Genomic DNA, 72089 nt, shown 5'->3' with positions numbered 1-72089 from the left:
AGTGAGACATTTATGTTCCATGAGGTTGGGTGGTAGTGCATTTTTTCTTATACCATTGAGATATGATAGCTTGATGTCATTGTTGGATGTGTTCGTGTAGATGTTCCCTTCTATCTAATCTTGTATTTCTATTGAGTGATTATACTCTATTTTATTTTACTTGATTTTAGAGATCCTATGAGATGATGTATTTATTTTATGATGTATATTTTTAAAGCCTTTCACAACCTGTGACTTCTATAATGGATGATTGTGCATTCTGATTATTGCCAAGTGACATTCGAGATAATTGTATATTATTTAAATGGATTCATACTTGTAGTTATTATTTAATGTGTTTTTGTTATATATTTGTTTTAGTATTAATAAAACTTATATAAATGTGATTCAATGTCATGGGACCCTTAGGAGATGTAATCTATTTTATGGTTTTTGTTTATGTATGTGATTGTGCTTCCATTATATTTTATCTATTGATGTTATTGTATTTCAAAAAAAATATTTGACAAACTAAGTGAAACTTTAGGTTAATTTCATTTGGGTTCCATAGTGGGGTGCTACAATCCTTAAATTATAAAAAGGATGTTGGATAGTAATAAAGGAGTTTGAGACTCAAAATTGCATTTGGTTGTCAGGGTAGATAGAATAACAAGAAAGAAGTCATCTAGATTCTCATCTTTTGAACTTGTTTATGGTCAAGAAGCAAGAATTCCTGAAAACAACTAATTGCCAATGTATAGATTCATCAAAATTGCACAAATTGAGGATATTTATTTTATAAATGAAAAAAGAAGAGAAGCACTACAACACAATCTTGAGAGACAAAAAGGATGTGAAATAATTACATGATAAGAAAGAGTAAAAAAGAATCTTTAATGTGGAAGATTGGGTGTTAAAATGGAATGTTAAAGACCAGGATAAGGGTAAGCATAGAAAATTTGATCCCTTATTGTTAGGAAATTACATCATGTCTAATAAAGATGGAGAACATTTGTTTCTTCTTCATGAAATAGATGGGCACATATTAGAGTTTCCTATTCATGGACAATATCTAAAACCTTTTTTCTCTTAGTTGATTATTAATTTATTGTTCCTTATTAAGTAGGACTAATGTTTTTTGTCTTTTGTTTGTATCTCAAAGATAATTGGATTCTCACCATATCCCAAATGAATAAGCATCCCAAGAAAGAACCACTAATGGAACCTCAAAATTTGAGTGTGCTTGCCAACTTTCACAAAATCGAGATCCAACCCTAAAAAATGTTTTGATTTCACAATTTTGGGATATATGAAATTATCAAACTCTAATTTCACAATTTTTGAATTAAGTCTCTTTTGATTCTCCGATATTTTTAATTTCAGAACTGGACTTTTAGTTATGCTCCACTTTCACAAATTTGCTAAGGAAGATATCTTTGGTCTCTAATTTTGCAATTTTGATGCCAATGGTTCTCTGAAATTCCATAATTCCAAAAAATAAAAATGAGTATTTATTTCAATAACTAACTAGCATATGAGGTTGTTTCAATGATTTGTTTAATTTGTTCAATTTTATCTCAAGTATAACATTAGTCAAGGATGGCTTGTGCTAAGGATTTGCAAGAAATATGATAATTAAATGTGTTCTTCCTTGATCATACATATAAGAGCATTGCATAAGTTTATTCTTTTATAGAAAAATATTCTTGTGTGATTTTTCATGTTTTTTTTGCAGGGAAGAAGATATGGGTTTACCAATACAATCATGCGAGGAAAACACAGTACCTCAACCAGTCATGCAACCCAGGTTGACACCAACTGAAGAAGACTAATTTGATGTCATCAACAAGATGTATGAAGCTACATGGGATCATGGTACCAGAGTGACTACCATGAAATCTTGATGGAAGGGTAAAATGGGGAATCTTTGAATATGCTTGTTGGAGTGTCGGATGAGGAAGTGGCTAAGCACTTAGAAGAAATTCTTGATGTGATGATATAATTATAAATCTCTTTTGAGATCTCTTTTCTATTGTAATTAATTTGTAACAAGTTGCAGTTAGTTTTTAGTTAGTTAGGATGTACATGCTTGAAGCTTTTTGCACCCTTTTGTGTTCTATAAGAAGGGATGCCAAGGCCTTGTATATATAGAGAGATAGAAAAGGAAATACAAACATTGTGAATATAGGATGCATAAAAAAAGTTGGATACTAAAACTTGTTATAGCCCAATTGTACCTCATTTTTGAATTAATAAAATATACTATGTTCTTTTTGAAAAGATAGGGAATTGGTCATTGATTTTGCTAAATTTAAAATTCTCTTGAATTCATACTATTTGCAGAACAAAATTGAGGCAAACTATTGGAAACAAAACTCATATGCTTATGTATTTTTTGTGTAATTGGTCTTTAGCTTCAAGTTAAATTCAACTATTTAGGGTTTGTTAAAATATCTTAGTTTGGCTACTCATTACTAAATGGTGCTATGCCTGTCTCCAAGACAAAATATTTATTCACTAATTATTAAAGTTGACTCTCTTCTCCAATTTGGAAGGCATCGATCATATCAAAATTTGAAATTTGAGGATGACTTTGTGGATGGTAAACAATCAGTATCAACTCACTTTTATTAGATTTTGTTTGAAACCCTCCCCCTTTATTACAAACAATTTTTATTATAATCAATTTCTCCTTGAGAATTTTTGCCAACTCAAGAGTGTTGTTAAGTCTGTAGTTGCAATCATTATATCATTACAAGTTAAGGTACAACCACCTAGGTCTTGTAGAGCCTAAAGTGTAGAGATTGAATAAAGTTAAGCTTCAATCTTCTATATTGGCTAAAATTGTTTTGAGTTTCCCAACATCGAGTAGAAAATCTTGTAAGAAGTTAACCAAAAAATTTGTGTACCAACATTATAACATTTGTGACCACTACATATTGAAGTGCCTCTAAGATTCTCTAAGTGTGTTTGGAGATTGATCTTCCAAGGGTCATAACTCAAAGCATGTGAGGGATAATGTTGAGATGATGAACCCTACATGACGGTGATGTTTAGGTCTACAATAACCTCTCTCACTTTAGAAAGATCATATTCTATTTGGATTTGGCACAATAATCTTGCCCAATGCCAATACTTTCAAGTTACCTTAGCTCATTGGTGCATCATTGCATAACTTTTAAACTACTAATCACGACATTGAATCATCAACATTGTTAGCTCCAAATGGGTGAGTCAACCATTGTAAATCCCCTATTTTGACTACTGTGCGCTTATAAGGTTTGAGACCACTACATACCAAAGCATCACCTAAGACCAAAGATGGGCTCCTAATACCAAATTGGATATGGATTTGGCTAATTGTAGACATATTAAGAGACTATAGACACCATTTTAAATTAAACATATGATATAATTTCAAATTAAATATTGCATTAAAATTTGATACTAAGGGCTAATAAAATGTTAATTACAAATTAGTACAATTCAATCAAATCTAACATACATGATCAAAATGAATAATATTCCATAAACATGAACAATACGCAAGATGCACAATAAATTTAACAATACTATAATAAAATAAAATTTATATCCATGTGTAGATAAATTAAGAAAATATACATATCAAAATACATAGATCCATATACAAAATGTGGCTGATCATACCATCAAAATGTGTATAATATAATAGTTTTTGTATACAATGTGGCATATGCCATCTTAGAATGTCTCATTACATATCCAATGCAACTATAAAATGCTGTGTATGCCATATAAAAATATATCATTACAAATTCTATGCTATTGGTAGATCATCAAAATGTAGTCTCTTCAGTTTACTATGTGGATTAGATGCTTCATATACAAACAAAAAAAGGAAAACCAAAAGTTAATCTATTGAATTTTATATGATTTTTCATAGCTAACATTAAATTACTCAAATGCATGATCATTTTTTAATGAATATATATAGTTTCAAACTTTCATCATTTACCTCTATTCTTGACCTCCTATGACAATCAAGAGTCCTCTCATATGCCCTTAGTAATGCTCAAACCTCACTAATTATGGCTTGTATATGTTCAAGTATTCTTGTGAGATGGATATATCTTGAAATATAACATTATAATTGATAGCATACTAGATTTATAATATATAATCAAGAATTCCAACTAAAATATAGCTCTATTGATCCATCCTTTGGAACCATTGGTTGCATCAACAAAGATACATAACCCTGAAGTCCAACCTTCTAGGTATTAGGTATTTTCTATGAGATACAAAATCCTAGTTGTTACTATTATGGAAATTTGTTTTGAAAATATTTATAAAAAATAAGGAAAATAAAAAATAAATGATATATATTCATATAATGGGGCTCTTGCTGCAAATGGAAATGCTAGAGGGTCTACAATGCTAAATCTATCTAGAGTCATAACCAGTGGTCATACCCTGTACAATAAAGAATGTAATTAAATTTCAATTTCACACACAAGCAACAAGTATGCACTGATATTTAATCACTTTAAAGACACCTAATTTCCTTTCCCTTGCCAATGCATTGTGGCTCACCCATTACACTCTACCCCCCATTGACATGTGATCTCTGTAAGAGAAACGAAAGATAATAAATCATGTATGTTCTAGTATCAAATAGAAAATAAACAAGAACAAAACATAATGTACCATAGAGGTCTCAAGGCTAAATGAAATAGCCAAGAGCCTGACATCATCAACCTATCTAAACTTCTCCTTAGTCATCAAATGAACATGAATAAAAATCACATACATGTATAAGTTTACATGGCTTAAAAGTATTCTACTCTAAACATTAAATTTAAATCAACTAGGTTGTAACAAAAATGTATACACTTACCAACATAGAAGAAGCCCATGGATTTGTATGCCCGTCCTCCTCTCTCATGCCTGGGTCTACAATCTTTATGGACACATATGTTGTATCTTCCTCCCAATTTAGAAAATGATAATTAAAATGATCACCAATAGGACCCATATAAATATTCTTGCACATTATTCAATTAATGGGACACACAAACATGTGATGTACTCACCGATGATGAGCTCACACCAACATCATCAACATAGGGAGGCAATAATGACCTAGTCTACAAGATTAATGGGCTACTCAATCTATGTCTTACTCTAATAGTTTAAGAGCTAGCCTTTGCAATGATATTAGGATGCTACACTGGAGGAGGGGAGATACATCAATAGGAGGACAAAAGTGTCATCTTTCTTCCATTGGGCAAAGGGTCTATCTTGGGGAGCTATTCCTCCTATGCCCATGTTGGGCCTCATGCTTTAGTAGTTCACCTTGAGGCCCAAAAAAATTTATCATATAGTTTTTAAATGAAATAGAATGGAACCTCTAAATTTTTGTGTGGTAGTTTTTCAAAAATCATCCACCAATGACCCCAAAAGTTTGCACGCATAGCCTCATTTTTGCACCATTTAATTGATAATTTAGGTTTTGTACGCTCTACTATTTTACTAGCTTTTGGGTTCACAAAAATGTTAACTATATTATCTTTGGTTATGTTTAGGGCCGCAACCTCATCATATTCCAACCCATAATAAAATGTATTTTCTCACATGGGGAAGAGAAACATTTTTCTGATCAGTAAGTGTCTAAATATAATCCAAAATGGCATTTAACATGGATAACATGGGATCTAATGTAGGTATATTATTATATGTGGCTTGAAAATCCCCCACTTTAGTAGTATTGTCTTGTATCAGATCTTTAATTTGTGGAGGGTTTTGAGGGGGTAGTGGATCATTTGGTGGAGGTTGAGGATTTTGATAGGGTTGTGGAATGTTTGGTAGAGGGTTTTGAGGAATATCATTTTGTGGCTCAGTGTTATCGACATCATTCAGGTCATCCATGCCTATTAAATTGCAAATAATTCAAAAGTTACTAATTGTATTGATAGTTTATAATTAAAATGGAAAACATCAGTGATTTCTATTAGAAAAAACTCACTTTAAATAGACTTCAATGAAAAATATTTAAAAAACATTAAAATTTTGACTTATCTTTGATGGATTGAGTTGGGCCCATATCCTATACCCAATTTTGGATTGTATACATGACACAAGAAGAAAACAACCAAATAAATAGTGAAAGAAAAATGAAAAATGGCACTCAAGTTTTTATTTTTTGTTTTGTGGATGTAGGTTTCAGGTATCTGATATTATATTAGGTACTCAATAATATTGGACATCTGATATGGGATTGAGTACTTGATAAGGTAAGTTATTACCTTTTTTCTTTGGTATAATGATGGGTGGGGAGAAAAGTTAGAACAAATTTTGAAATGCTTTTAGACATTTTAAAACCAAAAATATTTCATATCACCACTTTTTGGCACACCATGATTCTGCACATACCTTATGACTCTAAACCATTCTTCTTGATCAAATTCCTCATAAAAATTATGTTTTTTTATGTTTATTTGTCCTAAATGCTCATACCCTTTCTTAAATGTTACATCATTATTGAAAACTTTACTCATATATTTATGTATACTATTATCCCCAATTGAGTCAAATTTATAGTGAATATACACATGGATATCTTCCATATACAAAACCCTATCTAGAATTTGAGAAAATACTCTTGTCAGATCATCTCCCAAATAATCAAAATGATGTTTTTTCAATTGATACTTAGGTCTCTCTCTAACATCACATACAACTAGAGTTTACATTGCTAGAATTTAAATTCAAATGCAAAGCAATTTACTACCTCGTGGATTGATTGTATACCTTTAATTTATAATTTAGAACTTCGATGGAAAATCTCTTCAAATTGCTTGAAAATGCTCCAAATCTCATTTGATTCTTCTTTCTAAGTCTCTTCTCTCCTAAATTGATCAAATGAATCAATTTGATTCTTTGAATCATCAAAAAATGAATCTTCATTGAATGTGTAAGAGTGTACATCCAAAAAGTTGTTCTTTAATCTAGTAAGCTTTAAATCTTCTGCAACCTCACATATGTGCATAAAATTTTCTATAGTCTTAAATATAGTCTTAGCACATCCATTCCAAGATAACATTAATTTTGTGGATCATAATTCCACAATATAGGGGTTTGGTGATTATATGATTCAATATCTCCTATTCAAGCCTTTAAAAATTGATTGTTCAAGTTCATGCATAGGCTTTAGTACTTGGCACTATTCCCATCCTACTCTTAGATGTATATTTTGTCTTTTCAACCATACTTCAGTGTTTTTAGGTGTTCCTTCTCTAAAAAATATCTTATCAATTCTTTCTAGTCCCTTTCCCTTCATATTTTTATTTCTTCTTACATCATTGTTTATGTTTCTTCTATGATTAGGTGTTCTCATGTTCTAGGATCTCATGGTAGGTGTTCACATATTGTTGAAATTACTCAATATACAAAATCTTATTGTGTGATCCAAGTTTTTGCAAATATAGCATGTCATAACTATGTTTCCATATCTAGCATTATGTCCAAAGTTTAACACTTATAACACATTACTCCATTCACTGTTCACAAATCTTGGCTGGCCTTTGCCAAGTTTTCTATCAATGTAGAAATGAACAAATGTCTCCCTAGCACTATCCCTTTAAAATATAAATTGGTGTCCTAGACGCATATGATTATCTATGAGAATCTATATCTATATTGCCAGAAATGTAAGAAGTTTGGGCATGTGGTCACTGACTACAAGCCCATAGTAAATGAAGAAGAGAAAATGAAAGGGAAGGAGGTTTCTCAAGAGGGAAGTTTGCATAGGGATATGGATTTGGTCTTCTCCTTAGGTGTGGCTATGATTCCCCTAGTACCTATAGAAGAGTTAGAGAAGTAGGCTAATCAGCTAGAGGATTACCATTTTATAGAAAATATTGAGAAGTTAGTCTCCTCTCTTGAGAAACCTAGAAATATAGAGGACCCCAATGGTTGTCTTGAGGAAGGGGAGATCCCATCACATATTGGAGGCAGAGAGATGGATCAAGCCTTCTACAAGGAGGAAAATATAGATTTAATGGGAGGTGCTTCATTGCCATCAAGGAAAGTCAGGATTTAGTAGGAAATGTTATCTTTTACTACCCCACAAAAGGGAGTGAAAAACATATAGAGTTTTCCTTTGACATCAACCAAATGGGTATACTTCTGATTTTTGAAGGGTACTCCTATGATTTCTTTACCATATGAGAAGGATGCTCTAGTTTCTTCAACCCCCTTCTAACCATTTGTGGATAATAGAGGATGGAAGGAACCCAATAAGAAGAATACTCTTGGATATCCAAAGGTAGATGTGGGCTTAGAGACAAGAACAGGTAGACTTATTGAAACAGTGGTAAGAACAAAGGTGACTGATGGACCTCTAAAAGACCATTTTTTTAAGATCTTTTTATTTTATTTTGAAGTAGTTATCTTGTGGAAACAATCATGACTTTATGGTTTTAAGAAAATGAACTTATATTCTCATGTATATGCTCTATTTATGATGAGACATTAAGTAGAAGTATAAATAGTTCAAATATGCTATAATTACTTGAATCTATGGACAAAAATGTTATAAAGAAGTGATGTTGCATGTTGATAAATGTTTCCTCATCTATGTTATATCTTGGGTAATTTCCCTCATGTAGCCATAGGATTTGCAAGAGTGGTAATTTTAAGTTACACATTTTCTAATATTGATAGTAAAATAAATATATGTATGTGGAAGTGGTGTGCACATTAAATGATTTTTAGGTACTTGTTGTGGATATTCAAGAGTCAACACCTCAATGTTGAAGTTAGAGCCAACCAAATTACTGAATCATCATGAGTGGAGCAAGTCATTATATGCTTTCTATTAGAACAATGCAAAAATGTAGCTTCCACAACTTTCTATATTCCTAGAGGATTTATTTATGGTTAATAGAGATATTATAGGGTGAACCCACAATAGTGGGTTACACTATTTTGCCTAAATTGACACTGAACTATGAATTTTCAAGAAAACTTTCACTTTTGGATGCAAATTGCCATTTAACGGTTAGGAATTTGAAGATGATGTAAACTAGAGTCTTTTAAGATTTTCTGTGTAGAATCTAAATATATTTTTTTTAAAAAAAAATTTGATTGATTTGATTGAATTATTTTTTCTCCCATGAAAACTAGTATGCTATCAAAAACCTTATTTTTAAAAAGTGACATTGTTTTTGACACACATAACTTTTTTTCTACAATAGATATCAATGTGATTCTTTCAAATTTAGTTTTTTAACATCCATACTAAAACCATGGAGGTGATTTGATGTTTTTATCCTTAGTATTTCATATTTTATTAGCATTTAAATTTGACCTAACATGAATCTGGACATACATGGCTTTTGACACATGTAACTTATTATATATTTACTTGATTTCAAATTTTCTTTTTTTGATTGATAGAGGACTTGAATACAAAGACTGTAGTTATTTTTCCAAAAAGAATTCTCTTAGTTACTATTTTTCCATGAGCATTCAATATAGAGATTTATTTTTTATAATGAACCTCTGTTCAATTCGTGTGCAAAAATGTATACCTAAAAAATTCAAAATGTAGCAAATTCAGTCATTAGAAAGCTCATTTAGAGTACTTCTATCATGAAAAATGACATGATTTTAGTGCTCCATCTGGACCTGGTAATTGAGCCTAGAAGCCATGAAAACAACTAAAACTATTAAAGAATTTGCAAAAGACATCTAGTTTTCTAGTTTTGATAGAAACTAACTTTCTATCAAAAGTTTTTAGATAGTTTCGATAGAAACTATTAATATTTATTTTCGATAGAAACTAAATACTTTTGATTTAGGCTGATTTTTTTGTCCTAAATAGTTTCGATCGAAACTATTTAGTTTCTATCAAAACTATTTAGGACCCTTTTTTTTTGTTTACCTAGTTTCGATCAAAACTAGGTTACAAATTTGTTTCGATAGAAACTATATGAATACTTTCTATCAAAAGTTTTTGGGCAAAAAAATCGTCTTTCACAATTTTGGAGGAATTTATTCCTTTGAAAAAGTGTAACCCACTATTGTGGGTTCACCCTATATCAAACTTTATGAGTCTGTAATTGATCATCATTAATGGAGTGATTGTAGAGTTAGGGAGTAGTTGTAGTTTCCTTTTTAAATAACATCTATTGTAGCTCCAAGGGCAATTTTTGAAAAAGAAGAAGATAGGTTGATTTTCATAGTAGTCAAGTGTGATTTAATTTTTAGTCAAGTGTAATTCCTTCACCATGAATGAATACAATGAGCAATTCAAGTCTATTTCTCTTATTTTGATTGTCTTTTCTATTCACTCATCCAAGGGGGCCCACTTGTGAGTGAATTGTTCCTTAGACTAGATTTGATTTCCTTTTTTGTTTCCTTGCAAGTTAGCATTATGTTTCTCTTGTAGCCATTTATAACAAAATCAATGAATTGTTCTTGCAACATAAGTGAATAAATAGGTTTACTATTGTAGCATTACTTTCAAGCTTTAAGTTAAGTTGGTGTTTCAATTTCTAGCATAGAATTCCTTTAGCATTTCCTTCATATTAGTTGTAAAGACTTTAAGGATAATTATAACATAGAATTTATAGCCATCCTCTTAAGCTTATCCTCCTAGGTTGACAAATTAAATGAAGTTAGTGTACTACTTTAAGTAAAACACATGATGTTGTCTAACCATGAAATTATTGTGAAAGGATGTCTAATCCTCTATTATTAAGATAATAAGCTGACCAGACAATGACCTCCCAAGACATTTCTCATGAGAAGAAAAGGAACTTGGAAGACATTCAAAAAGGTTAAAAATGAATTTTATCACATGGTACATGAGAGGCCTTGATAGCCCACTTAGTGAACATATTTGTCCCTATCAAAAATGCTCACAAGTTTAATTGTATTTCCCTTCTTTAGAGATAAACAATAGACAATAGTTGGGTAAGTGTTTAGTAATCATTTCCCTCTAGATTTTTAACAAGGTGTAGCTCCCTCAAATTATTTTCAATGAACCTTCTTTGACCTATATAAAAATCTACACTTTTAACCATAAGGTACCTAATGTTTCCATACTTCATTCATAGATGAAGGGCACTCTACTAAGAAATAGAGAGATTATGAATTCCATGAACCAAAGTTCTTCAGAACTTATTTTCCTAATAAATATTATGAAATTTAGATATACAACCACTTTTTTAGAATAGAAAACATCAGCTCATTTCAAATAAGTAAAAAGGATATATGGTATTGAGTAAAGGAACTTCATAGAGACATGCATATACAATGAATTCAAAAACAAAGTTTTGTATCTTCTCCATACATTAACAAAGGTTTCCTTCTCTTCCCCTTTTTTAGTTACAATAATCTGTTCTTTAAAATAAAAGATTTAAATATTTTCCAATGAAACTCCATTTCTTCCTTGTAGGTTGTAACTTCATGAATATATAGCTTTTACACATATATCTAATGCTAGCAGTTGGAAACAATGTTTCATAACTAAATCTTGGAGCCTCTTATTTTATCTTCTTGTGGTCTTCCCTCCTTTAATAAATTTATAGGCATAGTTTATAATGCTATATATAATATTTTTATCATATATATCTTTATATAAAAACATGTGATGTATTCCCCTTCTCATTTTATCAAGAATAATATTTTGTGAACATTGTATTTTATAAGACCACAATGAAGACACTTGTCAGATTTGAAGTCTTCCTTTACACCGCTGAACATATGGCTTTCTAAATTATCTAAGTACTACCATTTGGGTCTTATTATGGGATAAATATCAATGATAATCAACTAACATGTAGCCTCTTGAATATGTGGCATTTACTGGTGTTGGAATGATGTCACCATTTATGATTATTAAAAGAAATTTAGATAGTGCTCCAAATAGTCGATCATATCTCACAAAAAAAAAAACTTTAAAGATTGCTTTGGTGAGACTCTAGATAATTAGGTTTCTTCAAACATATTTTAATTTAAAAAAGATCCAACAATGGAATTCAAAAATTTTCCCCGACAATATGACTGATTTTTTGCTTCATGATCATATAAACTTTGTTCAAATCTTTTCATCTACAATGTTATAGTGGCTGCCAGCCAAGATCTTCCATTGCTAAAATAGAACTCCAATAGAATCATCTAACCATCAATTCACAAAGATGAGGATTCAAAGGAATATCTAAATGTTAATTTCTTTTCCTGACAATCTCCATGATTTTCTTAGTAACTTTATTTAATTGGGTATTTCAATTATAAATGAAAAAATAATGGATTTAGATAGTGTGATGAGAAGGTTTTCTGTAATATGTCTCTCCACAAGCTGTAGGATAATGAAGCAAAGACTAAAAAATCCTCTAATGGATACATGTAACAATAGACATCTAATAATAAATTTTAATCTTTGAAGTTCAGTGTCTATGTTTTCTCATTATCCTTAATATAGGCATCTAACTTCTTATCACAACTTAGATCATCAAGACTTACTCCAAATATATTTGAATTGGAATTCCCAAGTCTCTTTTCACCATCAAAGTTTGTGGATTTATTACTGTAGACCTTATCATCATTACTTGATTCTACGTGTGTCTCACTTTGAAGTTTCTTAACATGTTTAATTTAAGGTAGAATTTCCCTAGCTTGCTTCTTCTCAACATTTTCTATTACATATTATGGGAAAACCAAAGAGCATTTGAGTCATGAGTTTGCATTTTTGAATGAGTATACCTTTGACTTTTAACCTTTTGAACTTCATTAAACTATATTGATCTAAGTTGAACCCAAGTACACCTGCACATACTTATGAACAATCATGAAATTTTGAATCAAAATAAATCATTTTAAACTTATCTAAACTCATTCAATTGCATTGAACTAGTTTGGACCATTGGATCTAAATATTGAATCTGAACTAATTTTAAAATCTCTAAACTTGAAGCTTATGGCTATGGAATTGTACGTCTTAAAATGGAAAACTAAATTGAACTGCTATACTAAACTTGTGAACCTATCTACAACAATTATACCAAATTGAACCACTTAAATTGGTAGTTGTACTTGATCTTCAAATATCTAAACCTTTGCAATGAACCATGCCATTTTTAAACTTAATGAACCTCTTGAACTTTTTTGTACTATTCAAAAAAAAATTGAACTGGTTCAAAATGGTTCAAGGCCTATTCTTGAAACAAACGAAGTATGATGTAAACTAACTGGACCATATAAACCCAATAGAATGAGGTTCGAGAATCAACGGAGATCCAAATTTTAAAATTTTAAATTTGGATCCATATGGGGGCTAACATTTTCTCTATAGGGGGGCTTTTTTTATTCAAAAATAGAGAACTCCAACATCTTTTCTTAAAGGATAAGTGCCTAAAACCATTCGATAATAAAATCACATAGAAATGGAATACATTGAGTTCTTTGCAAAGAAGTTGGAGTGGAGAAAGGAAACTACAAGCCAAAATTGAAAGCAAAGAAAGCTAAACTAGAAAACCACCCATACACTAGAAACAAGCCAAAAGCTAAAACTACACACAACAAAATCTTTCAAGAAAAGACATATTTAAAAATATGTACATAGGTGGGAAGATCCTAGAATGAAAACCAAAAGCAAGGAATCCTCACGTGAAGTCATCTATTGGTTGGGAGAAATAGGATCCTTTTTGGAGTGAATTATACCTTAATGGAGTAGGTCTAGACCAAATTATTCTTGCAACTTCTTGTGCTAAACATCAAGCTTATAGTGTGAAAAAATTTGTTGACCCAACACTCCTTTCCAAATAGCCAAATCTCATCATAGAATTCAATATCTACAAGAGGTGTATCCAAAACATCTGCCAAGGAAGATTTAATCTCAAGCTGGAGAGTACAATGCCTAGAAATTACTTTAAGATCTAAAGTTTAGCCCTCATGATTACTAACTGTAAGAATTTTCCTAAGGGAAAAATTCACCTAGGAACTAAGAACTCAAACACAAGAACGCAGTAGACCAAAGTAGACAGAGTATGATCAGAATGACAATGCATTCAATAACCTGTTTTGAGCACACTAGGAGTGCCTAAATATAAAGGCCTCAAAAGAGCTTCTAGAATGTCTCATAATCAGCATCATGATGTGTCATACAACCAAGAACATGTCCACCAGATATGGTTTATCCTCCATTAAGCATAGAAGTAAGTGTGATGATGTGAGGATAAGCCTACAAGGGTGTGACACACAAAATAGTGTTGTAGACACCATGTGCTAAAATAGAGTTGCGTACTCCTATGTTGTCTACATGACAACTCAAAAAGGTGCGCAAACTCCTAAGTGCCTCACAAATAAAAATAATAAAATAATGCATTAACCTAAGTAAACTTAAGTAAGTGTAATAAGTAAATACTTATTTACACCAACACCCCCCCTTAAGTGAAACTTAGGGGAATGCCCTTAAGCTTACAAACTAGGATGAAGATGCATAATGGGTCCTAGCTACTAGGCCATATTAGGTACCCATGTACATAATGAAAATGCAATCTCCCATAAAGCAAGGAAAGAGGGAAAACCTCATGGGAAAAACCCTCCCCCAAAAAGAGAGATAGAGAAGGATGCATCGATGGATGGAGTAATCAAGACCCCCCCATTACAACATGAATGCCAACAAGTGAAAGCTACTCCGATGAAGAAGTTGGTTCATGAATGTAAAATGGTGTTCCTCCCCTTAAGAAGAAACAAAGCTAAAGGTACACTATTGAAGATGTATGCTGGCCTTGAAACCTACTCAAGTATCCCTATACTGATGCTGAAGTTCACCCCTTCCAACTGTGTTGAAAAGAATGAATGTAGATCTAGAAAGGATGTTTGTTGAACCTGTTGGCCTGAATTTTTGTATAATAGGTTTCATCTTGCCTAGATAAAATTTCAGGTTGTGATCCTTAAGTGGTGATTAGGTTTCCAACTAAGTTTGTGTTTTTCTTGGGCTAGTCCCTTTTTCCTTTTAAATTTTCCTTGGCGCAAAAATTTTTTAAAAGGGGGGAAGGAAGTTACGCAGATGTTTTTTTTTATTCACCTATGTTGAATTTGTTGTTTTAATCCTTGTGAAAGTGTTTTACCTCACCATTGGATTATTTTTAAATCTACAGTTGTCATTGACTCGCTAAAGAAAAGTGCTCAGAAGCAAAGCATAGCGAGTTAGTGACATGATGACACATGTTGGTGGTCATCGGGAATAATAAACCTGGCATCCAAATTACTCTGGCAAGTCGCTAAGTTGCTATCAAAATATACAAGCGAGTTGCCGGTAGTGGCATAGCGAGGATGAAATCATCGCTAAAAGCGACCTTCTTTTATGACCAGAAATGATTTGGAAAGTCCCGAAAAAATTCTTTGCAAGCTATGCTACTTTTCTCGACCCTTGTTTTTCGGTGGGTTGTTGCATCGCTAGCTAGATATTGTTGTGTTTTACCGGTAGTGACATAACGATTGACCCAAAAGTCAAAAACATGGCAGAACCTAAGATAAAGGATGATTAAAATATATATGTGTATGCTAGCGCATTATGCTAGCTCAGCAATAGCGGTACCATGGACCCACTTCCTAGGAGTGTAATACAAGGTTTTTCGACCATGAGATTGGGCCAAGATCAAGGGTTGTCGTTAGCTCGCTATGAAGAAGTGCTAAGAAGTTAAGCATAGCGAGTTAGCAAATGATGGCCCACCATTGATTCCTTGAAAAGTCATTTCAAATGTATGCCACATGATTAACATAAGATCAAAGGTTATCGCTAGCTCATCATGGAAAGATGCTCGAGGTATAAGTATAGCGAGTTAGCGACATGATGACACATGTTTGTGGTCATCTGTGGGCCCAGTCTAAAGCATCAAAATTGAATGAAAGGTGCAGGTGGAGCTATTCTATTGGTTTGATTGCAAATATGTTAGTAAGGAAATGAGCCAGCTTAGTTGTCATTACCAACTCACAAGTTTTTCCAAGAATTGACGGCTCAAGTTTTTTAAAAAAAAGGGGAAGTATGGTGACATTCTTTCCCACACATTTATGATTAATGGAGACTTTGCATGTGAGAAAAAAGAAGAGTATAATCTATAAGATTTTCTTTTATTATTCATTACAGTCCACTCCAGCAAAGATTTCATTTTCTCTGAGCATAGGCACCCGTCAATCACGTTGTGATTAAGCATTGGTGAAGATGCGAAAATAGTTTCATATCTGTTTGAAAGCAGTTGCAGAAGTTCAAAAGAGGATAATTTTGGTGAAATCAAGTAAGTACTTGATCATAACCTCTGTAACATTCCAATTCCCATTGTTACAATCAAGATGCCTCCTAAGAAATCATTCTCTAGGCAAGTTAATTATATGAATAGGAATATCCACGATGATTTCCTAGAGTTACTCCTAGGATCCACTACAGAGTCTACACAGGTCAAAAGATTAATTTCATTAAGTCCTAGGCTTAAAATTGCTGATGGCTTGTATGAGAAGGGGAACTGGGTAAGGGATGCAGTAACCAATCAAACTAGCCTTGTTTTTTTAAAAAGTGGTTTTCAGAGAGGAATCTGTTTGCCCCTCACACTAATATATGGAATTTTGACTTCGAAAAGTTAGTAGTTCCTAGTGTTTTCATGAACTATGACTTGCTAGAAGATATTTCCAAAAACTATGACCAAGCCATTAGGGTTGTGAGAAGAAATGATGGTGTGCCTCTAATGTCAATTAGCCCTGAAGAAATTAGAGAGGTTTTTCACTTAGAACCATTATCAGATTTCCACGTACCAATCAATTTTTTGGAATTAGAAAAGGAATACAAAGTGAAAAGAGATATAATTAGGGGAGGTGCATTGAGGGCACACATTGGTACCATAGGAACTCTGCCAGTAATAAATGCAGCCTCTAAAGAACCTTTTAAGAAGAGCCTTTTCACTTCCCGGGCTGTAGAAATATATAGGACCTCGTGTCGTGTTATTGGTGAGGATGAGCAGGATTTCATGCCCATTGACCTTATGTATATGATGATTCAAATTGCCTCTTTCGGTGTAGATGTCATTTTTTATTTTGCCTCCTTTCTAGCTGAAGAAATTCACATTGGTTTGGTTGGAATTGCGAGAGGTAAGGTGGAGAAAACTTTTGGCCACTATTCCTTATTAATGCATATGTTCTTGTTCAAAGGGGTAATATATTTTGGCAATGAGATGAAATTGAACAGAGAAGAAAATGGGGAAACATTGCCAGTCTAGTTGTGGAGTGCATATATGACTTGGGATGCAAATAAAGCCAGTTTTGTTAGATTTGATAGATATTTTGCCTCTAAATTGAGATGTCTATTTTGAGTGATAATCCCAGGATCCCTAAATTATTAATGAATCTCATAAGACCTATGGATAGCCCCCATAATTTGAAAGTTTCACACAACTGGGGAGATATTATTCCATACCCTGTTTCTACAGTTTTTAGAATTTATGGTTTTAAAGGGAGCCCTCATGTCTTGCCTTACCAAGTGCCCCTAAAGATAGGGATGGTAGAAGTCTTATGGCAACTAGGAGGAGTAGAGGAAATGTTCTTGTCAAAGAGGCAACTAGGGTTGATTTTCCCTACCTGCATAGTGGCCCATCAGTTTGTGATTACTAAAGGAGGATGGCTCTTTTTGTACAAAATTTTGGTTTAGTATATGATGGCTGTCTCCCACCCCCTTTTTTTTGGTTCTGAGGGATTTTTCAATCAGACTCTGAGGCATAAAATCAAGCTAGGACTGGTAAAGCATGATTCATATTACCCAGAAGACATTATAAGAAATGAATTTTCTTTACAAGAACAAGAAACTAAAAAAGAAAAGTGGAGAGTTTACTCCCGAGTCCTAGAATTTATTCATTGTTTTGATCAAAATTATAGTCCTTTAGACAATGCTAATACAGAGACTGACAGAATAAATAAGCTCATAAATAACTTCCCTACAATAATGGAAACCATGAATGAGAAGAAACAATTTTTTTATTAATTCTTCTCTTGATAAGGCCAGAGAAGCCATAAAGAGGTTAGCCTTCACTCCTAATATAGGGGTTGGTCAAATAATTGTACAGAAAAAACCTGGTTACACTATAATTCAGAATAAAAGGGCTCCTATAGATAAGGGCAAACAAATAATTGGATCCACCAGTATAGTTTTGGAGGAGAGACCTGATGAGCCTAGCCCAAAGAGGCAGAAGGTAATAAGAGAAGGGAGATCTCAAGATGAGGAATATTCACCCACCTAATCTCCTTTGAGAATTGGAGAAGAGCAACTCAAAGGTGAGCAAGTTGAAGAGATTGGATCACAAGGAGGTGTTTTTATTACCCAAGTAGAATTGGATGAAGGTAACCCTCTAGAGCCTCCTCTCCCATGTTTGGATCTAACAAGAGCTAATTATAGAGGCGGGGAATTGGACCCTGTATTAGAACAAGCAAGTCATCAATTTGTGACTGATGACAATTTTGTAAAATCAAGAGCTTTTCATCAATTTGCATAGAGAACAAACATGAACATCTTTGAGGAGAAATGTAAAAGGATGAAGACAGAGCATCCAAAAATGGATGAAACTTCCATACAAAACCAGATTAAAGAAGAAATGATGAAGGAATTCCAGGAACATTACTCCTAAAGAAGGAAGGAAAATGGTAAAAACCTCTAACATATTATTGTTGCCAAATTGGGATATTGCAAATGCCTTAATTTTCCATTCTGTTTCAAGTAAATTGGAATTGCAAGACCCAAATAAAAAGGATTTCCAAGGAACTGCATTCATTGAGGATCAAGTTGCTTTGGTTAGTTGGTCGTTGAAAAAAGGATCTAGAGCTACATCATCACAACTAGATGAGTCTGGACTGACAGGCAACATACTTGTAAGAAGGGTTGCTTACACCTCCCATGTACATGCAACCTATTGGAATGTGGAGTCTTCCCAATTTCTTTTGGCCACTACTAAGAAGGAGGAACAAGTTATGTTTGAGTTACAAAGCAAGTATGAGACATTGGTGGATGCATACAACAAAGAGGTAAAGAGGAGGATTGAGCTTGAAAATAAGCTATTGGAACAATCCACTAGGCCTAGAATAACCTACCCTCATCCCCCTGAAGAACCTTTTAAGTCTACCCCCCTCATTGAAATGCCAGATAAACCCTAGGGGCCACAATCTTACACTGCTGAGGAATTTGAAGAAGAGAAGACTAAACTATGGGCCTTACATATAGAGTTGGAATCTAAGTATGAAGATAAACAAAGAAAAGCTCTTACATATCTGGGAGACAAAGTTGAATGGCCATTAATCCATCATCAATCGGTCAGGGTGATTAACATTTGGGAGGAATTAAAAGGAAATGATGAGGCTCTAAAGCCTATTGTGGATAAGTGGATAAGAAGGGAAAAAGCAGTAACCTTTTTGTGTTTATCTGTTATAGATAATTCCCATGATCAGATTGAAAAAATCTTTGATATTGTTTTTGACCTTGCTGACTTTGATAATAAAAGGACACATTTACAGAAGATAACAATAAATCACTTAGACAAATATAGGAGTCAAAATTTCAAATTATTTCCTCACGCCCTGGATAAGAAAAATAATTTAAAAAGAAAAGAGGAATGGATGAAAGAACTTGATGATGCATTTTGTTTAAGAATGAATCAAGTAGTAAATGAAACTAGGCATGCATGGTGGGCCACCACAATAGAGGAGATGGTGAAAGCCAAAATATTCTTTGATTCTTTAAAATAGGATTTCATTGATATTAATAATGTGGCTGATTATGTAATAAAAAAATAGAAGGACATTTTGCAATTCAACTGGCTAGATGATGCATTATTTGATAGGTGGATGACAGAAATGGCTTCTGGTGAACAGTTGGATGCAGATGAAACTAACAGTGATAACATGTAGGATGAGGAATTCCAAACTATTGATACAATCATTTCTCAAACCCAATCAAAAGAAGAAGACAAGAGAAACCTGTCATTTTCAGTTACAAACTCGGGACCACAGGATGCTGATAAGGGTAGAGAAGAGGACGAGATAGAAGTTGTTCTTACCACCTGAGATAAAGATGAAGAAATCCTACAGGTGGAAGTTAATATGCCATCATCATAACAAGCTTCATCGTTGGCTAATTTGGCAGTTACTTATATGGAAAAAATAGATCAATAACCAATCAGCAACACAAAATTGTATAACAAAAGCTGACTCACTTAAAAGAATGTTTTGATCTGGACATCTTCTGTTACCCACATTTTGTCTTTTTGTGGTAGGTGTATGTAAATATTATTTGTAAAGGACACCTATCATTTATTGTTAGCCTAAAGCTTGTTGCATCTCACACTATTTAAGTGAGATTCCAAGGCTAAAGATGGGTTCGAATTCTATTTTTCTAAGTAATATGCTTAGTCTATTTTTCGTCCAAATTTTGAAAGCAAGTTTATGATGTATTTTCTCAGTCAATTCTCTAAGAATACATGAATATAGAATGAGTTGTATTTCTTTCTGAAGGTCATTCTGAGTCTATTGTAAATGATATACCATTTTCAAAGAAGATGAATAAAAATTGTGAACTATCCCCATATTATTCTTTTCTAAATCTTATCTCCTTCCAATTACTTGGTTGTCTTGATATTGTATAAGTAAAGGCTTGTGCAATTGAATGCAATCTAGTTAGGTTGTATATCTATTTATCATTACTATTAATTCAATGGATTAAATAAAAGCTTTGATGAATGTGATAAGGTTTCTTTAGTAGTGGGAAGGATTTTGAATGATGAATTCTGATAAGAATTGCTGATAGAATTTGTTGTAAGGCAACAAACTAGATCTAAGAACTTGCTATAGACTTTGAATCCCAATGGATTAGGCACTGATAAAATTGATTCAGCTGAAGGAGAAATAGATCATAAATGATTATCAAAATGCAACATCAAATCAAATTTTACTTTTATTTCCTATAGATCTTCAAAGTTGTCCAACACTTGTCTGCATGGAATGTTTTAGCTTCAGTTAGCCACTATTGTTAAGAACATCTATAGATCTATAGAAGAATTCTTGGCCATATCTATTTTATGGGATGTGTTTTTCAAGTTAGTAAGAAATATGTATATGTTTGAGGATTTTGAAATGAGAATCAGAATGAAACTAAGAATAATCCTCATATAGTTGTTCTAGTTTTGAATCATCCCTAGGTATACCCACCCTAGTTTTGCAGAGCCAAAAGAGTAGAAAACCACCTTTGATTTTGTAGAATTTGGATCCAAATGTTTTACACATACAATTGTTAACAAGAATTGGCTAATCTTTAGATTGTATGAGTATTATCATCTTGGTATTAAGCATTTTGTTGCTTAGTAGTTTTAGTGCATTTTAAAACACCAACAGAACCTATTCCATTGAACCATCTGTCTCCTCAACTACCAAAGAGACCTCCACTAATTGTTTTTTATAAGGATCCCCAATCACACCAACCTATGTAGATTGATCATGCAGAGAATGGACATGAGGGTCAAAGTGAGCCCTCACAACAACTGTAGAAGAATCATCATCAATGAGAAGATGTAAGTCCTCAAGTCTATCTCCCAGGTCAACTAAAGCTGGAGCTAGAAGATGAGATGTACCATGCTATGTTGGACCTTTCACTATGGCAATATAAGCATGTGGACTGGACTGATGTGACCTCTCACTATAACTATCAATAGAATCCCATGTGTCTGAACCTAATGAAGTACTATCGTTGGTGTCACTATCAGTTTCCATTGTGTATGAGGTGTAGAGAGGAGTAGAGGATAAGCTAGGAGAACTTTCCTCAAAGTGAACATCCTTCTCCACAAAAATCTCATGAGTCTCTAGATCCATAAGTCTTTAAGCCTTCAAATTGTCTTCATAATCGATAAAGGTACAAGGCCTAGGTGTCGGTGCCTTGCAACTCTTGGAAGATAAGTTTGCCCATGCTGGACAATCAAAGACTCTAAGGTGACTCACAACTAGTTTTCTACTGCACCATGCCTCAAAAGGAGTCTTAAGTATGTGAGTAGCACTGCTAATGACCTCAACTTCAAGTGTAGGATCAAGAGACTTTGCCTTAATCATGCAACTTGCCATGGTCTTGAGAGTCCTAATCTTCATAGCTGCAACATCTATCTTGTGCGGACTAAATGCTGGTGAGTTCTAAAGATCAATCCCCTCAATTTTGCAAAAGTTCTTAGTTCCTGGGTGAATTTTGTTCATCATTTTGCTTTTGATCCATGTGTTGAGGAGTTGATGGTAGATAGGTTTGGACTGGGCTCTCATTTTTGCTATCTACTGTGTAATGACTATTCACCCTCAACAGTGCATGAGTGTTATGGTTATGAGATAGTGGCCGGTAATCTGTAGAGTTGTGTTAACTACAGTAGATGTACAGTGTGTGGATTCTTTGCATTTGATGCAGTTTCATGTGGGAGTGGTCACCATTGTAGTAGAGTTGGAGTGTGCATTCTACATAAAATGGTGGGTTGTGTGGATGGTGTTTATTATGTTGACAGTTTGGGTGATCTACTCTACTTGGGGTCTGATATTTTGAAAGTTTGTGCCTCATGGGTTCTTGACTGTGGTAGTAGTGGATTTGGAGTTCAGTTGCACCGTGATTCATGATTCATTCATGGATTCCTCTTGGTTACATCTTAGAGGTTGTTGCAAGAGGCTATGTTGACTGATAGCAATACAGTTCATGACTACATTTGGGATCCAAGTGGAGCGACTAGTTTGTTGTTCAACCATTGCTTGGGGACAAGAAATTTTAGGAAGGGCAGACTGTAATGTCCCCATTTTGGTTGACATTGTTTTGCATGCTGAATCAGTCTATCGCAGACTCTCGCAGACTGGTGGTTGTGATGAGAGGGTCATTTTGGCATTTATTTGAGGATTGGATGGCTTATTATGCTCTTGGAGATATTATTTTATCATTACTTTTTTATACGTGGCCTACATGTTATAATTTTAAGTTGAGTTGCACTTTTTATATAATAAAGCTATTTAATTATAAAAGTGCATTATAATGAGATTTTATAATGGATGCTTCTAGAAGTTCTTAGTAACTTCTTAGAAAAGTGAATAAATAGAGGGCTTGGACTCTCATTTGGATATACAAGATTTGGTAACTCAACTACATCTTCTATGAGCATTTTTGGAGCTTGATAGTCTACAAATATTCATCATAATCCTTGAGAATGATACCTCTCAAGAGATTGCATAACTGAGGAAGTGAAAGACCTTCTAAAGGGTTGCACATTGGAAGTGGTACTCAACCATTTCATGTTAATCTTCATTGGTATATTTAGTTTGGATAGAGATTTGATTGAGGATTTGAATTTTTTTTAAAAGAAGAACCGAAAAAGTAGTCCGAAAAAGTGGAACTGAAAAAGCAGTCTGAAAAAGTAATTCAAAAAAGAAAATCCGAAAAAGTAGTTCGAAAAAGAAAATCAGAAAAAGCAAAGTAGAAGGGGCAGCATTGAAGAAAATTCTTACAGCCATCTACAACCAGGTTCCTTTGTTAGTATTTTTTTTTAGGTGTATAAGTTTCAGTTGTAGGTGTGCATTATACCAACATTATCATTTTTTGTAATCCATGTAAATGCCAAATGTCTTGGCCATATTTCATAAGCATTGTATTAGAAATTTCATTGCAATTAAGAAGATAATAGTTGCTGGTGTCATTTAAGCAATTCAATATCATTATTTATCAGCTAGTTAGTTTGCATACCAACTATTTGTAAAAATGTCAGTTAGTTGTAGGTGTTCATTTCTCATGCTTAGATCATATATATGCACTGAATATTGTCAAAATTAGTTGCACACTCATGATAGGTCATTATGTAGTCCATTTTGAGTCTTATAGCACAAGATTCTCATTGATGCCAATTGAAGAAAGAGTCATTTAAAGCAAGCTGAAATACTATATCAGTCATATGTCCCTTGCATGTGAATTGTTTGATAAAATTCCTTGAGCTTTTATCAGCATTTTTGAGAGCAAATTTGAGGAGGGTCATTATGAGTAGATTTTCTAACTCATTGATTCTTTTTGTCTTACAATGATGCTTGTCATGATTTGGCTTTTTGAAATATGCACAAAAGAGTTTATCCTTCTTTTCATTACCTCCCTTCTTGTTTTAAGAAGAACCACCTTGTTGAGAGGAGGATTGTTGTGTCTCAGATTGTGTTTTTTTTCCACTACTTATTGTTGTTGCTTTTTCCTCTTTGACTAGATTTTTGATCATCACTAGCCACTAAGGTTTTGGTCTTAGATGACTTGAGAAGTCCAAAATCCACCAAGTGAGATTTTTCAACAATCAACATGTCTACAAATCCATCAAAGCAAGGCTTCTGGTAAGTAGATCCCATGGTCAACCTATGAGTATTAAAACTTGAAACAAAGTTGGCGTACTTAGAAGGTAGCTTCTTCAAGATGTGATGAATCAACCTATCATCCTTCATGGTATTTACACAATCTTTAAGAAGTGCCCTATACTCATTGACTTTGATGATATAATCCTGAATTGTGTCATAATTCTTAGGATCCAAGAGAAGTAGATCATCTTCAATTTGAAATCCCTTTTCTTCATCCACTTTACCATACAACTATTCAAGTTTATCCCAAGCTTCTTTAGATTCTAAACAATTTTTAATGTGAAAGAGAAGATCCCCATGTACACAACTCCTGATAACACCTAAAGCTTGTCAGTCTTGAATTTTCCAATGAATGAGTTCTTTAGCATTAGTAGGTTTGGTAATTGTAGAGTATACATAAAGACTATATCCTTTTTCCATTAATCTACTCCATGCAATATCTTTCCATGTATAATAGTTGCATGAAGTTAGAGGAGGATATTTAAAACCCATGATGCAGAAATGAAAAGAGCACAAAATAGAGACACAAAAAACATAGCACACCCCCCCTTTTCACTCAATCAAAAGATCCCCCCAAAAAAGATGATGTTGGCACTTTATAAGTAGTGCGTTTACAATGGGTCACTTATCAAAAATGAACAAAGTGGACTTTCTAATTTTTCTTTTACAACTGTATTATAAGGCTTAAATCTGTCACTTAAGCACCATAGCTTAGTTTTACAACAATTCTAAAAAAGAATCAAAGCTTTACAATGCCAAAGAAGGCCTAATTTTGAAAGTGAGAAATTGGTCCACACAACCTTAGAGTCTGACTTCAGATTTGAAAAGTAGACAAAAAAAATGCACTTTCAAAAAAAATGGAACTTGAAAAAGTGACCAAATGTGCCTGTATGGAGCTTGTGAAGTTGCAAAACTAGAAAACAACACCACCACTGGAAAATTCAGGAAATTTTACCTGATTTCAAAAAAATTGCACTTGAATCAAAGTTCAGATGTCAAAGTTAAGAGCTCGCAAATTCAGGCTGCCAAATTGAAATGCAATTTGAAGAGGGGTCTGGAAGGAAAACTGTGAGTCTAAATTTAACAGTCAAGTGGCCATCACTATAGTTATAAAATTCCTAGAAATGACAGTCAAATGGTTGTCAATTTTAACACTAGGAAATGATGATGTGTCAGGCTAACTGGATTGACCATATTGTATGGAATTGGCATGTGTCAAAACCATATGAATGATATGGAAAAAACATTAGTTGTCCACATGGTTGATGTGGCATTACTGGGAGTTGAGCTAGCACTCACTAAGGTGGAGGTCTTCACATGTGTCAGAGTTGTACATGGCTTACACTAGTAGACTAAATTAATTAAAGACTGTCGCGTGGTGGGTGCTTTGGGTTCACTAGTAACTAGGCGTGCTGGGTAGGAGTTGAAATGCTCGATCAAAAAAATTATGTGTTGGGGTTTTATTAAAACTTGGCCAGAGATGCTTCCCTTTGTCCTGCCAAAAAAGTCAACAACCCCTGATGCAAAAATAGGGTGCCAGGATCTGAATGCTGCATAAGGTATTTCGACACTGAAATAGTTAATATGGGCTATGGGGTGTAGGAAAGACTTTTCAAAATGTTCAGAGAATGATGCAAGTCACTGGAGTGTGCAGGCCTCGGTTGAAAGGAAAATGCAGTGTCACCAAAACTTTGCTATGTGTTGGGTTACTATTTTATTTTTTGGATTATGTGCACTTAGTCCCACATTGGTGGGTGGACAGACTGCACTATAGAATAAAAATGAAAGTCTGTGATAGGAGTTCCAAATGGAGGTTGCCGGTATGGTCTTGGCTGCCAGTCGGTGAAGGCTTGTGGCTGATTTTGCCTCAGTGCTATAGGATTGTGAGATGCTCATCAAAAATTTGTTGTCACTCTACCGGTATAATATACCTGCCAAAAAAGTCATGTAGGTACACACAACCAAATTAAAAGCGTAGGTACGAGTAGTTATTATGTGGCCGGTAGATTTAATAGTATACATGCAATAAATTAATTTGAATATTCCTTCCAATAATATATAGAGCCAAGCCGCAGTTTCAATGACTAGTTTGGCAAAAAAAATTCCTATGCCTATATGCCCAATTGGGCAAATAATTTCAAAAAATATGATAGAAATTATAGAGAGAAATAAATGACAGATCTGAAAAATGAACTAATTAGATCTGAAAAAGATCATACCCATACTACAAATTGGGGTCTTCAGGTTTTGATTTGCAAAACAAATTTTCCTCACAATCAATTTTGAGCCAAGGTAGTCGAGTTTATAGTCAATTTTCACTGGTTCAACATTTTAGATGCAATGGTGAGGTCAAATCTGGCTCTAGACACTCCTAATTTCTGTAACACTCTGAATTCAGGTTGAGGTGATGAAGCAAGCGAGGTCTCGAACGGCTATGTGATGAGAAAGTCTCCAAATTGCTCTAATACCATGTAAGAATTTGCCTAAGGGAAAAATTCACCTAGGAACTGAGAACTCAAACACAAGCACACAATAGACAGAGTATGATCAAAATGACAATGCATTCAATAACCCATTTTGAGTACACTAGGAGTGTCTGAATATAAAGGCCTCAGAAGAGCTTCTAGAATGTCTCATAATCAACATCATGATGTGTCATACAACCAAGCACATGTCTACCAGATATGGGTTATCCTCCATTAAGCATGGAAGTAAGTGCTGTGATGTGAGGATAAGCCTACACGGGTGTGACATGCAAAATAGTGTTGTAGACACCATGTGCTAAAATAGAGTTGCATACTCCTGTGTTGTCTACATGACAACTCAAAAAGGTGCGCAAACTCCTAAGTGTCTCACAAATAAAAATAATAAAATAATGCAAAATAATTAAATAATGCATTAACCTAAGTAAACTTAAGTAAGTGTAATAAGTAAATACTTTTTGCACCAACACTAACAAAAAGATAATTTTATTTGCATAATTTCAGCATTATAATTGGTTTTAGAAAATAAATATTTTTCATTTGTTAAAGGATTAATTTTTATAGAAATATCTTTCTCATCCATGATAAAAATATAATTATCATCAAATAAATCAGGTGATGTATCTTCCTTCATATCCAAATGATCACTTAAACCAGTGTGATTAAAAATACCAAGCATCCTATCTACTCTATTATTCAGATTCTCATATTTTTCAACTTTTTTTTTGGTTGTATTAAATTCAAAGGAATGAAAAAAAAACATTAAACTAGTAATTCATTTTCAGCTTGGGTTAAATTAATACCTGGCTTATACACTGAATATTCTTCTTGGTTGATAGAAGATAGGAGCTAGTGTATGATTCCTTTGTGGCAAAAAAGAGTGTTGTCTAAATTGATTGATAATTCATATAATTGTGATATTCCAACTGTGCAATCATCTTGCTGCAATTTTTCTTCAAAATTTCTTTCTTTAAGTGGATCCTCAACAAGAGCACAATCCTCACTAAGATACAACTTCACTTTGTCATCATTGTTAGCTTCATTTATAATTTGACAAGATTTTTCTATGAGTTGGTCAAAGATTTTTAAACATGAAGAAACACCTTTATCTACTCTTTTAGCAAAAGCCAAATCTTCAATGTCCAGTTGCACATTATCCCAAAATGTATCACAAGTATAAAATTTTGAAGGAAGATGGCTATCATCATTCTTAAATTTGGAAACTCGGTCATCTCTATTACCAAGTTCTTAAGTGTTGCATTCTTCATCAAAGACTTTAGAGTTGATTTTTTCACATCAAGAGTATAGAGAGATTCCAACAACATTTCCTCCTTCAGACACTCAGGTTCTCCAACATTGTCTTGATAATCTTTTCTTAAAGATATTTGACCTTTTTAGGGTTGTATTATTGTTGTTGGGATTTATTTATTGATCAATACTAATTAATTGATAGAAATGTAACTAGTTGACATTACCATATATTATTTATCTTCAACCATCAATTGGCTCCTGGACTCTAATATTTTCTTTTCACATTCCTACAAAAAAAATCATGAAATCTATTATGTGTTCCCCCTTTCTCATATGCATCAACATGTCTTTTACATTTATAACCAACCAAAAAAAGGAATTCTCTCACATTACATTCATCATCACATACTTGAACAACTTCTTAACTTTCTATAATAACACAAGATATTGCATGTTTAACAATATCCATTTATGCAATTTCATCCTTTTCAAGGACATAACAATTGTTAGCAAGTATAGAAAATAATAAATGTTCCCCATTAGTTTTCCTCTCAATATCTTATAAAGTTTTAAATAAGGATGGGTGCACTTCATGAGGCTAAAATTGCATACCACTATAGCATATTTTCAAGAATTTAGTTTGCACCAACTCAATCACACCACTCTTTTGAGAAGAAAAATCCTATCATCGCTATCATTGTCATTAAACAAAGGAGGTGTGAGGCCTCACCTCGACCCATTGTAGCATAGTTGATACATTAGTATTTTGATACTCATGACTTGATATGTCAAGACACTATTAGATACATTGAACATTATTATGTTATCTTATGTTGTGTGATGTTTTACTTTTAGATATTTGATTTTGTCATTTAATGCTTTATGAACATGTATACTGATGAAGTAAGTGAATGCAAAATTAACACTTTGATTATTAAATTTTAATGATTGAGAATATGAGTAGAAAAAGATAAACAACTAATTATTTGAAAGATGGATTTTTTAATTTATGTGATTTCCCTGATACGTAATATGCATATATGCATGTAATTTTCTTGAGCTACTGATGTGTGCAATGAGTGTGCAGGATATTTTAGCTGAGAAATCTAATGGATAAATGAAGCTAAACCCTATGTAACATTTGTGAAAACCAGAGTTAAATATGATGAAAGATGCAAACCCCATTGTTCATATTTTATTTGTATTGTGGTTTGGATGAATGTATCATTTTGTAATATTTAAATGTTAATGTTTTATAACAGTGATTTTATAGTGTTGCTTGACACTCATGAATTGTATATGCATTCCAGCATGATAGTTAGGGTTAATCGAGTAACCTAAAAATCTAAGTCAGACTAGGTTAGTTACCTTTTTTCTAATTAGTTAGCAATTGAGATTAATTACCCTAATTAAGATTAGTGAGTAATCTGCATTTTTTAAGGTTGTTAGAAAGTCTTAAAATTTTTCTATCTTTTGATAGGTTTCTAATTAATCCTAAAGGCCTAAAGTCATGAAATCTAAGTACCCAAGAGGTATGGGTATGGGTTGGGGGCATTTTCCACCCCCCTAGCCCCTTTTGTTTACTTTTATCGTCACTCAGAAACCCCATTTTTGCTTTATTGCAAAAATTGAGTGTTTCATCATGAGTTCAATAACTTTAACTCCACCTTGAGGTCAGCCATATGTCTAGTTGAGTTAGAAGACTCTAGAACTTTTAGGAAAGTGGGGGAGTTATTTCTTTGTGGAGTAGTTGAGTTTAGCATCTTATTGAGAGACAATTTTGAGAGGGTTTGAGTGTTCTCCCAACATCTAGTTTTAGAGTGCAAATCAGAATTGAAGGAGAAGGAGAAGGAAGGGAATGATCATCTCAAACTTGTTCAATTGCCATAACCCTATTTGGAAGGTAGGAATACTTCACCTCATTTTTTTTATATTGTGTTTTATGTTGCAGTCTTATTGCATATGTATGTTTGTGTGTGTTGAGAGTATGTTTGGGAGGGATTGAAATAGATTTTCTTAAATGTCTTTCATTTTTTATTTGCTTTAAATTTTGAAGGGATTGTATGGGTGTATTGGCATTACTCAACCTCGAATAGGGAAGAAGTGGTCATGTATGGGGGGAGGTATTTAGTTGGACTTTGACAGTGTAGAGTCTCTTCTCATGATGAGAAGAGGGAGAGAGGGTAGGGTGTTATGGGCCCCTATCCGTCATCACAAACCATGTTTTGAGTTTTGGAATGTAAGAATGGAAGAACAAAAGTTATTGAGTTTTAGCCCCGAAAGGGCACCTGTTATGGTGTTGTGTTTGACATCTCCTATTGGAAAAATCCACCTTCTCCCTAGTCTAGTTCAATGTCAAACCTATTGTGCAAACTAAGATGGGAGTGAATGTTTGATTTTGTCTTCATGTTATGATTGGTTGTCTCCTAGTTAATTTTTGTTCTCTCCATGATCACCATGGTGTATTTTAGAATACATAATAGATCCCTTGTTAAGGGCTAGGAATGAAATTCAAAATTGTATTGGATTTCAAATATGTTGGAAGTTTTCCCTTAGGATAATATCCTGTGTAAAAATGTTACATTTAAACTTATTTTTGAAGTGGCAACAATGTTGGGTTTTCTTACTGGTTCTTTCCTAGCGAAGCCTTTGAATTAGGTGGTTTAATAGAAAAAGAGATTGAGTAATATTCTTGCATTTGAGTCTTATAGCATTTTAGTTTGTGCATGTGTATATTGAAAAATAGATAAAATGTTGATATACAATTATGTGATTTTAAGTTTAAATATGTTAAGAAAAAATTTATGTTATGGTTGGAACTTCGATTTAATTTCGTAATGAGTAGGAGATAAAATAACCTTACATTAAGGTTTAAACAAATTAGTAAACTTGATGATTAAAATTAACATAGAGAGAAAAAATATATATATGATAACATTCCCCTTGGTCAAATAGATATGATGGTATCAAGCCAATACTTAGAGGAAAAAAATTATAGGACGCAAAAAAAAATATTCCTCTTGGAAAATTATACAAAGTTATAAAATTCCAACACTTAGAAATAAATTTGCATCCTAGGAGTAAAAACTCTCTGGGTTTTGTATGAGGAAAAAAAAATTAATCCCTTGAAATAATAGGAAATATTCCTTTATTATTCTCTTTGAAAATCATTTGTTTAAATCTATTAAATCATAAAAGTTAAAAAAGAGAAAAGGAAACACACACACACACACACACACACACACACACACACACACACACACACACATATCCTAAATAGAACCACCACTTTACTTTAATACATAACTTTTCCTACCTTTATCCTTGCAATCACCTAACTAACTTTATGTCACTTCCATATTAAATGGAGAAAGTTGGACAGCTAGGCAAACTTGCACACACTTTTTTTTGAATTATAAATTCCCTCCATCATCCTTACAATACATGACATGTTAGTTTGACTTGACATTTGGGAGAGGCATTAAAGTTGGAAAGGCATTAAAGTTGGCAGGTAAATTTGTTTGAAGTTTGACAAAAAACAAACATCTAAAAAACTTTCCATGCCCTTTGATTTCTTTGCTACATTTTTTTTTTCAGTAGCCTTGTGACACATGGGAGGGGAAGTAGAAAGTTTAGGCATGAGTGAGGGGGGCTTAGTATTAATGTGGGGAGTTAGTAGATTTGTTTAGTATTAGTTTAGGTAAGTATTAATGTAGTATAGTTAGATATTTAGAATGTTAGTGGGGTGTTAAAGAAAGTTGTTATTATTGTTTAGTTTTTTAAGTTAGTATTTTATATTAAGTTTTTTTTTAGTTGCAAATAGTAATTTGTTTATTTAGAATTTAGTTTTAATTAAATTAGTTTTAGTTTAGTGTGTTTTTAATTAAATATTTTATGAAATTGGTTAGTAAAGTTGTTATTAGTGTTTAATGATTTTAGAATTTAGTTAAATAAAGTTTTTAAATTAGTTAGTTAGTTTAGTTTTTATGTAAGTTAATTAATATGATTTAAAAAAAAAAAAATGAGTTATTTAGTATAGTTTAGCTTTAGTTTAATTACGTTTTAATTAGTTTTTAGTCTAAGTAATTATTTTGTTTTGTTAGTTTAGTATTTTTTTTAATATTTTAAATTAGTAAAGTTAAAGTTTTAAATTTAAATGTTAAAATTAATGAAATTAATTTATTAGATTTATAGTATTTAAATGGTTATTCAAATCAACTAATTATATAAGTTAATTCAAATTTTGCTTAATTGAATTTTAAATGATTAATGTTAATAGGTCTTAAATTAGTTGAAAATTACATTTACTAATGAGTTTGGTATACTTTCATTTTGTGAGTATATTATTTTAAAAAGTATATAAAGGTAATAATGTATTATATCTTTTAGTTAGTTAAAAATTGGTTTGTTTAGTTTAATTAATTGATTTAATAATGAAAGTTTAATTTAACAATGTACTCAAGGATGATGATTATAAGCTAAATGTATTGTCAGAACATTGTTAGGAGAACGTAAATCTGTCTTACACTATACTTATACTTTCACTTGTGAAAAAACAAACTTATTAAACTTAGTGGAATTAATTTTTAAAAAAAATTATGTGTGTTCTTGCCCTCGGTATTTTGGGCACGACATTTTGGTATCAAAGCCTCTGTTTCAACACTAGGAACCTAAAACTATTATGCTTTTGAAAACTTAACCTAAACTTTAAATTGTGTAGGATGCCTCCTATCACATGAAGTAACCGATGAGGCACAGGTTGTAGGGAAAGAGGTGCTAGAGCAAAACAGGATGGTGGACCACCACCTCCACCACCACAACCAAACACAAATTAGGATAGTTTGGATGCCCTTCAGACATTGATTGGTGTAGTCTAGGAGAGGCTACCACTTGTAGTATAGCCATGGTAGAAGATTCCTGACATGGAAACAAAGGGATTTGGAGGAGGTAGGGTTGATGGTAGAGAGAGGAGTAGGAGTCCCCCATTGAGACAAGTAGAGGGATAGGGTGAGCACGAGGGTGAGTCGATACATCAAAGAGGACCACCACTTGATAGACCTCCTAGACACATAGGAGATGATATCAAGGAGTTGATATGACTCCAGCCACCATTCTATACCAGTTCTACTAAGGGAATAGTAGAAGAGGCCTAGTTGCAGAGTCTTCAGTAGTGCTTTGGATTATGTCCTTATGGGAGTAATCTAAAGGCATGTCTAACAGTCCATTAGCTGAGGGGAGATGCCTCCAATTGGTGGCATTAGGAGGAGACTATAGGAGGAGTGAAGATAGATACCCTCACATGGGAGTCATTCTTGGAGAGATTCTAGGAGAGGTACCTATCTGAGCACTTCAAACAAAAATAGATTGAGGAATTTCATTCTCTATATTAGAGGGGTCTCATAGTAGCTTGGTATGAGAGTAATTTTCTCAAGCTCCTTCCTTATGTTGAATACATGAAGGATGAGAAACTACAAGTACATCACTTCATCATGGGCCTAAATTTCTCACTCTAGGGTCCAGTCTGTTTGGCCTTCCTTACCACCTTTAGGTAGGTAGTTGAGATAGCATTAATTGCTAAGGATACTCGAGGTAGACAGGAGTCATGGGATTGGTCTCAAAATCAAAACTCTACCCAACAAAAATCCCCTTAGAAAGGGAATCATAACTATATAGTAGGGTCTTCTAAGGGCCAATAGTCTTAGCAAGAGAAATCATAGACATAGCAGCAAAAACCTTCACAGGGTTATCAGGGCTCCAAGCCCAAGTAGTGGTAGTCATGGGGTCCCAAGTAGGACTAGAAGGTATTGGCCCCATATTCATAATCAGTGAAGACTCAGTAGTCTTCTAGAGGTGGATATAGTGGATCTAGTAGGTTAGGAGGCCTACAATAGTCTAGATCATAGGGTGTACAATCTTATACTCAAGGACCATGCTACACTTGTGGTGGCATGGGTCATATAGCTAGAGAGTGTCCATAGGGATATTCATTCGGTGGCCAGAGAGGAGCTTTTTCAAAGCTCACAGTTGGTGATATGGGCAAATCCCATAGAGTTTTTGAAACAATTGACAATAGTTAGGTTGAGCATCAAGCCACAATTATCGAGGCTATAGGTATAATAAAGGGTCATATAGTTGTTGTTTTATTTGATTCCTAAGCTACTGACTCTTTTATATCTCCATATGTTATGAAGCATTGCAGGCTAGTGGCAGTTATACAAGATGTTAGTTGGGAAGTAGAGTTAGCCTTAGGAGCTAGAGTGTCAGTTAGTTCCATGGTGCATAATTTCCAAATTTAGATTGGAGACATCTCCATGACGTCTAATCTATGCATTACCCCTCTAGCTTCTTATGATGTTGTCCTTGGAATGGATTATCTTTATACCCATAGTGTCAAGATGGATTGTTGATAGAAGAGGGTAGAATGTGTGGATGAGTTTGGGATCTCTAGAGTGATCTTCAAGGTAAAGAGACTAGTATCCCTTTATATGATTTCTGCTATGCAACTTAGGCCATTCATGTGAAAGGGATATTAGTTGTTCACTATCACCATTAGTGACAAAGAGGAAGATTTAGAGGGAGAGCCATCCATTAATGATTTTCCAATCCTACAGGAGTTTGTAAATGCATTTCCTTCAGAGCTCCCTAGTATGTTGCCACCTAGAGTAGTGAATTTTCATATTGATCTTGTGTTAGGAGTTGAGCCAGTGTCGAGAGCACCATATAGAATGACAACTCATGAGCTCATTCAACTAAAGACTTAGTTGGATGAAATCTAAGAGAAGGGGCATATTTGACCTAGTGTGTCACCTTGGGGTGCACTAGTGATCTTCGTAAAGAAGAAAGATAGATCACTAAGGTTGTGTATTGATTATCAAAATTTGAACAAAGTAACCATCAAGAATTGATACCCACTTCCTAGAATTGATGATCTCTTTGATCACCTACAGGGTGCTTGAGTATTTTCAAAGATTGATCTAAAGTTAGGTTATCATCAGTTGAGAATTGTGGATAGTGATATCCCGAAAACTACTTTTTGTATAAGGTATGGTCACTACGAGTTCACCGTGGTACCATTTTGCCTCATGAATGCTCTAGTTGTATTCATGAGCCTCATGAATAGAGTACTTCATAAATTTTTGGATAGGTTTGTGGTTGCATTCCTTGATGAAATTATAATCTATTCTCATGATGAGAAGGAGCATGAGGAGCACCTGAGACAAGTATTGCAGAAGTTGTGAGAAATTTAGTTGTATGGCAGCTTGTCAAAGTGTGCATTCTATAGACCTGAGATACATTATTTGGGTCATTTCATTTCAGGCGATGGTGTCTTAGTAGACCCATCAAAGATTAGGGTCATCATGGATTAGCCAACACCCACCAGTGTCACTAAAGTGAGGAGCTTTATGGGACTAGCAAGATATTACTGACGCTTCATTGTGAGATTCTCTAGATTGGCACACCCAATCACATCTCTTAAAAAGAAAGGAAAGAATTATAAGTGGATAGAGAAGTGTGATAGAGCTTTTCAAGAGCTCAAGAGAGCCCTCATTAGTGCACCGATCCTAGTAGTGCCAGATCCTTCTATAAATTTTTTGGTGTGCACAAATGCATCTTTGGATGCTATAGGGGCAATCTTTATGAATGGACAACTTATTTCCTTTGAGTCTAGGAAGTTGAAGACTCATGAACTCAATTATCTTACTCACAACCTAGAGCTTGTGGTAGTGGTTCATGCTTTAGTGAGGTGGCAAAACTTCCTTCTAGGTCATAGATTCAAACTTCATTCTGACCACTAGATCTTTTAGTACATACTTACTCATCCAAACCTTAATGCTAGACAAAGAAGGTGGATGGAGTTCCTTTGTGAGTACAATTTTGATGTTCATTACATCAAGGGAAAGGAGAATGTGGTTTCAGATGCCTTAAGTAGAAGGCACCATGAGATTTCATCTATGACTACTTGCACTAACTTGAGAGAGCGAATCCTACAACACTTGCTAGTAGATGAGCTTTATGCATAAGTTAGTCGCATAGTGCATTCTCAGAGACCCTTAGAAGGGAAGTATTTAGAGTATTTCTTGGAGTCTGATGGAATTTTACATCATAGAGGATGTATGTGTGTACCTTCCATTGGGGATTTGCATGAACTCATTGTACTTGAGCCTCACAAAGCACCTTATGTAACACACCCTAATGTTAAGAAGTTACATGCATATCTGAGAAAGTTGTATCACTATTCAGGTATAAGAGTGCAAATTGATAACATAGTTGTGAGATGCCTCAAGTGTCAGAGGGTGAAGGTAGAACATCATCATCCTAGTGGGCTTCTTTAGCCTCATCAGATTGCAAAGTGGAAGTGGGATGCTATATCTATGAATTTTATTAGTGGTCTCCCCATGTCATCTCACCACCATTATGCCATTTTGGTGATAGTTGACATGTTGACCAAGGTTATCTATTTCTCACCCATGTGTGCCACATATACAACATGAGAGATAGCCTAGGTTTTTTTATGAGACATTGTCAGACTTCATGGCATTCCCCATAAGATCATCTCAGATAGAGACTCACTATTCATTTCATCCTTTTGGAGAGTTATAGGTAGCATTGGGCACCAGGCTCAATTTTAGTACAACATACCATCCTCATATTGATGGTTAGATTGAGTGAATGAATTAGGTTTTGGAGGACATGTTATGTATGTATGTAATGGAACATCAAGTCAAATGGGAGGAATACCTACACCTTGTCAATTTTTCCTATAAAAATGGGCACCATTCCTCCATAGGTATGTCACCTTATTAGGCCTTGTATGGAAGACCTTGTAGAATGCCCTTGAGCTGGGATAGGATCAAGGATTGAGTATTTATTGGTCCTCACTTAGTAAAGGAGATGAAGCAACAAGTGACCCTGATTAGATAGTGCCTTAGAGAGGCACAGGATAGGAAGAAGTATGTTGATGCAAAGAGGATAGATTGAGAGTATCAGGTTGGAGATAGAGTTTTCTTGAGGGTGTGACTGTACAAGAGTTCAATTCAATTCAAAAAGGGCTCTAAGTTGGCACCCTAGTTTGTTGGACCGTTTGAGATCCTAGAAACAATAGGACCAGTTCCATATCATTTAGCTTTTCCACCTAGCCTGTCAAGCATCCATAATGTGTTTCACATTTCAATACTTAGAGGATACATTTATGACGAGTCTCATATTATAGATTGGGATGCTTTGCAAATGGAGTCAGATGGGTAGCTAGTGCTAGAGCCTATCCACATTATTTCCTGACAGACCCTAGCTCCTCGAGGTTGAGAGCTTGACCAGGTTAGGGTCCAGTGGGATAGTTATGATGAGGTCATGGCTTCATGGGAGGATACAGCATAGATGTGATCTCAGTACCCATATCTTTTTGATGAACTCTAGGAGGAAGTTTATGCCTAGTGGAGGAGGATGTGAGGTCTCACCCCCGACCCATTATAGCATAGTTTATACATTATTATTTTGATACTCATGACTTGATATGTCAAGACACTATCAGATACACTAAATATTATTATGTTATCTTATTTTGTGTTCCGATGTTTTACTTTTAGATATTTGGTTTTTTCATTCAATGCTTTATGAACATGTATACTGATGAAGTAAGTGAATGCATGATTAACAATTTGATATGAAATTTTAATGATTGACAAAATGAGTAGAATGAGATAAACAATTGATTATTTGAAATATGGATTTTTTAGTTTATGTGATTTCCATGATACATTATATACATATATGCATGTGATTTTCTTGAGCTACTAATGTGTGCAATGAGTGTGTAGGATATTTTAGCTAAGAAATCTAACAGATAAACAAAACTGAACCCTATATACCATTTGTGGAAACTAGGGTTAAATCTAATGAAATATGCAAACCCCATTATTCATATTTTATTTGTATCATGGTCTAAATGAATGTATCATTTTGTAATCTTTAAATGTTAATGTTTTGTAACAATGATCTTATAGTGTCGCTTGACACTCATGAATTGTATATGCATTCCAACATGATAGTTAGGGTTAACCAAGTAACTTAAAGATCTAAGTCTAACTAGGTTAGTTACCTTTTTTCTAATTAGTTATTAATTGAGATTAATTAACCTAATTAGGATTAGTAAGTAATCTGCATTTTTGAAGGTTGTTAGAAAGTCTTAAAAAATTTCTAGCTTTTGATAGGTCCCTAATTAATCCTAAAGGCCTAAAATCATGAAATCTAAGTACCCAAGGGGTATGGGTATGGGTTGGGGGCATTTTCCACCCCCCTAGCCCCTTTTGTTTACTTTTATGGTCACTCAAAAACCCCATTTTTTCTTTATTGTGAAAATTGAGTGTTTCATCAAGAGTTTGATAACTTTAACTCCACCTTGAGATCAGTCTTATGTCTAGTTGAGTTAGAAGACTCCAAAACTTTTAGGCAAGTGGGGGAGTTATTATGTTTTGGAGTGATTGAGTTAAGGATCTTATTTAGAGGCAATTTTGAGAGGGTTTAAGTGTTCATCCAACCTCTAGTTTTAGAGTTCAAATTAGGATTGAAGGAGAAGAAGAAGGAAGGGAATGCTCATCTCAAACTTGTTCAATTTTCATAACCCTATTTGGAAGGTAGGAATACTTCACCTCATTTTATTTATGTTGTGTTTCATGTTGCAGTCTTATTGCATATGTATGTTTGTGTGTGTGTTGAGTACGTTTGGGAGGGATTGAAATAGGTTTTCTTAAATGTCTTTTCTTTGTTTGTTGCTTTAAATTTTGAAGGGATTGTATGGGTGTATTGGCATTACTCACCCTTGAATAGGGAAGAAGTGGCCATGTATGAGGGGAGGTCTTTAGTTGGAATCTGATAATGTAGAGTCTCTTCTCATGATGAGAAGAGGGAGAGAGGGTAGGGTGTTATGGGCCCCTACCCATTAGCACAAACCATGTTTTGAGTTTTGGAATGTAAGAATGGAAGAACGAAAGTTATTGAATTTTAGCCTCAAAAGAGCACCTGTTATGGTGTTGTGTTTGACATCTTCTATTGGAAAAATCCACCTTCTCACTAGTCTAGTTCAATTTCAAACCTGTTGTGCAAACTGAGATGGGAGTGAATGTTTGATTGTGTCTTCATGTTATGATTGGTTGTCTTTTGGTTATTTTTTGTTCTCTCCATGATCACCATGATGTATTTTAGAATTCATAATGGATCCCTTTTTAAGGGCCAGGAAGGAAATTCAAAATTATATTCGATTTCAAATATGTTGTGAGTTTTTCCTCAAGATAATATCCTATGTAAAAATGTTACATTTAAACTTATTGTTGAAGTGGCAATGATGTCAGGTTTTCTTACTAGTTCTTTCTTGGTGGAGCCTTTGAATCAAGTGGTTTAATAGAAAAATAGATTGAGTAACATTCTTTCATTTGAGTCTTATAGTATTTTAGTTTATGCATGTGTGTATTGAAAAATAGATAAAATGGTGATATACAATTATGCAATTTTAAGTTGGAACTTCGATTTAATTTTGTGATGGTTAGGAGATAAAATAACCTTACATTAAGGTTTAAAAAAATTAGTAAACTTGATGATTAAAATTAACATAGAGAGAAAAAAAATGATAACGTTCCCCTAGGTCAAATAGATATGATGGTATTAAGCCAATACTTAGAGGAAAAAAATCATAGGACATAAAAAAAATTATTCCTCTTGAAAAATTATACAAGTTAGAGAATTCCAACTCTTAGAAAAAAATTTGCATCCTAGGAGTAAAATCTCTCTTGATTTTGTATGAGGAAAAAAAAATAATCCCTTGAGATAACAGGGAATATTCCTTTATGATTCTCTTTGAAAATCATTTGTTTAAAACTATTAAATCATAAAAGTTAAAAAAAAAAAAAAAAAGAGAAAACGAAACATATATATATATATATATATATATATATGTATATATATATATATATATATATATATATATATATGTATATATATATATGTATATATATATATATGTATATATATATATGTATATATATATATATGTATATATATATACATATATGTATATATATAGAGATATGTATATATACATATATATACATATATATATCTATACATATATACATATATATATAGATATATCTATATATATATGTATATATGTATATATACATACATATATACATATATGTATATATATATATACATATATACATGTATATATACATATATGTATATACATACATATATACATGTATATATACATATATATATGTATATCTACATATACATATATATATGTATATGTAGATATACATATATATATGTATATATACATGTATATATGTATGTATATATATATATGTATATATGTATGTATATATATATATATATGTATATATGTATGTATATATATATATGTATATATATATATATATATATATATATGTATATATATATATATATATATATATATATATATATATATATATATATATATATCCTAAATAGAACCACTTTACTTTAATACATAACTTTTCCTATCTTTATCCTTGCAATCACCTTACTAACTTTATGTCCCTTCCATATTAAATGGAGAAAGTTGGGCAGCCAGGCAAACTTGCACACATTTTGTTTAAAATTATAAATTCCCTCCATCATCCTTACACCATGTGACATGTCAGTTTGACTTGACATTTGGAGAGGCATTAAAGTTGGTAGGTAAATTTGTTTGAAGTTTGACAAAAAAAAAAACATCTAAAAAGCTTTCCATGCCCTTTGATTTCTTTGCTGCATTTTTTTTTAATAGCCTTGTGCCACGTGGGAGGTGGAGTAGAAAGTTTATGCGTGAGTGGAAGGAGGGGCGGGTGTGAATGTGGGGAGTTAGTAGATTTGTCTATTAGTTTAGGTTAGTATTAATGTAGTATAGTTAGATATTTAGAATGTTAGTGGGGTGTTAAAGAAAGTTCTTATTATTGTTTAGTTTTTTTAGTTAGTATTTTATATTAAGTTTTTTTTAGTTGCGAATAGTAACTTGTTTATTTAGAATTTAGTTTTAATTAAATTAGTTTTAGTTTAGTGTGTTTTTAATTAAACATTTTATGGAATTGGTAAGTAAAGTTGTTATTAGTGTTGAATGATTTTAGAATTTAGTTAAATAAAGTTTTTAAATTAGTTAGTTAGTTTAGTTTTTATGTAAGTTGATTAATATGACTTTTTTTTAAATATGTGCTATTTAGTATAGTTTAGCTTTAGTTTAATTATGTTTTAATTAGTTTTTAGTCTAAGTAATTATTATGTTTTGTTAGTTTAGTATTTTTTTTATATTTTAAATTAGTAAAGTTAAAGTTTTAAATTTAAATGTTAAAATTAATGAAATTAATTTACTAAATTTATAGTATTTAAATGGTTATTCACATCAACTAATTAGATAAGTTAATTGAAATTTTTCTTAATTGAAGTTTAAATGTTTAATGTTAATAGGTCTTAAATTAGTTGAAAATTATGTTTACTAATGAGTTCGGTATACTTTCATTTTGTGAGTATATTATTAGGTAATAATGTATTATATCTTTTGGTTGATTAAAAATTGGTTAGTTTAGTTTAATTAATTGATTTAATAATGAAAGTTTAATTTAATGATGTATTCAAGGGTGATGATTATAAATTAAATGTATTGTCAGAACATTGTTAGGAGAACTCGAATCTGTCTTACAATCTACTTATACTTTCACTTGTGAAAAACAAACTTATTAAACTTAGTGTAATTAACTTAAAAAGAAAAGAAAAGAAATTACATGTGTTCTTTCCCTCTTTATTTTGGGCATGACAGGAGGAATACAAATGGTGTTCGTTAAGACCTAAACATGTGATTCATGTTTTGAGAATAGAGTCTCCAATTTTGCATGAATGAAGGATAATTTAGGATATCTAATCCCGCATTGATCATTGTTTCTAAGTCCCCAATAGAGTCACCAAAAATTGATTAGTGAATAGATTTTTCCCTATCACAAATTCTTACAAGCTTAACTCTATCACTCTTCTTCAAAGAAAAACAATCCACAATAGTTGGGTATGTGTTTACTAATCATTTGCCCCTCTATTTTTAATGAGGTACAACTCCCTCAAATTATTTTCAACGAACCTTCTCTAACCTATATATACATATGCACTTTTAATTAGAAATCACCCAAGGTTTATATACTTCATTAATAGATGAAGGGAACTATACTAAGAAATAGAGAGATTGTGAATTCCATGAACCAAAGTTCTTCAAAACTTATAATCCTAATTTTAAAAAAATTAGATATACAACCACTTTTCCAAAATATAAAACATCAGCTCATTTCATATCAGTAAAAACAATATGTTGCACTAAGTAAAGGAACTTCGAAGAGACATGTATACATAATGAATTCAATAAAAAAAGTTTTAAATCTTCTTTATACATTAACAAAGGTTTCCTTCTCATAGACAAGATCTTCAAACCCAAAATTTACCAAATTTATTTATGTTCAAATAAAGTATCTCACTACTCTCACTTTCCTACCCTTCCCTTACAATACAAAGAGCCTCTTAGAAGAAACAAAAATAGAACCTCCCCCCCTTATCAATAGATTTACAATAAATAATCCTTCTCCTCCCCTTTTTTGGTTACATTAATTGATTCTTTAAAATAAAATATTTAAATGTTTTCCAATAAAACTCCCTTTCTTCCTTGTAGGTTGTAACTTCACAAATATAAAGCTTTTATGCATAATATCTCATGCTAGCATCTAGACACAATGTTTTATAACTAAATCTTGGAGCCTCCTATTTTATTTTCTTATGGTCTGCCCTCCTTTAATGACTTTATAGAAATAGTTTAAAATGCTATATAGAATATCCTTATCATATATAAATTTATATATAAACACGTGGTATGTTCCTCTTCTCATTTTATTGGGCATAATGTTTTCTGAACAATATATTATACAAGACCACAATGAAGAAACTTGTCAGATTTGAAGTCTTTCTTTACACCTTTGGACATGTGGATTTCTAAATTATGTAACTACTAGCACCTAGATCTTATTATGGGATAAATTTTAATGGTCATCAATTGACACATAGCATCTTGGATATGTGGCATTTACTTTTGATGTAATGATGCATTATTTTATGACTATTACATGTAGTTTAGATAGTGCTCCAAATAGTCAATTATATCTCCAAAACATACTCATTGGACACTCTTTGTCCATTCCCATTTGACAAAAGCATAAACATGCCTCCTTTCCCATGAGACATAGAGCTACCTATGTATGAAAAGTACTTTGGCACCACTGATCCCTAAGATCACTTGTAGGAATTTGGCACATTATCTATGGAGTTCATACATGACCAGACATACCTCATTCATTTATTCCCTAGAAGTCTAGTTTGTCAGGCTTTAGAGTGGTTCTCACACTTACCTGCTACTATCAAGACATTTGACAAAATTTCCAACTTATTTGTCTAGTAGTATTCTCATAACATTCAAGACCCTATCAAAATTTGAGATCTATGCAACCTTAAGAAGAAAGTTGGAGAACCTTTTCTCACATTCCTTTGAAGGTGGAGACAACTTTGCACTAAGTACTCACACAAATTTCCAAAAACGAAGAAACTTGACATTTTTACTGACAATCTCCTAGTTGATTTTGGGTATAGAGTCCAACTTCAAGGTCCACATACCTTTGAAGACATGATCACATAGGCTATCTGCATCGAGGAATTTATGATCAGGAAAGGTGAACTCACTCTTCAGAAGGACACAAAACAAGGCTCCACCTCCAATAGGGATAAAACCAAATGTGTCAACAAGAACCAAGAAATTGTACATGATGGAGTTGTTGACAATGTCACTTCCAAACTTACTAAGGCAACATTTAATCTCACAGATGGTTTCAATGTGGCCAAAAATGCTAAGAAGCCTCCTCCTAAAAACAAGACATCTGGGAAAAAATTGAGAAACTCATGGGCTACACATCCTAAGTGAGAGTATACACCCTTGGGTGAACCCTTGAATGTGGTTTACAAAACATTGCTACAACACAAGCTTATTTCACCACTGGAAAACCCTCATCCCTATAATCTGCAACCACACCCACCATGGTGGAATGAAACCTCATACTGTGAGTATCACCAAAATAAGGGACACAAAACTAGCAACTGCATAAATTTGTGCCATAAAGTCTAAGACATGATTGATGCTAGTGAACTTGTGGTAGATGGACATAGCAAGAACTCAGATCGCAAGGCATTCAAAGAGCCTTTCTTGGCCTATGAAAAAGGATAAACTTCAAAACCAAAGCCCAACAACAAGGTTAACTATGCATACTTCAATGATGACAATGTGATCAACATGGTTGAGCCTATAAATTTTGAATATTGTAATGTCATTACCATTAAAGACAAACAAGATAATGATAAACCCAAGACACCATTTGTCTTGAGAGGCCCTACTTCCAACATAATGAATAACACACCTTCACAACACTATGCTAATGTTGTTACCAGCTCTCATGCCAAGTTGGTGCTCAAAGGCCCTACACCTTCTACTCCTGATCTTGAACAACATAATAACAAAGCCCTTGCTAGTCCATCTGGCAAAGGTACAAAACTCACAAAAAACTCAATAGCAATGAATTATAGTGTTCTTGATCAACTAAAATGAACTAATATTCATATATCCATCTTTTAGCTACTTAAAATCTTGCTTGCTCATAGGTAGATTATGGACAAAGCCCTCACTGAGGAAAATTTTCCTCAAGATCTTGATCTCGAGTGATTTTAATCCATGGTAGGTCACCTAACCTCACCTTATCTTATGACCTTCTTTGAGGAGGATGATAACTCACTGAGTCACCTGCACAATCAACCTCTACACATTGAGGTTATGATACATCAAACATTTGTTTGTCGAGTACTCATCGATAACGACACTAGCCTAAACATTGTCTCTACTTCTTGGCCTAGAAAATCAAATAATTTTGAGGACTCTATTAACCCTCGACACAAGATAACCACCAAAGTGTATGATGAAGTGGAAAAAAAGTCTCTATATCTTATAGTCTTACCCATTCACATCGGTCATATAGAAAGGGATGTCATCTGTTAGGTGCTTTACATTCCCTTGGCTTATAAAATTTTGTTAGGATGTCCATGGATTTATGAGATGTGTACTGTGCCATCCACATATCACCAATGTAGCAAATTCCCATTTTATGGCTCTGAAGTTACCATTCCTACCACTACTAGCTATACCTGCAATATGCTCAAAGCTATTGAAACTTGCATCCCTGCTAACCAGGAATCTATTGATTATCATGAAAATAAGCTGAAACAAATCAAGTAGTCATTCAAACTGAAAGAAACTAGCATGGGAGAGTATCATATTGAACTAGTGTTGTCATTAACATCTCCTCTAGAGTCTCCTCATCATTATGGGAGACCCTTAGAGGCAAAGAAGTCATTTGGACTGACACCTCAAACCAAGTATAATGCAACTTTTGTTAAGGTTATAGTTCCCCTAGAGGATGAAAGTGAAAAAAGAGCCATTACTACATGGCTTTACAAATAAGAGACACCAGTAGACTTAACAAAGCAAGCTCAAGAAATCACACCTGAAAAATATGGGCCTGGTCTTAGGCTCATGAAGCATTTTGGCTACAAGGAAACTAGCCCAATCAGGTGCAATAATAATGGCCTAATTGACCCTACCAAGGTGACATCTTGAAGCAATAGTGATACAACTGGCTTGGGATTTAAGAAGGTTCCTTTCCATTTGGGACCTAATAAATTCATACTTGAACCTAAGAATTCATCTGGAAATGAGTCACAAGCAGAGTTAGACACTCAAGAGGAACAATTTGACGATGAGGATCCCTATCCTTATCCTATTCCTCATGATCTCACTAAAACCTTTACTGAACCAAATGACTTTGTGCCACATATTAGCAATGTGGATGACACTAGCGATTCTTCTAAGGAAAATAGTCAGCAACCCAAAGATCATTTAGAAAAGGGAGGGTCTAGTTAGTCATTGTATATTAAGTACATGTGCAAGAACCTAGATGATGAAGGCAAATATGTCCCTATCACTATTGGGGAGTTCTATAGTCTCTCACCATATAGCACTGATTCTAATGAATATGAGTTTGACTCCCTTTTAGAAGAAACTACTGATAAAGACATTGACTAATTCATGTCTATGAAAACCAAATCGAAGTGGGTGAAACATCTAGGGTTAGGTTAGATGGGTCTGATCCAACTAGTGTCCTAGAGTCATCAATTGCTAACATTAGTACTCAGAGGCATTTGAACACATCTGTGGACAACATTGTCGTAGGTCTTGAATTACTATTCCAAGCACTTAATGACTATACCATGAATGCAACTAAACCAACCACTACTCTTTCACTCACATATCCTAAACTTACAGACTGGAACCCTAATGCATTTAATGACATCCCTACTTTCTAGAATGACTATGCTCTTGCCTACTACCTAAATGTTGTCAAACCTGTAACATCTTCCACCAATGAATAGAGTGTCAACATGACTAAATCTAACATTAAATATCTCATTCATACAATTAAAAATAAAAAATACAAAAGGGCTGATGGTGAAAAAAACATTGTGGTAGTGTCAGAATCCAAAAAAGTAAAACCAAAAGACATATCCAAAGGTGAAAACCTCTCTGAGGTGTCCGTAGATGAGATATTTGATGCACTTCCAAGTCACTTTTAGGAGAGATCATCAGTGTTGATAGAGCCGACACAACCAGTTAACCTAGGTATAGAAGAACATCCTCATATGATACATCTGACATAGTCATTGTCACCTGAAGAGAAGGAAGAGTTCATTTCCTTTTTATGAGAGAAGAAGATAAATTTTTCTTGGACATACTCTAACATGCCAAGATTGGATCTTAATCTTATCATGCATCAGGCATTGCACTAGGCATCAAACCAATTAAACAAAATCTTTGAAAAATGCATCCTCATGTTGCATTTCTTGTCAAAGAAAAATTGGAGGAGCTTTTGAAAGCTGGTTTCATTCATGAAATTGATTATGCTGAATGGATATCCAATATTATTCAAGTCTCCAAGCATGATAAATCTATCAGAGTTTGTATTGACTTCTGTGATCTCAACTTAGCATGTCCAAAGGATGATTTTCCACTTCCTAACATTAATATGATAGTGGACATGATGGCAGGCTATGAGATGTACTCACTTATGGATGGGTTTTTTGGTTACAATTAGATAAAAATTGTGCCAGAAGACTAGGAGAAAACTATTTTCACATGTACATGGGGAACCTTTTCCTAGAATGTAATACCATTCAGTTTGAAAAATGTTGGTGCAACTTAATAGAGAGCAGTAACCACAATTTTCCATGACATGATGCATAAGACCATGGAGGACTACATGGATGATACCTTGGTCAAAAGTGCTAAAAGCAATACTCATCTGCAATATTTGGGACCCATCCTAGATTGCATGGAAAAATTCAATCTTTGGCTTAATCCTAAGAAATGTGCATTTGGTGTTACATCAAGAAAGTTGCTGGGATACATTGTGTCTGCAAAAAGAATTGAGGTGGATCTAGAGAAAGTACAAGCAATAATGGATATGCCACCACCTCGAAACATTAGTTAGATGAAAGGTCTACAAGGCAGGCTCCAATCTATTTGTAGGCTTATCTCATAGTTGACAGATAGATCACAACCTTTCACAAAGACTTTACATAAGGGTGTGAAATTCAATTGGAGCCAGGATTGTGAGCAAAGCTTAATGTAGATCAAACAATATCTTGTCAATCTGCCAATCCTAATGCCTCCTATCCATGGAAAGCCTTTGATTTTGTACATTTCAACAACTAAAACATCTCTAGGGATCCTCTTATCTCAGGAAGATAATGACAACAAAGAGAGAGCTATTTACTACTTGAGTTGCACACTAATCTCTTATGAGAGGAACTACAACATCATTGAGAAAGCTTGCTTGGTAGTTGTCTTTGCTTCCTAGAAGTTGAGACACTACATGCTTGCACACACTACACATCTCATGGCTAAAATAGATCCACTAAAGTACTTGCTCATTAAGGTAGCTCTCATAGGAAGATTGGTTAAATGGGTCATGATACTCAATGAATTTGATTCAATATGCTGAGCTCAAAGCTTTCAAGGGACATGCAATTGTAGATCAGCTGGCCGATGCACCTATGTAGAGTCTCCTACCAATGAACATTGATTTCCCTGATGATTCAATCTTGAAACTCACACATCAAATTTGGGTCATGTTCTTTGATGGGTCCTTCACACAATAGGGATCTAGTACTGGATTACTCTTCATAACACCACCAAGATATTCATTGCCCAAAGCATACAAGATTCTATGTCCTTGTACAAACAACATTGCTAAATATGAGGCTTTGATCAATGGCATGAAAATTGTAGCTAAATGGAGAGTGGATCAATTAGACATCTTTGGAAACTTTCAGCTTGTAATCAACTAGGTTAATGATGTGTATCAAACAAAGGATGATAAATTAATTCCTTACAAATGCATGGTTGATGACTTGAAGAAATATTTTGCGCACAATACCTTCCAACAAGTTCCATGAGCAGTTAATAAAGTGGCTAATGTTATGGCTTCTTTGGCCTCCTTGCTACAGATGCCTAAAAATGATCTTCAACATGAGTTCTTGGTGGAATCATTACACTACCCATCCTATGAAACCCCTAATTCTAGGATGATCTATTCTATTATAGGATAGGACTCATCTCGCTACCATCACATCTATTCCTATCTCTATAATCAAACCATTTCAGAAGGTCTGGCCCAAAATGAGAAACGTTACCTTATCTGTAATGCTTCGTGTTATGTCATTATTGTTGATTATCTATATAGGAAAGGTCTCCATAGAACACTCCTTAGGTGTTTAGAACCTAAAGAGTCCAAACACGCACTAATTTATGTTCATGAGGGCTTTTGTGAATCCCACTCAAATGGCTTGACACTAGCTTGCAAAATCCTTAGAGCTAGATACTATTGGCCTAAAATAGAGCAAGAAGCTATCAAGTATGCTAGGTGCTGCAAGCAGTGTCAACTTCATGGGAATTTGATCCATGCTCTAGCTAGAGAGCTAATTCCCTCTACTACAAAATGGCCATTTCAACAATGGGTCTTCGACTTGGTGGGTTAGATTCACCCAACCTCTTCTAATGGACATAAGTTCATTATCACAGCTATATATTACTTCACGAAGTGGGTAGAGGTAGTACCTCTCACAGTCGCCAATGGCAAAACTATAGCTCTTTTTATCACAAATTACATCATCTATAGATATGGTGTACTGTCCTCAATCATTACTGACAATGGAGGATAATTTAAGAATAAAGACCTCAAAGAATTATGCAAGAAATTAAAAATAACACAACATTGGTCTTCCATCTATTGCCCCTAGGGTAATGGCTAGGCTAAGGCATCCAATAAGGTGATTATCAAAATCCTTCATTGCATAGTTAGCAAATTTGGGAGAGACTAGCATCTCTAGATCAATCCAACCTTGTGGGTGTATAGGACAAGCATCAGGACTCCAATGGGTATGATGCCCTTTTCTTTGGTGTATGGAATAGATGTTGTGCTCCCAATAGAGTTTGAGATTCCTACCTTGAGAATCTCTATGAAGGGCCTTATTATGGATGATGATTATAGGATAGCTCAGCTTCAAGAGCTAGTGTTATTGGATGAACATCGACAAGTGGCATGTGATCATCTGTGAGCTTATCAACAATGAATTTCAAGAAGCTACAATCAAAAATTTAGGCTATGTGATTTCTAGTTGGGTGATCTCATCTTAAGAGAGCACCCTAAGAATCAATAGCAAAGAGTCCAAAAAGGGACGTTTGAACCAAACTGGCTTGGTTCTTACATTATCACTGTAGTATATGGATTTGGTTCCTACCATCTTTCCATAACCAAAGGAGAAGTGCTCAAGGAACCTATCAATACTCTCCACCTAAAGCAGTTTTACAATTGATCTAATCTTAGTAGCTCTTTGTACATATCTAAATATCCTTAAAAAATCATAAAAATCATAAAAAGTCCTGAAAACAAATTGTTACCCTAGTGAAAACCTAGCAATAGGCGCCTTTGTAACACCAAAAAAATTAAAAAATTAAAAAAAAAGTGTCATTGGTGAAAACCTGGAAATAGGTGTCATGGTAGCAAAAAAAGAAATGTCTACCAAGAAGGTGAAAACCTAGTAATTAGGCACCTCTTTTTCCTAATGCTCCATCTCACAACACATCTTCTAGCTATCTATACAGTTGCTTTAATGGTTTTCCTTCTTTTCACTCATGTATGTATAGATTGAGTCTTCTCACAGCATGGGGGAATTCCCCTTTAGTGTCACTCCTTTTGAGATTCTCCTCATAGAATCTCTTTCATGACAGTCACTAGTCATTCTAGCTATGTTTGCCTATTGTCACTAGTGTCACTATTTGTCAAGATTTTCCTCATCGAATCTCTTTTACAACAGTCACTAGTTGTTTCAACTATGTCTACCTAATATTGCATGGGTCACTATGAGTATACCTAGCACAATTTTGTCTTAGGTTACAAATGCAAGATTCATTGTAGACATAATAATTACTAAATACTTAGCATAAGATGGATCTCATGTGTGTTTGGTGTGTCTGCCATGCAAGCAACATTTTGGTCATCCTAACATTTATGTTTCGGTGCTTATGTTAACTTGCTACAATAAAAGGGACAAATATTCTAGTTTTGGCTTCTTGTGCCTCGAATGCTTACATTTAATCCTGAAAAACTTTAAAAATGTGTCCTATTCATATTCCTATGATTGCAATATTAGTGGGAATTATATGACATATGGGATTTCATCCTATGCTTAGTGATGATAAATGGTTGAGGCTTGGTAATTAGACTTGGGGTTGCACTTAACATAGTCTTGCATTGCATACTTCACTTGCATAAGCACATGATTCAATTGTAACTCTATTTCATCCTTAGTGATGGGGGACTATAAATCTTTACAAACATATTAGGATTCTCCATGGCTGTACAAGCATTTAGTTCTTTGGTTTGTATTCATACACTCCTCGAGGGGGTACCTATTATTGTCAAACAAAAATATACAACACTTCATGAGATGTCAATTCATTTTCATATGCATTGCATCCATATACTCATATCATCTACACTACATAATCACACCACATCAAATCAAACATGCATCTCATAATCATCACATAAGCATCTCATGTACATCAAAGTAAAGTACATACACTGATAATGACATGTACATAGGGATACTCAATTCAAAATCTCATATATATGTATATCAAAAATGTGTGTTAGTAAAAAAAATGAGTGATATTGAAGCGATATTGGTCAAAAATGATACAAAATGGTGTTGGCACACCAATCGATATGTAGCCAAAATCAAAATTAGGGGTAAGAGCATTAATAGCTAGCTATGCCCTACACCATCACCCCCAACAACTAGAGGATGGGGAGAAGGTGGCATATTTGGTTTGGCAGGAGGACGTGCACCCTCGAAATCTTAGGCATACTAGAAAATTGAGGAACCTATTGAGCCTCATCAAGCACAACTATAGAGTACACTGAAAAGTAATAAGCTTCTCAGGCCATCTGCAATTTGACCTCATCTTGTAGCATCTCTACCCTTTGCTTAGCTTCATATACTTGCTCTCTCAATCTAAGGATCTCCTGATCCCACTCATCCAGTTGTGCATCCATCATGGCTACCTGGATCTATAAATCTCCTAATTGATGGGATTCTTGATAAATCTATTCCATGTACCATCATAGTACATCTTGTGACCCTGTGGCAGGTTGATCCTGCATATCCTCATCTAGTAACTCAGGTGCCTGCTCCTCCACTTTAGCCTCTGTCATCACCTCTGCTCTTTGCCACTACCTCCTGCACCTAGGTCTAACCCCATCTATTGTGCATGGATCTACACCTACCTCACTCTCAGCCAAACCTCTGGTAATGGGCCCTATGGTGCCTACCATTGGGGAGCTTGTTACTAGGAAACTTATTGCTGCTATGGTGGTGCCTGTTGTGGGGCTAGTATTGCTCCCCCTAGGGGATCTGTGAACTGTGGGAAGGAGTAACTGATAAGGTATGCATGATATGCTAGCATCACCCCTACATCTTCTACCTCTAGATGGTAGTCCCACTATGCCACAACTAGGTTGTGCACATCAATCATCAATCTCCCCACATCTAGCCTTGTTGGACATCCCTATGTCAGATTCTTCGTGACTCGTGCATAGGCACAAAACTCTTGCAAGATGTCCTGCTACCTTCCATATTGTCTCCATACCCTATTGATGGTGAACCGCTCAATAATTTGCATCATCCTCTCCACCAGAAGCTACAATAAAAACATCCACCCCAACTCCCTAGGAGTGTCATCCCAATCCTCTATCTTTTACCAAGGCTACCATATAATAGAGACTGGGTCATCGAGATGGACTCTCCAGTGCTCCATTTTACCCAGGCTTGCCTAGCTAATCTGCCCCCTGTATCTACAAATATACGGCTTTGTAGGCTCTCAAGCATCCTCAAAAATAGGTCATGTGACTGATAGGTGCTCCCATGCCTAGACCTAAAGAACATACACACGTGTGGACATACTCTTTTTCTCATGGTATACAATCTCATGCATCTCATAAAACATATGAGCCAACATGCACTGGCCCCACCCAAATCTCTCTGGCACATCAAGCATGCACTATAACATAACTCCTCATCCACATTCCAATCTATGCTACCCTCTATCTGGAATCAAGAAGTAGCTAATAAAGATGGCCAAACCTAAGTCTAACTTGTGTGTCTACATGTATGTATGGAAAATTTCATCCCAGATGATGGCCCGTCTAATAAATAGCTCTCTTTAAAAAATGGCACACAAGGCCTCTATACCTTCCCAGGGCACTATGTCATATGATACTCTTGACCCATGAAATAGTATCCATAGAATCTTGTATATATCCTCAGGACTCACTGTCATCTCTCCCTATGGCAAGTGGAAGGTGTTCATTTCTAAATGGAAATTCTCCACCAAGGTAGTTAGAAGGCCATGATTCACTAGCAATGTTGGGATTTGGCATAAAGAAGTAAGTCCCAATCTATCTATGTGAGCCATATTAGCATCATCAAGGCTCTGTAATAACACTCCATATGGCAGATAATGAGACCTAAATGAGAAATCATCAAATACCTCCTACACACACAAACAACAATAGTGACCAGCAAACAGTCAGTATTTGATCAATAAATTAGAAGATGAAGAAACAAATGCAAAATTCATGCTAAAACATAAAAAAATGCAAATTTTCACTACACTATTGTCATAGATTTTAACATGAAGATGTATTTCCTCATGCGAGAATTCATTTCTTTGCATGAGATTGTGCATCTTCACATGAGAAAACAAGTCTTCACATGAAGAAATACCATCCCGCATGAGAAATCAAAACTCTATGCAAAGAGAGACTCTCTCATGCAAAGAAAAAAGTTTTCACATGAAAAGAGATAGTCTTGCACAAAAGATGACAACCCTTAGGAAAAATTCCAACATTCTTCAAGCAAGAAGTGGGTATCTCTTCTAAACCTATAAATCTGCCTACACCAATTATACCATATTGAGCCATTGAAATTAGCCTTCAAAATTAATCTTTGAATCACTGAACCTCTATAATGAACCTTGCCATATTTGAACTCCATGAACCTCCAAAACCTCTTTGTACCAATCACAACATTTTGAACTATTTCAATATGGTTCAAGGCCTATTCTTGAACCAAACTAACTATGATGTAAAATAATAGGACCATATGAACCCAGTTCAATGAGGTTCATGAATCAAGGGAAATTGAAATTTTTTAATTTTAAATTTGAATCCATGTGGAGGGTAACAACCATAGAAAAAATTCTCTTTTAAAAGTATGATGTTTTATCATAAGGTTGATATTATCCTAATTCAAGAGGTTAAGATGAAAAAACACTATTTTGATAAAGTAGTGAGATATATTTGGTAAGGTACTAAGTATTCCTATATTGAAGAACCAATGCCTTTATAGGGATTATAATAATGTAGAATTCATATAGGCTTGATAGGTTTGAGATCCATAGCCACACTGATTTCTTGGTTGTGGTATTTTTTGATAAGGTTAGTAGCTAGGTTCATATTAATTTTTATGCTTAAAATACCAAAGGGGCGAGATTTCAAGTTTGGGGAAGGCCTCTTTATGTATTAATAACTGTAAGAATTTTGCTAAGGCAATAATTCAACACCAAGATCAAGAAGCTCAGTAGATAGGGAAAGAGAGACAAATGAGAATCAAATGAGAATGGATATTAGTTGATTGGATGAATACATCATAGATGAGCCTTGTATATAAAGGCAACTAGAATGACTAGGACTCATGCAAAGAAATAAGTATACCAACTAAGCACATGTCCACCAAGAGTGGATCATCCTCCATTATGCATGAATGTATGTGCAACAATGAGAGGATAAGAATACAAAGGTGTATCTCATAAAGATATGTAGTAGACAAGATGTGCTCAATTGGAGTGTAAATAATTGTGTTGTCTACATGACAACTCATATGAATATGCAAACTCCTAGGTGTCTACATGACAACTAATATGCTAATGCATTAACCTAAGTAAATTTAAGTAAAGTGTAAATAGTAAATATATTTTTACACCAACACCCTCCCTTAAGTATCGTAATACCCCAAAATTGGCTCATTGCCATGATCGCCAATTCTAGTCTATTTTAATCAACCCTAAAGTCCTATTTCACTTGGCAATTCTAGTTTTGATTATTGCTACTTGACTTAATTGTCAAATGCTAAATCTACATTCATCATACTCTTTATTTAATTTCTCATGTATTGACTCATATTAATCACATTAAACCTATTGATTAAGATTTAATTTAATTTAAAGTATTTATACTTTAATTAAATTAAATTATCTCCTAAGACTAATGTACTAAGAGATTAAATTTATTTAATTTACTAGCTATGCCTACTTTAATTAATTGAATGTAATTATTTAATTAAATGAAAAAGGTATTTGTGAGATCATATTTCACTTATTAAATTAAATAATATCTTTAAAAAGCTCTCTTTAGTTCAAAATGGAAACTTTGAGTGAACTATCTCTTGAATTGGAATCAATCTAGTTAACTTGATCTCACACCTTATGACAAGTTCAACTAACTACTTATCACACTTAGATTAGAAACAATTCACTTCACTTGCATAAGGAAGTTTCCATCTTAACTGAATCTTCTATCTAATCCTAACCATTCATCAAGGTTGATCCTGACCATTGATTCATTGTTGGATTCTATTTAAGGAACTCATAATTTCTCATTAAGAAAGGTGGAATCGAATTGCTATTGAATTGCTGCCAAATTACATACTAATCTAAGCTTATTTTTTTAGACTTTCATTTCTTAGCTTAATATCATTTAGATTTAATATGCATACATTTAGTTTAATTTTTTTTATGCGTTATTAAGATTACTTGCATCTTTCATATAGAATAATTGTATATTATTTAGATTTCATTGCACTCTAAAACCCTTCATTCTAGATTGATCTAATTACCTATACCTCAAATCTGAGAGCATAAGTAGGTAAAATCTACCTAGATAGAAGGAAATAGGTCATCTTCTAGGACTCCTCTTGGGTGAACAATCTCATGCTCATTCCAGGATGAATCTGCATATAAAGATCATGTTGAAGTGTGTGTCTTAAATAGAGGCCACATTTATAGATATACAAGTGCAACTTAGGGGAATACACTTAACCTCACAAAAGCTAGATGACAAAGCATGATGGGTCCTAGATACTAGGCCATGTACCCATGTACAAACTACAAGTGCAAAAAATATGAATACAACCTCTCATAAAATGCAGAGAGAGGAAAAACCACATGGAAAAAACCCCCTTCAGAAAGAGAGATAACTACAATAAAAGAAAATGAGAGAGAAAAAGACCTCGTGTTAGGAAAAGATCCCTCCCATAAGAAATAAGAGAGAAGTCAAGTGACTCCCCTTACTAAGAGATCTTGCAAATGGATATACTTGACCTTAGTGAAGGGTTTGGTGAAGATGTTGGCAACTTGCTTTGCTATAGGACAATACCTCAACTCAATGACCTACTCATGTATCAACTCTCTAATGTATTTCATATGAACCTCAATGTGTTTGGTCTATTGATATTGAAATGGATTTTTTGGGATCTCAATAGCACTCTAATTATCGCAATGAATGACTATAGACTATGAAAAGTTGAACCCAAACTCCTTCAGGATATGTCATAGCCATATAGCCTTTGTAGCTACAGTAACAATTCCTCAATACTCAAACTCAATTGAAGAAAGAACAATAGTATTTTACTTCTTACTCTACCAAAGAATGGGATTGGAACCAAGATGAAACATGTAACCTAAAATAGACATGTGGGAATCAAGATCTCCTACATAATTTGAGTCTACGTATCCAACCAGCTGAAGTACAATACCTATTGCATAGTGTATCCCATGTGTATGTGTACTTTATATATAGTGCAAGATGCATTTGACAACCTTCCAATGAAGCTCATGTGACTCTTACATGAAGTGAGCAACCATGCCAACTACAAAAGCTATGTTAGGGCATGCATGTGTCAAGTAAATGTGACTCCTAACCAACTATCTATATAATGTAGCATCAACATGTGGAGTGGAACACTTTGCCTCTAACTTAATACCTGAAAGAAAGGGAGTAGGTATAGGCTTACAATCACTCATGTGAAAGTGAGAAAGTAAATCAAGACCATACTTGGGTTGAGAAAGTGTGATCCTAGCTAAAGATTGTGTGATCTCAATACCAAATAAATAATGAAGTAAACCCAAGTCTGTCATAGAAAATCTATCCTGCAAAGAAGTCTTGACACTGGTAATGATGGATGAAGTGCTTCCTGTAATGATCAAGTCATCTACATAAAGCATGAGTATCAAGTGTGATTCATCCCTTTAAAGAATGTACACATTCAAATCTAAATGACTCTTGGTGAATCCTACTGGGAGTAGGAAGGAATCCATCTTGGCATACCAAGCCATAGGAGCCTGCTCAAGGCCATAGATAGACTTTGACAACTTGCAAACCATAGTAGAATCTTGTATGAATCTATAAGGTTGCTCCATATAGATCTCTTCATGAAGATCCCCATTGAGGAAAGCAGTCTTCACATCCATTTGACGTACAACCCAACCATGGCTAGTAGTAATAGCTAGTGTCAAATAAATGGAGTTCATCTTAGCTACTAGTGTAAAGGTCTCAGTATAGTCAATACAAGGAACCTATGAGAAACCTTTGGAAACAAGTCTAGCCTTATACTTATCCAAACTTCCATCTGATACAAACTTAGTACAATAGATCCACTTACATCAAACCAACTTTCTTCTCTTAGGAAGAGAAACTAAGTCCCAAGTGTGGTTTTTCATTAAAGAGTTATATTCTTTCTCCATGGCCTTATCCCATTCAGGAATGCTTTACGCTTCCTTAAATGATTGTGGATCAGAAGCAATGGCAATATATGCATGTGGAAATGATTTGTGACATGCCCTTTTCCTCTTAGTATTTGAAGGATTCCCCACCAATGAACCTATTATATCAAGTGTTTGTTGTACCCAACAAGGTCTAGTGGAAGAAGAAGGAATATTCTCAACTCTTTGTGGACCCTACAAATTTGGTGTCCTAAGAGTCAAAGTTGAAGGAATATCATCTTCCAAGTCACTATCATCACTATCATCACTTTCCATGAAGAATGAAGGAGGATTTGAAGGAGCCAAACTTGGACAAGTCTCTTCAAAGTGAACACTCCTCTCAAATAAAATTGCATTTTTATTTGGATCCATGAGTTTGTATGCCTTAAGATAGTTAGGATATCCAAAAAATATACAAGGTTTACTTTGAGGTTCCAATGTCTTAGTTTTTGTGGAGGTATCCTTGCCCATGCTAGACAAACAAAAACATTAAAGTGTTTTACACTTGGTTTTCTTCCACACCAAGCCTCAAAAGGTGTAATTCCATCCAATGCCTTAGGGGGACTTTTTTTTGGATGTAATTGGTACAACACATATCTTTTTCCCAAAAAAATTGATCTAGAGACTTATGTTGTAGCATACAAGTGGTCATTTCCTTACAAGTTCTATTCTTCCTTTCAACAACACCATTTTTTTGTGGAGTATATGCAATTGAATGTTGAAGATCAATATTCTCATGAGTATAGAAGTGGATAAGCCTTGAGCTCACATATTACCTTCCATTATATGTTCAAAGAATCTTGATGGATTTCCCTTATTACTTCTCAACTTGATCTTTGAAGGTGATAAACATATCAGACACTTCACTCTTATGAGAAAGAAAGAAGGCCTAAGCATATCATGAAAAGTCATCAATGAAGGTGAGAATATAGCCAGCCTTTCCAAATGATGGCACTAGAAATGGCCTAGCCACATCACTATGAACCAATTCAAGAACAATAGTAGATCTCTAAGACTTCCCCTTGTCAAACTTCTCTTTAGGATGCCTATCTACTTCATAATTTGTACATACACCCTTTGAATACTTGAGGTAGACCAATTACCATATCTTTGTTGCTAAGTTGTTGAAGGTAATGGTAATTGATATGTCTAATCCTCTCATGCCATAGTTTAATTTGTGAATTTGAGTGGGTCATCAAGGCAAGGGAAGTGGACTTAGGCACAAAATGAGAAAAAGAATTAAATCTTGTATCATGATCAACCTTTCCAATTTCCACCATAGAATCATCGTTTAGATTTTTTGACACAACTAAATTAAGAAGGAACTCCACTTTGTTGCCACATCCATAGTGATTGATTTGGTAGATTGAAAGGACGTTGGTGCTAAGGTTGGGAACATGAAGAACATCCTTGAAAACTCCATTATCAAACTCAACATTCCCTTTTCCTTCAACTTCCTCTTGTGTGCCATTACCCAAATAGATGTAAGATACATGTGATAGTTTCAAAGAGGAAAAATACTCCCTTGAAGCACCCATATGATGTGTAGCTCTTGAATCAAGAACCCATTCCTTGGAATTGTTTTTACTTGCTACCAAAGCTTGTCCCTTACCTTTTGAAGTGGATGAAGATCCCTTGTCCTTATAGGCATTTGGAACATCAATTCTATGTTTCCTCATTATGTTTAGCAACTCATCAATTTTTCATCCTTACACTCATGTTCATCATGATCATTCTTCTTACGATAGGCATAATTTTTCTTCTCCCTTTGGTTGAATTTTTCACCCTTATTATTATTTTTAGAAAAAGACTTGCCTTGTTCTGAGGAAGATTTTTGTGTGGACGAAGTTTGATGCGAGGAGGTAGATTGATGTGTAGAGGAAGATTGTTGTGTGCCATCTTGTGGCTTAGCCTTCCACTAATTTTGCTTCTTGTTGGAATTTTTAGCACCTTGATTCCCTTTATTATATACTAAGGCTTTGGATTTGGAAGACTAGAGAATTCCCATACTCACTAACTATTCATGTTCTAAGACCAACATTCCTGAAATTGACTCAAATGAAGGCTTAGTGAAGGAACTTCTCATTGTTAATGTGTGAGAATTATAACTTGAAACAAAAGATACATATTTAGGAGGAAGATGATTCATCACATGTTTGATCGACTTTCCATCCTTGATGGGTTCACCAAAATTCTTAAGTTGTGTTTTATACATGTCTACTTGGGTAAGATAATCTTTTATGGTGTCAAAATTCCTAGGTTCCAATTTAAGAAGATTGTCCCCAATGGTGTAGGCCATATTTTCATCTACTATCCCAAAAAATGCTTCAAGTTTATTCCAAACTTCTATTGGATTGGTAATGTTCCTGTAATGCCCACCCATTGTTTTCTTTTATGTTTTAATTGCCAAATTATTTTGGGTTGATTTTATGCATTGATTAGTTTTAGAGATATTAGATTTATAGTATTATGATATTATTTCATGAATTAGATTAGTGATACATCAATGATGATTACTTGCTTGACTATATTTCATGTGTTATTTAATGACTATGGTTACTAGTTCATTAATTATTCTTTAATGATTCATAGTTAATAAAAGAGATTTATTTCATAATGATGTGAGATGATGTTTATAGTGATGACTATTTCATATTCATAATGATACATTGTTATAACTAAGTATTTGATGTTTGACTCGTGATTTATTATAGAACTCACCCCATACTTGCATGTGTATGGTGTGCATGTCTATTTTATCTTCTATCTGATGTGTTTGATGTGGTTAAGGGAGGGAGTCATAGTCACTTGCTAGTTGGGATCTACATGATCTATCACTCCCTACCATTGCTTGTTTAGTTTAGATATATTTATATACATGTACATACTCATCTTTTATGCAGGATGTAGGTATTAGGCATCGACTTCCCTGAATTGCCAAGATGAGCATGCCCAATTACAAATACTCAAATGGTGAGAATGGGAAGATAATGACCAGGTCCAATCTCAAACACAACCTAAATACTTGTCCCATAAAGAGAACTCATAACAGACTGTCTACCCTTTTTGAACTCATGAGTTTATCTTTGTCTATATTGTTTGATTTTGAGCTTTGGTCTGTTTTGGTAATGTTACTTTTATGTGGATTTTGCTATGTGATTTATTTGGTAAATAATTTAACTATAGTATTTTGGTTAATTATATAATATTGAGAATTATTAAATATTATTTCATTAAAAAGAAAATATTAAAGCATGAGAATATTTAATTAAATAAAAAACTAATTAAATATGTGCTTAAATTTAATAGTTTTAATTTAGAATTCTAAATTTAGAAAATTGGTTAAAGAGAAATTAGAATATGATGATATTGAATTAATTATAAATTAATTAAATATTTACTTTAGCTTAAAAGATTTAATTTAAAAGTCTAATTTAAGAAGTTGGACAAAAAACTATTAAAATATTAAAATATTAAAGATATAATATTGCTTTATTATAATTATTTATTTATTAATAATCAAATTAAAGTTTCATTTAAACAAAAAGCTTTGATTATTATTATTAATTTAAATAATAAACTATGCTTTAATTAGTGCTAATTTATAAATTGGAGGAAAATAAAATATAAATGAATAAAATTTAAAAATAAAGTTATAGTTCTAATTGTGGCGTAGTTATATTTATTTAATTTAGTGATAATTATTTAGAAGTTTTATTTTAATAATAAACTTTTTAAAATAATGTTATTAATGAAATTAATAAATATATTATTAAAAATGCTTCAAAAATTAATTAAAGGGAGAAATCTAATTAATTTGATAAAGATATTTTAATTAAATATCTAAAAAGTTGTGTATAAAAAGGTAAAAGATAACAAGTAATAAATAGTAGTTGATCAGTGAGTTTCCTCTCATGGTTGCACAATCAGAGCCCCAATTTAGGGTAGAACTCTTTATCAGAGATCTAGAGCTCATTCTACAATTAGACAGATTTTGGGAGCAAAATTTAGAATGGGATCAAAAGAATTGTTGAAAGTTTCAGAGGGTTTAGATTTGTATGCATTCATAGATTGTCTCAGATTTTAGTTGTGGTATTGATGTAGGGTTTGAAAACCCATTGTAAAATTTTATTGAAAGATCTATCCACTTCGTGTCTTCTTGGATGTTTACATATTGCTTATTAATTTACTATATTGATTATTGAACATGAATTATGTTGTAGATTTTGAAAAAAGAAAACTTATTAATAAAGAAAATTTGACTGGAAAAAATTATAGAAAAACTGTAGAAAATTATTGTGACTATTCTTATAAACCCTTTTATAATATAATGAGAATTTGATTATTGAAAATTGAAACAAAATAATAAATTGAACAATTAGGGTTTCAACTTTAAATTTTTCTAAATATAGATGAATATTCTTCTTACATCTAAAATAATTTAATTGCAATATTTATTTGGAAAGCAAAAGATTAATTGAGAGGAAAACCTATTGCAACTAAATGTATACATGCATGTGAAAACAAATATATTAAAAATAGAAAGCTTAGTATGGTTGCATGCATGTGAAAACAAATATACTAAAAATAGAAAGCTAAGTATAATATAGTTACATGCATGTGAAAACAAATATGCTAAAAATATGAAGCTAAGTATAGTATGGTTACATGCACATAAAAACAAATATGCTAAAAATAGAAAGCTTAGTATAGTATGGTTACATGCATGTGAAAACATGTTAAAAATAGAAAAACTAAGTATCATATGATTGCATAATTTGAGAGATCAAAGACATGCGAAAATACTAACTACATGTGTAATTTTATTTTATATAATTTAATTTTCAGATTTATTTATTTTTAAAAAATTATTATTATTATTTATTAATTTTTAAAATTTAATAAACATTATTCATTTAATTATAAGGTGAACATTAGTATTAGTGATTATTTAAGTCTAATTAAACTCTTAGTTGCATATAAATAATTTTATATTTATTAATGCAAGAGGGAGGTTAATAAATAAATATTTAGAATTTTATCATATTTTAAGAGAAGTTGTGGTAGAGTTCACATTGTAATCGTCTAGTTTAATAACTATTTGACTTTGAGAGAAATTATAAATAATTCAATTAAATTTATAATTTTATCTCTAGTTGCATTACGAATTAAAGAAAAAATAAATATTAATATTGGGCTTAAATAAAAGTCAAATTAATATTTTAGAAATAAAATTGATATTAGTATTTAATCTAATAATATACATTTATGTTCTTAATTAAATCATTTATGATTTAAGATTATTTAAATTAATAACATGATAATATTACATGATATTTTATATACATACAAAGATTAGATATCTAAATACTTGTTTTAAATAAGTTTATTAGCATATAAAATTTATATTAACATGTATATTGTAGTGCCTCTCCCATTTGACTTCTATAAGTCATCCTGATGGACACAACCTTGTTTATCTATTGTTGTGTAGGATCATGATTGTGACCATGAGTGGTTTACGTCGTAGAGGTGATTTGATGTATGTTTCTATATCAGTTACTTTGATTATTGCTCTTGGCTAATTCATGAGATTATGTTGTGATTTATGGATCAATGAGGAGCTAGTGGTTACTAGGATCAATGTGGTATCATAAGGTTGTTCTGTGATTACTCTAACATGTGTGTAGAGATTGCACTATGTACTATTACCATGTTGCACAGGATTAGGTTCCTGTAGTAGTGGTTAGTCATGTTTATGACTATGGTTGCTTATTGTTTTAAGTGCTTTTTCATGCATTTATTGCTTCAACTATCTTATTATATGCAATTGCACTTGATCATGTTGTTTAGTGTGCAAGATTTATATCCCTAGCAATGGCACATGGAGTTAGTGATTTAGCCATTCATATTTTACCAATGTCATCCCTGTATGGTCAACGTATCCTTAATTAAATATATAAATTAAACCTTTTGGTGATTATTAAATCTAAACTCATTTACATTATGTGATTAGACTAGTGAGCATGTCTGTGCATTTAGAGGTTCACTTTGTCACAAAAGTTGTTAAGGAAATTTATTTTCTTTTAGTTTTTTGGGCTCTTTAATCGATTTATTCTAGTTTTTGGCAACTTTTCCATAGATGAATTCCTATTTATAGGAATATTTTATTTTCATTTGGGTTGATTCAAGGTTTAACTAGGCTAGCTAGTTATTTTTCCTAATTGATTATTCACTTGAAAACTAAACAAATATCCAAAAAGGAATTTAATTCTTCACTTCTCACTTTTGAATTAGAAAGTTGGAGAGTAAAACCCACAATCCTCTTCATTAGGATTTACTATTTTTTTCATTGTGGGAGCTATGGGTGTAGAATTGTCACAAGGTTGAGCTTGTTGGATCCAACTCAAGGAAACCTTAGATTGCCACAATTTTCAACTACTTCTATGGGCTATTTATTTATGGTTCAGATTCTCATTTTGCCCTTTCGGCTGTGAGGTAGGGCTTTCCTGTTTTATTTTTTTGACTCTATTTTTGTTTCTATTTTTAGTAGCCATTTGTTTGGAGGCTGAAAACTAGTGTTCCCCTCTGTTTCTGTATGCTAGTTCTACCCAGTTGGGTAGGTATGAACATTTTCCTATTTTTCAAAATAAGAGTTTGGGGTTTTGCATCCTTATACTATCCATTTTTGCATACGGTGTCTGAACTTGATTATTTTTAGATTTTTGGAGTTTTTGTACCCAAAGGTCAAATGGGTTTAATTTTGAAGTTTTTCAAAATTTTGAAGTTTTTTACCTTGTTTTGCATGCTGCCCTATTTTCTTGAGCTTTCTTGGCATGAGTTGGGTCATGAACCTGGATTATCTATTTGGATATCAGTTAGACCTTTGTTGAAACTTTTGTGTTTGTATTGGGATGCATGTCGCATCTGTACTCTCGACTTTGTGTTTGGTTGAATAATTTTTTTACCTATTGTTATGGTTTCTTTTGGACCTTTGTTATTGTTTCGTAGACACTAGGATTCGTGTAGAATCCATGCTTCTGAATTGAGGCCAATTAAATGAGTTCATGATGTTTGGTCTTGTTTTATCATTGGAATTTGTGTAGAATCCATACTCTTGGATTGAGGCCAGTTGAGTGATTTCGTGATGTATGGTTTTATTGGCTTTGGGATTCATGTAGAATCCATCCTCTCAAGTTGCTTTTAGTTGGATGTTATATTTTGCATTGTGTTCTCATCCTATCATTATAATCTTCATGATGGTGGTGCACCACACATGAATATGTACACGTACATTTGTTAGAAGACTTGTAGTTCTTGACCTTCCATGGTACTTCCAAAAGTTATGATCATTGGGGTTGGGTTGAAAATATGCATGCCCATGGGCACTTGTTATAGGATGAGCATGGGTAGGGTAGGGTAGCATCTAGAGGGGGCTTCTATCTCATAGCTCAACCATCATGGCACTGGAGGTTGGTAGAGGATATGAAGTTTTAAATAAGTGATAACTAAATTAAAATGTGTGAGTGTTAATAAAACTTAAGATAATGAAAAGATCCACATTCATGTGATGGTTCCAAGGGAGTCCTTTGAGAGTGTTGCCACACATGATTTGAGCTTGGGCTTTTGGATGTCAAGTGACTCTCTAGGATGTTAGTCCCTACTTAGTAGCCTATTGAGTGTTTGACTAGGATCTATACTTCTTGCTTTATTTTAGGTTCTTGGTTACAGCCATCATCCAGCCATCATGCTATCTAGCATGAGTGTTAGCCATGGATGTTATTTTTGTCTGTTTGTGGTTGGATCATTATCTCCATCAATATAGTGGGTGTGGACCTACAAGTTCTATGTGATTGGGAGGCGTAGCTACCCATACCACTAATAGGGACTTGTATAGAGACAGTCTTTTATCCTAGTGTGACTGTTGTTGGGTGTTTTCAATAGATGCTTTGGGTTTTGAAGTATGCTTTCTTTTGATTTATACTTTCATTGGAATGCTTGGATATCATGTTTAGATGATGTTAGTTTATTTGATGCATTCCCATATTATAATATTTAGCATATGACTAGATGATGTGAATTTATACATTGGATTATCTATTTCTTATTAGTTTAGCATGTTAGATTTCCTTATTATGATGATTAGCATGTGATAGGTGATGTTATCTACTTGTAGGATTAAGTCTTATGCTTAACTACTAGCATGTTAAATTTTCTTGTGCTTATATTGTACCATGTTTAGTAGTGATGTCCCTATTACGATAGTACCAATGATCTGGTTGATGGCTTAGGATGTTACAAATAGGGGATGGCTGAGATCCACAATGGTCTTATGATGTTATTAATGGTCGAGAGGAACTACATACTTAGTTTGGTTGTTTTTCTCACTACAATGTTGCTTTCAATACGTTCTTTTACTACTATGGTTTAGATGATAGATGTTTTCCTTTATTATTTCATGTTTTTTTTTGTTTATGTACTCGAGTGTTTGCTCCTAAATCTATGTGGATCTAGTACTCTCCAGTGTGGAGGTTTTTTTTCCCATTTCATTCCTCATTTTGACCCTTAGAGTAGTTTTCTTGCTTTCTTGGGTGATCATTTATCAACATAGTGTGATACAATACTGTAGCATATGCCCATTGAGATTTTGTCATGTGTCCCCTAATTCTATCACATGCCTCTTGGAGAAATATAATGTGATACTTTCTGGTATCACACCTCCTTGTAAGAACTATCATACGATACCCTTAAAGTATTGCACACCTTCGAGAGAAGTACCACCCAATCCCTAAAATTGTCACCCTCCTTCTTTAGGAATGGCAGGCGATACTTTTCGGTGTTGTATTACAGTATCACCTAGATTTTTTTAAAAGCCTATGCAGGTGAGTAACGAGCACTTTTTAGTTTGATCTAAAATTTTTAGGAATTTTTTAGGGTACCCTCTTAGATGTTCTTTAGTCCTTTGATGTTACATTTTGAATTGAGAATGTTTTTGATTTGAATTCAGTTATGCATTCTTTGTCATTGGTCATTTTGGTTAGTAGTGGTATTTGGAGATTTTTTGGTTGCCAAGATGGTGGTTAAGTCTTCTGTTGCAATCTTTGTGATCCATGTATGTTTCTGTCATGTACACTTACACTTATCTTTAAAAAAAAATATTTTAGCTTATATTTCATTCTTGTTTCCAAGGATCTCCAAGTAGGGCATTACATATATTCTTACTTTATTTCTAAACACGTCATTATGACCCAAACTAAATAAGAGAAATTGGTAGAATTAAATCATGTGGCTAAAAACTATGTGTTTTAAAATATTCTATTTATAATCTTGTGATGTTTATTTTTTTGATAAAAAAATTTTGTGGGTTATTTAGTTGGCCATGTTAGGATGTGCACCAGAAGTTGTCTTTCTAATTTCTTTTATGATGTATATTTATTCTAAATATTATGATGAGCTTGTGTTTTTTCTTTAAATCTAAAAGAGCATTTATGAATTGTTTTATGTAGTGCATTTATGTCTACTTGGGTTGGGAGAACCAACTTATTTTCAAGTTTCCTGTTAAGGAGCCAGGTTTGATATTTATGAGTGTTATGGTATGTGGCATAACTGTGTTTTATGGACTTAGGAGAGGTTGTCTAGGTACATGTCTTTGGGAGTGGCTTGTAGTAGGGGTCTAAGATCCAAAGCAGTCAATGCCAAGGTAACCTATTGTAAGTTATGTAATAAGTGATAATCTAGTAATTAATATTTTGTGGAAATACACTAAAAAGATAAGTTAGAGATATTTTCCCTGCCCATGCCTTGAGTTTCTGTATAAACTAGTGATGGGAATGGAATGACAGTATGACTAGTTTGCCTTATTTTTTTGAGAGGGTTATCTAGTTTTGCATATGTCACATTGAGGGTCTGGGGTTCAAAGTAACTAGTCCAAGGTAACTCAATGCTTGAGAGTCTAGGGTCTATTGAGAGACTAGTCTAGGATAACTCAAGTAGTTTGATCATGTGATGACACTCCCTAGAATGTAGCCTAAGTCTCTTTTGTAGATTTTGTTTGTACCTCTAGTGGTGTACTTATTATTGGATATATTTAATGTGGTTATTTACTTCCATTGATAGTAATTGGTAGTTTATGGATATTGTACTTTTGTCATGTGCTACTTGACTTGAGGTGGATATCCTTCATTAACTTTATCTTATGATTTTGGTAATTTGATATATTCTTGGTATATGTATGATGTTTGTTATGCAATGTTGGTATTGGATTGAGTGTTCTTCCTTTTGGAGTATCTTATCTTCTTAAGTAGCATGTGTTACCTTTGAGGTAGTTTTGGCTTTTAGGATTCCTATCCTAAGAATTCTTTATGTTTGATTTGTCATTTGTGGATAATTCATTATCTTCCCTGCACATTGGGAGTGGAAGCTTGACTAGGTAACTGTGCAGTTGGGAAGTAGTGTCTTCTTACCATTTGGGTCCCCCTCACATTTCTAATTTTTGGATGTTTGGTGATGTAATTACACCTTTATTATTCTTATTTCTTATCTCAAAGACTAATTTTCAATTGATGTATATATGTTATCATGTATTTTGATGTATTGTATCTATTCTCACATACACTATGACATTTGTAGTGGATTTTAGTTATTAGATATACTTTCATTGTATTAGTTATACTTATGCATTTTCTTATGTGAATATGTATCTACTATTTCTTTATGTTCAGGAGACATTGCACTTGAAACTTAAACTAATTAATTTAAACTTCTTAAATGTGACTCAATGTAAAGGAAATATCTCTAACTTATCTTTTTAGTGTGTTTCCTATTAACCATATTTGCCTCCCGCCAAAAATTTGAATTCAAATACTTGAGCCCACCCAACAATCACTTTCCATATTTAAGTATTCAAAATGCCATGGAAATATGAAAATAAATGAAATAAAACCTTAATGTATTCCCTTGTTTCTAAGTGACTATGCACTTAAATGTTTTTGGTTGCCCAAAATTCCCTCACCATCAGATCTTTCGTGATCTATGGTGGGTGCTTTCCTACTTTCTCAAAATGCACTACCTTTACTTAATGTGGGCAAGCACCTCACTGCTGCATGTCTTGTGAGATCGAGTTGATTTCATATGCCACAGGGTGATGCCAGGTGGGGTCAGGTTATGTTGAGGTGTATGTTGAATAGTTCGTGGGCCCATAAGTATTAAGGGCAGGCACAATATAATAAAGATCTTTCATGATCATTTATCTTACAGAGATCAACGATCAACACTTTCTTGCATTATGAAGATGCAAGGTAGTTAAACAATGCAAAAAAGTTCCTGAAGGACACATGTCCTTATGGGCCTAGCTAAGGCATTAACAGTTAAGGTTGACGGTTATGTGACATCACGGTTAAGTTGGGAAGGTGGCTTAGTTAATTGAGAAGATGTGGTCAATTGTGTGGAGACTTTACGGGGTGGAAAAATGAAATGCAATTATTGGCCTGCGTGGCCCATTTTGGTTGCAGGATTCAGTTGACTTTTGACTTTGCTGACTGATGAGCCAAAAATGAAGGAAATTGAGTTTTCTTGCACGATTTGATCCTCACAATCAATTACAACTACTCTCGAATGAATGATGAACCCAGTAAATGGTAGGAGAACACTCCACCACCCCAGTTTATCCATCTACTTGGTCATAATGGTTTAATGGTGTCATTTCTGTTAGGGTCCTGTTTCAAAAAAATATCAGATTTCATTATATCTGAATCTGTGCCCAAATCATATTTTCTCTAGATCTCTAAAGAGACTTAATGGCATTGGTTGTGGAGTAACTTTAGTTATAGAACATCTCAGTTATGCCTAAGCTATAAAGGCAATTTTTGTAGATTTTGCTGAGGTCAACTCTTCTCTATTTTCTTTGATATTGCTCTATAATTTCACTATAAATCTCTTTTTCCTTTGAATTGTATGACATTCTTATCTCCTTTAGCCATTTATGTGAAGTGCAAGAACTATTTGCCTCTCATTGGTGTATTGTAGATATCTGCAATCTTGCATGACTGTATCTCTTTTGGCCTATGAATGGTATATAAGTGAATTCTCTCTTTCCTTGTGTCATTCATTTGAGTTTTTTTTGATCTACATGTGATTGTTAGATTAAAGCAAGTTTGGATGTGTACATCTTTTGTTGTCATGATGGTTCAGTAATGCATGTATAGGCAGAGATTGGTTTGAATACTCTATTTTTGGTGCATCACCCCCCTTAGGTCAGAATAAGTACATTTTCTTCTATGCATTCCTTCTCCTTTTTTCTCTCCAAGAGTAGTTAGGTGCACCCTAATAGTAAAGAAAGTCGGCCTTCTCTGAAGACTCAACCTCACAATTCAAGTCCCATAGCTTGGAGGTTGTTTCCATGTTTCACAAAGTTGTCCTTAGGTAAAAACTTTGGACAAGGGTGCAAAATTTTGTGACAACATTTCTCTAAAATATTAATTACTAGATTATAACTTATTACATAACTTATAATATGTTACCTTGACATTAACCACTTTGGGTCCTGAACCCCTATTGCAAGCCATTCCCAAAGACATGTACCTACACAACCTCTTCTAAGTACATAAAACACAATTGTGTCTCATATCATAACACTCATAAATATCAAACCCAATTCCTTAATAGGCAACCTGAAAATAAGTTGGTTCTTCCAACCCAAGTAGACATAAATGCACCACATAGAAAAAATCTTAAATGCTCTTTTAGATTAAAAAAGAAACACAAGCTCATCATAATATTTGAAATAAATATATGTCATAAAAGAAATCATAAAGAAAACTTTTGGTGCACATCATAACTTGGCCAACTAAACAACTCACAAAGAAAAATTATCAAGAAAATAAACATCACAAGATTATAAATAAAATATTAGAAAACACATAGTTTTTAGCCATATGATTTAATTCTACCAATTTCTCTTGTTTAGTTTGGGTCATAGGGATGTGTTTAGAAATAAAGTAAGAATATACATGTTAATATAATTTTTTTATGCTAATAAATTTATTTAAAACAACAAGTATTTAGATATCTAATCTTTCTATGCATATAAAATATCATGCAATATTATCATGTTATTAATTTAAATAATCTTAAATCATAAAAGATTTGATTAATAATATAAATGTATATTATTAGATTAAATACTAATATCAATTTCATTTTTAAAATATTAATTTGACTTTTATTTATGTCCAATATTAATATTTACTTTTTCTTTAACTCGTAATGCAACTAGAGATAAAATTATAAATTTAATTGAATTATTTATAATTTCTGTCAAAGTCAAATACTTATTAAACTAGATGATTACAAAATGAACTCTACCACAACTTTTCTTAAAATATAATAAAATTCTAAATATTTATTTATTAACTTCCCTCTTGCATTAATATAAAGTTATTTATATGCAACTAAGACTTTAATTAGACTTAAATAATCACTAACACTAACATTCACTTTATAATTAAATGGATAATGTTTATTTAGTTTTCAAAATTAATATATTATTATTATTTTTAAAAATAAATTTAAAAATTAAATTATATAAAATAAAATTACATATGCAATTAGTATTTTTGCATGTCTTTGATCTCTCAAATCATGTAATCATACTATACTTAGTTTTTTTATTTTTAGCATATTTATTTTCACATGCATGTAACCATACTATACTTAGCTTTCTATTTTTAGCATATTTATTTTCATATGCAATCATACTATACTTAGCTTTCTATTTTTAGTATATTTGTTTTCACATGCATGTATACGTTTAGTTACAATGTGTTTTTCTCTCAATTAATCTTTTTCTTTCTAAATAAATATTGCAATTAAATTGTTTTAGATGTAAGAAGAACATTCGTCTATATTTAGAAAAGTCATGATAATCACATAATTCTAATGACAAATTTAAAGTTGAAACCCTAACTGTTCAATTTATTGTTTTCTTCCAATTTTCAATAATCAATTTTTTGTCATATTAGAAAATGGTTTATAAAAATAGTCATAATAATTTTTTACAATTTTGCTATAATTTTTTTCAGTCAAGTTTTCTTGATTAATAAGTATTCCTTTTTTAAAATCTACAACATAATTTTTTATTCAACAATCAATATAGTAAATTAATAAGCAATATGCAAACACTTAGGAAAACACAAAGTGGATAGATCTTTCAATAAAATTCTACGATGGATTTTTAAACCCTACCTCGAAATCACAATTAAAATTTGAGACAATCTGTAAATGCATGCAAATCCAAACCCTCTGAAACTTTCAACAATTCTTTTGAT

This window comes from Cupressus sempervirens, chromosome 5, assembly GCF_028749045.1.
Source record: "Cupressus sempervirens isolate cs-2001-9-10 chromosome 5, ASM2874904v1, whole genome shotgun sequence".
NCBI classification, from domain to species: Eukaryota; Viridiplantae; Streptophyta; class Pinopsida; order Cupressales; family Cupressaceae; genus Cupressus; species Cupressus sempervirens.
The sequence above is the reverse complement of the archived record's forward strand: the minus strand, read 5'-3'. Positions refer to the sequence as shown.